The sequence below is a fragment of the Phaethon aethereus genome (genome assembly GCF_964289735.1).
Source record: "Phaethon aethereus genome assembly, chromosome: Z".
In the NCBI taxonomy this organism is placed as follows: Eukaryota; Metazoa; Chordata; class Aves; order Phaethontiformes; family Phaethontidae; genus Phaethon; species Phaethon aethereus.
In genome coordinates this window covers 27738805-27810893 of record NC_138577.1, presented here as the reverse complement: position 1 = coordinate 27810893, position 72089 = coordinate 27738805, and the positions used below count along the sequence as shown (strand labels likewise).

The following is a 72089-nucleotide window of genomic DNA, read 5'->3' as shown; positions in this document are numbered from 1 at the left end:
TGTTCTCAATAGTGAACTTCAGTGCTGATCAGCTGGAGAGGAGGAATGGGCTATGACTCTGTGTACCTATGTTCTGTGTAGTTCTGATAGTGTTATGTGGGGGTGTTGTTAAAGGCAGTGTCCTGCCTGTGGCAGCATGTGTAGCTGGCCATCCTAGTGTCCTTGGTGTGTGTTGGGGGGTGTTTATTTCTGTGCATCCCTAGGATATGCACTCAGCTTGCTACTAGCTGAACCTGGAAACAGGAGAGCAATAGCTATCTCCATCAGCCTGTCATGAAGAGCCTTCAGAGGGTCTCAGGGTGTGCTGAACTGGGCTTCAGAAATTGGAAAGGAGGTGTCCCCACGTCTCAGCTTCTGCTGGAAGTGGTAGGCTTTGTAACATCCCTTAACAGCTTCTGTCCCCCAGTCCTTCTTGACTTTCCAGGATTCCAGGATGCACAGCCCCTGCTACAAATACCTGGTGTAGTCTCATTTCTTCCAGGGAGCACAGGCTTTTCCCTAGGCACTGGGTCTTTTACACAATTGTCATTATGTGCACAGTAGACAGCAAGTCTAACACCATATAGATGGTGAGCTAGCATGTAGTGGAACCTAAACAACGTAGAAATCTGAATCAGAAGAACCTTGTAAATAATTAGTACCTTATATTAATGGTATGCTGTTGGCTAACATCTTAATTATGTAGCTCTAGTGAGCTTTCTGGTTGGTTCCTTTATTCATAAGCATGTATGCATGTTCCAGCCATTAGCAGCACTGCAGGCTGTTTGGACAAAGCAACTTTCAAGGATAAATATTTTAAATTCATTGTTAAAATATTTTCTAGTCTGACAATCCACTTTTTACACTATTACAGGTAATATTACTGTTACTATTACTCTTTACAGTATTATGGGCAGGCTACTGGAGACCTTGCTGGAGATTGTGAACAGTCTTGCTCATTAGTCTAGGAACCAGCTCCTTATCAGTTATGCTTTCAAAGCTGTTGTTACTTTAGCCACACAGCTACAATAATGAGACTTTTTTTGCTTTTGTAGCATTGCTCTGGCCTATAATGCATAATGCATAAGAGTTTTTGTTCAGTAGCATTTCATTACTCTGGTACAAGTTTTGTATCTTATGTTTGAAGCAGAAGATCACAAGACTCTTGATGGTTGTCTAGTTTTTGTAGGAGCTCATATAGGCATTTTTTCCTTATTACAGAACACTTCAGCATAAGGAATAGCAGTATTAACCATCTTTAACTAGCTTCGCAGAATCACAGAATCACATATATTGGAAAAGATCTTTAAGATCATCGAGTCCAACTGTTTACCTAACATTGCCCAATCCACCACTAAACCATGTCTCTAAGCACCACATCTACACCATGGTGATGGGATGGTGACTCAACTGCTTCCCTGGGCAGCTTATTCCAATGCTTTATAACCCTTGCAGTGAAGAAATTTTTCCTACTGTCCAATCTAAACCCCTTCTGGCACAACTTGAGGTCATTTCCTCTTGTCCTATGGCTTGTTGCCTGGGAGAAGAGGCCGACACCCACCTCACCACAACCCCCTTTCAGGTAGTTGTAGAGTGCGATGAGGTCTCCCCTCAGCCTCCTCCAGACTAAATAACCCCAGTTCCCTCAGCCGCTCCTCATAAGACTTGTGCTCCAGACCCCTCACCACATTCGTTGCCCTTCTCTGGACACGCTCCAGCAACTCCATGCCCTTTTTGCAGTGAGGGGCCCAAAACTGAACACAGGATTCGAGGTGCGGCCTCAGCAGCGCCGAGTACAGGGGCACGATCACTTCCCTACTCCTGCTGGCCACACTATTTCTGATACAGGCCAGGATGCTGTTGGCCTTCTTGGCCACCTCGGCACACTGCTGGCTCATGTTCAGCTGGCTGTCAATGAACACCCCCAGGTCCTTTTCCACCGGGCCGCTCTCCAGCCACTCTTCCCCAAGCCTGTAGCACTACATGGGGTTGTTGCAACTGAAGTGCAGGACCTGTCACTTGGCCTTCATTTGTCTTCATGCTACAGCACTGAGTAATCTTTCTGGGGATGAAAAGCTTAAATCACCAAGCATTTCTGAGAAATGAGACCTTTCTGATATCTCAGTATTCTTTTAGGAGCTGATGTATAAGATGGAAAAATAATCTTGAAATGCCAGAATCAGCTGATGATGCTGAGATATATTGCAATATCACACACAGAGGTGGAGTTTACTCAGGCAGGTTTTCTCCTCAGTGTATTGCGTTTGTGTATTTCAAAAGATGGTTAGAAAAGATGCAGATAATCTGGACCAAATCGTAATTTGCCAAATTAGTGTTATTTAGTTGATTGCTGCTTTGTTTTAAGGTGCTTTTGTATTGAAAACACCACACTTCTCACGTATTTTTGTTCTTGATGTCAGTCTTACTAGGAACAAGTGGTTCTCTGTCTTACAAGAACAGGGAAGTCTTTCATGTTGCAGGCTCTACATAAAGAAAGAATTGTAGTTTCACCCAAAGCAAATTTAGTAACAACAGCATAGTAGTGCTACACTGATCTGCTTTGGCAAAGTTCAGTTAACTTCTATCTAGGCAGTAGTTTTTTCTTGGTTTGATAACTATTTGTTAACATTGTGTATGATAGATGTGGAGAAAGTTAGAGAAGATGAGAAATGGGAATAAGGAGGAGAGGATTTAAAAAAAAATAAAGAAAAAAGAAAAAACTGAGCTACTAAAAGCTACTTGTAAGCTTTATTCTTATAGGTAGTGACCAAGTGAATGAATTGCCAGTTGTACTTGAAACTAGATACTACGTTGCATACTGGTGGAATAGTTAAGCAATAGATTATGGGTCTTGAGTTGGAAAATTGAATATGGTGCATTGCTTCTCTAGTTAGCCAGGTGATATAAGCCTTTATTAAGTACAAAGCTCTGGAAGACATTACTAATAAATGGCATCATGTTTCAGAATATGAATAGGTCACTGTTACATCCTGGAGTTCTCTTTAAACAGTAGCTGTCCTTATTCATATTCATGTCTGAACAAAATAAAAATTCTGTTTATTTTCTACTGATCCCTAACATTCCATGTGTGTTTATGGTAAATAGTGCAGTGTAAAACCAAATAATCAGGACAATGCACCGCAGAATATAGTTAACTTCTTTTTCTAAAGGTTATAAATATTGCAGGCAGCATATCAGATTTTCAGTTTATCAGTAACACTTTCTTGAAAACAACCAGATTGGTTCTTACAGAGTTAAAGAAAAGATGTTTATTAGAATAGGAAACTATTTCCCTATAATTGTCTCTTGTTTTCTTAGCCTCCTCCAGGAAATGTGAAAATGCCTAATGTACCCAGTACCCAACCAGCAATAATGAAACCAACAGAAGAACCACCTGCTTACACACAAATTGCAAAGGTTTGTCTATAACTTTCAGGCACTAGGTTCCTTTTAATTATAATTGATTAAATACACTTCTGGCATAATGTCTTTTATAAATAAGCATTGCTTTCCTAATGATTTATGAAAATTAACACTGCATTGGTTAATGCATGAATTCATGCAATTTTAGGTCAGTCTTCATCCATAACTGCAGATGCTTAATTATAGAAAACAGACTTGGAATATTTATTTTGTGTTCATATTTTTCACCAATATCTAACGATGCTTATTTTGTTCAGGAGCATGCCTTGGCCCAGGCAGAACTGCTAAAGCGTCAAGAAGAACTGGAAAGAAAAGCAGCTGAACTAGATCGCAGAGAAAGGGAAATGCAGAGTCTCAATCAGCAGGGGGGTATGCATGAAAAAAATACTTATTTAAATTGCAGAAATTTAACTTCTTTTTTAGAAACTTCTAGTTTTACAGTGACATTGTGAGACAGATCAAGGAGGGTGTTTTATAATCTCTTCAGGAAAAGATGGTTTATCTCCCTTGAGACAATGTGTAAAGGGAATAAAAACTGGTCTGACCTATGCAGATTTTCAGTGTAAATATTTTAAATGTGGCCTCTGTTACGTGTTACTGTCTGCTGTCAGCTATTTTTATTCTAGGTTAATATCTAAATAATACTGTTGAGTAGAAATTGAGGATATTGAGAAGTAGTAAAAGTAATTTCATAAGTGACATCTCTTTGATACTACTTCTGTCAATATTTATAGCTGTAGGAGAACTTTCCTGTTTTGAAACACTGTCTTACCTTTAGTATGTTACACACATAATGTTTTATGCAAATAGCAGAAAGATCTATTCTATTATTAATCTTTTATTAATTTTTCGTATGACACTTTGGAACCCACAGTCAAGATCGGTATCTCATTTTGCCACAAACTCTAAGTGTGCTGTGCAAAACCTTTAGTTTTTGTACAGCCATTTCACAAATGACAGGATTTACATCCTCTTAACTGAAGATACTTTGCTAGAAATAGATCTATGGGAATATTCCTCTTCAAAAGGAAGAACTTCAGACTGAAGTTAGGAAAAACGCCAAAACAAAACACAAAACACTGTGTGCAAAGTTAACTTTGTGGAGTCTTTTAACTTCGATCCAGAATTCTGACTGTTTTATTTCCACATGTGCTGTTTTGTTTTTTTTTTAATAGGCAGTGGTACAATTCTAGATTGCATAATTGCTTAATAATTTAAATTCTCAGGGAATTTAATAGAATAGAATAGAAATATTTTTGGTTGGAAGGGAGCCACAACGATGATCTAGTCCAACTGCCTGGCCACTTCAGGGCTGATCAAACGTTAAAGCATGTTTTTAAGGGCATTGTCCATGTGCCCCGTAAACACTGACAGGCTCCAGGCATTGACCACCTCTTTGCGAAGGGAGAGGTGGTCAAACACTGAACAGTGTTTTGAACAGAACAGTGTTTGAACAGAACACCCTCTTGGTAAAGAAATGTTTCCTCATGTCCAGTCTGAACCTCCCCAGGCACAGCTCTGAACCATTCCCATGTGTCTTATCACTGGATACCCAGGAGAAGAGACTAGCATCTCCCTTTCCACTTCCCCTCCTTACGAAGCTGTAGAGAGCAGTCATATGCCAGTCATTTGGTAGGATCTGGTAATGGGGAATTGCTATTCTTCTTGTAAGGAAAAGAATCATGGTGATACTGTCCCTTCATTAAACCATTTTTATCAATCTCTCTATTAAATCTCTGTACCTCTTCTCCTAGGTAATGACTTTTTTAGTTGTTTTTTTCATTTCCTTCTCTATGTATTGCCCTTCATCTAATTTCACGAATTTATATTGATGGTCTGAATTGATTACTTTTCCCTTCCAGGGTTTAGGGACAGTTTTGTTCATCTATATCATAGGGAACACAACTCCCATACCCCATGCATGTTTCAGCATATTTCTAAAATAAGTATTTGTTATTAGGTTGCAATGGTTCACATCAAAGTGATTGAAGAATCCATGAAGAAGCTAAAGGATTCTTTAGGAAGGCTGAACAGAGAGGAGAGAGAGATCTTAAAGCTTTGAAGAAGATACTAGGTTTTACCAAATGACTGTAAAAGATGCTGCAAATCAGGAACTGCATATTGTGACTGAGGAGATTAATAGTCTTTTCCTTTTGATTTTTTTTTTTGCACACTCATTTGAACTCCTTTGGAAACATTGTAGAGTTGTCTTGATTGGAGGACAGGGTCTTTTGCAATACTCCAGCTATTTGCATTCAATTTAAGATGCTGGCTGCACATCTAGGACACTGTCCTCATATGCCATTGATTATAGTGCAAAGATCTTCAATCTGGTAGGTCAGCTCAGCTTGATGCCTTTGGTCTTCTCTGCTCAGGTCCTGTGCAGCATTGCATTTGAGCTAATTAAAGTGTGCTGCGTCCTATTTCAGCTAGTTCATTTGGGCATGCCTGAAAATCCCTTTCTGTGCTTTCATGAAGATAGTTTGGAGGTGTCTGCATTCACAGTGTAGACGTGCCATTGAATTTATGTTAATAAGCCTTGTGGTGGTTAACTTGTGTTGAATGAAATAACTCTGAGCTAGCTCGTTGCTTATCAAGATACAGTCTTGGACTATGAGTATCCAAAGCGTGTTTAGAAAAAGACTGCTTGGGTTTTCATCTCAAACCGTCTCACCAAGCTGGCTTTCAGTCTTAATTGAAAATTTTGAAACCTGTACCACAGCAGCAGGAAAGCACATGAAATACAATTCTTAAATAATAACGTGATTTATTATGAGATAGCTGAATTTTTCCATCTCTCTCTTGAAACCATCAGTCCTGAGAGAAATAACCATATACTGTAGAATGAAGGTCTGAAATATTATCAGATATTTTTCACATAAGAAATCCCAAAGTAGTTTTTAATATGGATGGCGATATTACTTGATTACCTTCTGTATGATACCTTTGCCAGTCCCCTGTTCTGAAAGGCTTGGTAACAATTTCAGTAGAAGAGGAGAAAACTTAACAGATTCTCAGTGCTTTGGACCTGTTTGGGCAGAACTGACAGCTTTATCTTGTCTGAGTGTGGAAACAAATACAAAATAATGCAAGTATTTGTATTATTTATAAATATATAAATACATAAACTACATAATAGGTTACATAGTTATTAAAATATATAATTATATAAATATAAACTTACAAATATATAAAATGTAAACTTATTTTGCAAGTTTTCTATTCTTATTAGATGAACTGCTAGTAAAGATATGGTTGAGATTAGAAATTGCAAGCAAAACTTTGTCAGAATTTCAAAGAACAGTGCCTTTAGGTTAGTCTGTAGTTCAGCTACACTTTTGGAACATGGTGATTAATGTATCTCTTGCATCCAAAATTTGAAATGCTATGGTTGCAGTTACTATCTCAGTTGAATCTCTGAGTCTGTGGTTGGTATGACTTGTGTTTGGCAGAATGTGTAGTCTAGCTTGGGAGCAGATCAGCATACAGGAAGTCCAGGTGTCTGATACTGTGTCCCTTGTGGTGTCCTCACTCTGTCACACAACCATATCAAAACACAGTGAAGCTGTAGGCATATTATTGCAACAAAAAAGTAGTTTAGACCATTTCAAGAGCTTCCTTTCCTGAGGCTTATCGGCTTTTAGGTAGTGCTTTGACTGTAAACTGTATTAGGAGCTAGTTCAAAGTGTTAGAGATAGCCTGGTGTTAAAAATACCAGGATTCTGAAAATGAAGAATGCTTTTCAGTCCCCGGTCTTTGTGTTCAACAAAGTATGTGAATATGGCGGGACTTTAGGGAAATGTTAATTTAAAAGAAATTTGTCAAGAATTTGCCTTTGTCAAGAATTCTCTTTTCTCATTACTTTATAGCAACTGTCAGATGCCTGCTTAGTCATTTACATAGATAAAATATTCTACTTTCCGTGATCTGTCTGCATTTTATTGTATTTTATTTCTGAAACTTATTTTCGGTATTGTGCAAGCATTGCAGATAAAACTCCTGGGTTTTAGTAGCCCAAGTTATCCAAATGCTTGTGAAACTTGTGCATAAAAAAATTTGCAAAGTCAAATGAATATGTCTTTCTAGTATGCAGAGATTAGAACCTTATTATAAAGCTCTTTTTTTTTCTGTTTGCAGGTAGAAAAAATAACTGGCCACCTCTTCCTGAGAATTTTCCAGTAGGTCCTTGTTTCTACCAGGACTTTTCTGTAGACATTCCTGTAGAATTCCAGAAGACAGTAAAGATAATGTACTATTTGTGGATGTGTAAGTATTTTTTGTAAAAGAAAAAAACCAAACTGCCTATTCAAACATACCTGCTACTTCAGCTTTTGCAACATATATAATAAGAAATTGTTTTAAATCTGGAAGTCAAATATTGAAGTGAAATCTTTTTGTTATCTTAAGTTTTAAAAATGTTGAAAATTTTCACAGAAACTTCCACAGAAAAAAAGGAGAAGGATTATCCTAAGGCAGTATCGTTCTAGTATATTGCAGTTTTCTGGTTTAAGTATATCTGTTGGTGTAAAATGAGCTTTAACCATTTATTAACTTAGAAATAACTTTACTGCTTTTAAAAGCAGCCTATATATTGAGAGAGATAATTCACAATCAATGTAATAGACTTGTGAGTTTAAGAGGTATAATACCCATTTGCTTTAATATATGTAGTTTTATATAGTTTAATGTAGTTTTTAGTCTATACTGGAGACTTAATATCATTTTGGTCTATTTAAAAAAAATAGTGTAAAGTAAATGAGCTGAAGAATCAGTCCATGTTAAAACTATGCTTTGTACACCAGGAGTGCTCCACACCATCTTTCTGGGGCTAATTCTGCCCTCTTTCAGGTACTGTGTTTTGACCAGAGGAATGCTGGATGAACCATATGTATAAATGCCATGACATTTGTTTCTTCTGCCTTGTCCAGAGCGATGAGAGCCTGACGATTACTCTGAGACTGAGGAAGTTCCAAAGATTTGATACCTTACCAATGGAATGTGAATTTCAAACCTTTTCTGTATTTATTTTCAGGGCTTCAGATTTAGTTAGCAAATATTCATAATTTTACCTGTTCATCTGCTAATCTTATTCACATAATTGAAACACATAAAATGAGCAGTCAGCATTGAATCAAATGAATTCCACTTCATCATTATCCACAGCTTTCTATATTCATTGCTGGGTCATTAATCTTCAAATAAGCAACTAAATCATCTGTCAAATGTGTGACTACTCACTCTCATAAATTGGCCAGACATTTAAGACTTACATGAAATTTAAGATCAAATAATCAAAAATTTAGGATAGTTACTACTTCTGGCCATTTTCAGGACTGAGTTCTGAAAGTGCCGTATGTTTCAAACACAAGGTGAAACTGCGCAGTGAGAATTGGAGTATTAATGCTATTTTTTCTTTTTCCTTCTTATGGCAATAAAGGAAGCAGCAATGTTACAGTATTTCAAAACAAAGAGGAGTTGTGCTTTTGTATTGATGACAGATTTTCTTGTAGGAAGAACGAGAATTTAACTAAGTCACAGAAACACACAGAATCACAGAATCATTAAGGTTGGAAAAGACCTTTAAGATCATCACATCCAACCGTCAACCCAACACCACCATGCCCACTAAACCATGTCCTGAAGAGCCGCGTCTACACATTTTTTGAACACTTCCAGTGATGGTGACTTCACTGCCTCCCTGGGTAGCCTGTTCCAATGCTTGACCACTGTCTCCATAAAGAAATTTTTCCTAATACCCAGTTTAAACCTCCCCTGGTGCAACTGAAAGCCATTTCCTCTCGTCCTATCACTAGTTACTTGGGAGTAGAGACCAACACCCACCTCACCACAACCCCCTTTCAGGTAGTTGTAGAGAACAATGAGGCTTCCCCTCAGCCTCCTCTTCTCCAGACTGAACAACCCCAGTTCCCTCAGCCGCTCCTCGTAAGACTTGTGCTCCAGGCCCCTCACCAGCTTTGTTGCCCTCCTCTGAACATGCTTGAGCATCTCAACGTCCTTCTTGTAGTGAGGGGCCCAAAACTGAACACAGGATTCAAGGTGCGGCGTCCTCTCGCTCTTTTCCTTCTTCAGCTCTTTGATTTAGCAATTACTCAGGAAGGGAGAAAAAGGACATAATAAAAGAAAAGAAAAACAAAATTATTTCGTTCTGGATAAAAAAAGATTGATTACAGAACTATGTGCCTTAGGACTGGCTGTTGAATCAATCCTTGTGACTCTTCTTTCCCAGGATCGTATGTTTTGTCTCATTTTTCATTAGAGTGACTGTGTTTCCTCAGTGGAGGCATTTTTTGCCATAGCAAACCAGCCTGCTGCTGCTTGCTGTTCTATCCTACATTTTATTTCCTCTTCCAGAACTTCCTAGGTCTTGTAAGGCCTAGCATTTCTGTGAACATAATCACATCCAGTACTACGTGCTCAGCACTTTTTAAAGTAGGTTAGTTTTCCTCTTCCTTTTTAGCAGACCCAAGAACAAACTTTTTCTGTTGCGCTTTTCTGTGTGTTCCATGGTTAGTAGCAATATTTATATCCTTATTCTTGGTTTTTATGTATCTGAGGAAACTTTTTACCTGTTTCAGATCTATATGCTCTTTATATCATGAGAAAACAAGTCTGTCTGTATCTCTGTTCCGTGAATTCATCCACTTTTTCTCTATTTCTATCAGAAGTCAGATAGAATCAGAAATAGTCAGTCTATTTCTATCAGAGTTTCTTGATTCCTTGATGTGGTTTTGTATTTGCACATACTTTTTTGGCTTCTTCCTGGGGTGAAACTTTTACTTTTTTCCCTTTTTTTACTGACTGAGTACTCCCATGTTTTTGTGAACTACAGCAATAATGAGCAATGGCTTCTGTCAGCTGCCAGTGGACTTTTGTATTCTATCTTGGTTTTGTGACCATTGCTGGTTTAGTGGCTTGCAGATAGAATGACAGTTTTCCTTGCTCTTTAGCACTGAGCGCTACTTTTTAAATCTTTCTATGCTGTTGCTAGTGAAATGTCCCATATCTCTTGACCTGTATCTAACACCAAAATATTTTTGGCTCAAAAGCTTGTGTTTTCCAGCTAAATTCTCCACAGGCTGATAGCATGTATGACATGAGCAGTATTGATTTTTCAGAGAATATTTCTTAAAGTTACAAACCAAAGAGCTGCTTAATCTCAGGCATTTGGGTTTGTTACTTTATATAGGTTGTGAATGTTTCCATTTTCTATGAACAAGACTTCTAAAGGTTTTCAAAGACCAGTGACTTAAACTGTAGATTCTGGTAGAGAAATAATACCCTAAAGTGCCAAGTTTTATGGTATTTTTTCTGTTTAGGAGAGTTTCATCTCATCCGTCCTTCTGTCTGAGGTTACAATCAATAGTGCGTATATCAGCCTGTGTTTGTTCTGCCTGTTACTGAGAACCTCCATGGATAAACAGCTGATAAACTCCCTCCAAGCCTGTTCTAATGTGTTGCTCTCTTTTATAATTAGAAGATGTTTCCAAGTGTATAATTTAACTCTCCCTTCCTGTGTTTGTTCTTTCACTGTTGTTAAGGAGAATGCATTTATTCCCATTAGTCATCTCCCTTTGGCTAAATTAGCATAGTTTACTCAGCCTTTCTTTGTAGATTATGTTTTCTAGAGGTCTGATTGTTTGGTTGCTGTCTTACAGATTCGCTGCTTCATCCACTCACTATTATTATGGTTTTTTTAGTGTAAAGCATCAAGAATTTTACAACGTGGACTATGTTCAGTATTTTAGCTGAAGTCCTGATGTAGTGTGTACACCTTCACATTTTTGATAGTGTGTGCTTATGTTATGTGCTGATATAAACCTGGTTTAGAATATATTTTTTCCTATGGAAAATATTTCTGTTTTGTACGGTATGTTTGCACATCTTACCCACCCCCTCTCCAAAAAGAGCAGAACAGACAAGGAACAAAAGCCTAAACTGTATTTGAAGCCACTCTGTGCTTCAAGGTTGTGTGTCATCAGACTTCATCAGCTTTGTCCTGACTTGTCAGTTGCCTTATGGCTTCAAAACCCTCCATTTTTTAGGCAACTGTTTTTCAGGCATCCTATTCCCCTTGAGGTAGTCCATCACAGGGTGACAGTCCAGCTGGTTGCTGGGAGGAAGCACATTCTTTTGTCATGTGTCCTAGTGAGTATTTGAGAATACCATCCATAAAACATTACTGAAATTAAAATTATTACAGAAATCTGTTTTCATACAGTCCCAAATGGGACTGCAAAATAATAGTCTCAATAATGTCGATGCCAAATAGCATTGGTGCAACTTGTAGTCTTTATCTACAATTCACTTTCAAACATTAATGGATGATGAAGTGTTGTTAATTAAGACAGGGAATATATACCTAAGTAGGATTCTTCTGTTACAAGAAAGTTTACTATAATAAAAATGAAGTTGAGTCTGATTATTTATTAAACTAATGTAGTTCCCCATTGTTCACTCTCGTTCTGGCATGAATTCCTTTTTTTATTTTTTTACCCTTAACTGCTTCCAGAGATAAACTAGGAGACTTTCTTAGATTACTTCACTCTGAGTACTGTATTGGTATAGCTGTGAAGTTACTGTCATATAGACATTGCATGTTGCAGACTTCTGGCAAAGCCTTAGGTCATTTCAGTCCCCAGGTGGTCATTACCTTCTAATAACTTGTATCATGGTTTAATTTGAAGAGGCAAGTGTGTGCTTATATAGGTCACTCAGTGAAGGTGTTAGCTCAAAGAACCAATGACTTCCTGTAGCTTGCAGCAGGCAGAGAGAAAGACGAATGGAGCAAAGGGAGAATTTTCAGTGAAGTCCCATGTCTTCATATATAGCTTGCTAATACTTGCTTTTTACAGCTGCAGTTCTCTGTGACAGTAGTGAAGTAGACCCTTGTGTTGCTGGTTTTATTGTGCTAATATGTATCAGTAGTCATTGTGATGTTTCAACCCTTTTTTGCACTGATGGTGTTCTTTTACAACTTGTCCTGTTACTTTAATTGCAATTACAAAAAAAGTAGTAATTTTGGAAAGTTCAAACTCCACCAGAATGTGGATGTTTCTAGTAATCTAGGGGGTCTCCCTGTTTTCCAGTATTGACTAGAAAAAGAAATAATATCCCTTAGTATACTTTCTCATATTTATCAAAGGCAGGCAGGAATTTGGATTTGTATCCTTTGTTGTGCTTTATGGGGCATATGCAAACAAATTCTGAAATGAGTTGCTTTGCTGAACTCTTGGAACAGTGCTAAGATATGTAAACGTATTAAATGCTTTTTATTTAAAAGTACAAAGTTTTCTGTTTCTGGTGACTCTTAGAGGAAAATATGATTTGTCTAAGAGAAATGTTTTGAGTTTCATTGGGCTTTTATGCAATGATGTGGGCATTTTGCTTTAATATTTTTTTCTCACTATGTTGATTGAGGGCTTATTTAGGTACTGGTCAAGAGGGCAGCAAAGAGCTGGAGGAGTCTTCTTTTTTTTTTCAGAATCTTTATTATCTTGCCAGTTCTTCTGTTAACCTTACCTTCCAGTAGAATGACTAAAATGTTTCTCTGAACTTATATAAAAAATCATTGCTGCAAGGAGCAGCTTTTGCATGCTCAGTTATAAATACTCTGCTTTATCCAGGTCCACAAGGATAGAAACTGTCCTCTGAGATAGCAAAATCACTCCTGAATCACTAGTTATTGCTGAACAAAGACAGAAATTCATGTTCATCTTGTAAGTTTGGCAGAACTAACTTCTGTGCCAGACAGCATGAAGGTAGTAGTTGTAATGTTTCTTAATACTGCTCTATATTTTTCTGTTCTAAGAATTAAATATATTTGAAATAAACTGTGAAGTCATAATGCATTTTCTTTAGTAGAAATTCAATAGTTAACCTGTAACAAGGTCTGCCAATGAGAAAATGATAGTATTGAGCTATCCTATCTCCTATTGAGGAGAACCAAAAAAGGCAGATGTTTAAGACCAATGTTATAAGAAATATTTGAATATGCAATACATTTTAAAGCAGCTAGGAAAGTGTCTTGCAGATCTTCTTCCGGTGAGAAACATTTCTGCTTGGTAGGTTTGTTTTTTTTCATTACATGGAAGATGAACTTTTTATTGAAAGATTTTTTTGGAAATTTTTATTTTCAAATTAGAATATGTACAGTGCTGAATTTATGATGCATTTGATATAATTTATAAGCTTTCTCTCCAAACATATTCAGTAGTCTGTTAAATATCTCTATCCAGTTATTACTGTAGAAAAGTACCAATTATTACAGCTGTGGAAACCTCTTTTTTAATAACTTTAAGTTTGGAAATGTTTTATTTTTGACAGGATTTTTTCCTTCACCATGCATCTCATAATATTTGAATTTTCATGTTCAGTACTTTCACCTGTGAATACAGGGTTTACCTGAAAGTTAGAAAACTCTATAAAACTCAGCTTATTGATGAGGGTATTGCTTTATTGTCAGCATGCTGGTGTTTTGTTTCAGAATGCTCAGTTTGGGTATTACTTTAACAGTTGTAATAATTTATTGCATAAACATATCCTAATTAAGACTATTTTGCTTTTGCTTCTACAGTTCATACAGTGACACTGTTTCTTAATATCTTTGGATGTTTGGCCTGGTTTTACGTTGATGCTACGCGAGGGGTTGATTTTGGATTGAGTATTCTCTGGTTCTTGCTTTTTACCCCTTGTTCTTTTGTCTGCTGGTACAGACCACTTTATGGAGCTTTCAGGTAACAACTTCAACTTGACTTAGAATATTTTAAAACTTGTTGAAATGCATTAACATTCCTGAATATTCTTGATTATCATGATGATAATCCTTTAATATGCTTTCATTAGCCAAAAGTAGTATGTCTGCCATTAATTCAGTTGTATTTGAAACATAGATGGCAACAGTTAGGAATATCATGGAATACTTTAAAGTATTTATAGCTTCTACCATTGACAAAATATTTGTAGAGAATATTTAACTTTGTATTGGGCTCATTTCTCATTAAATCTCTAACCCTTCACGCCAAGAATTTGAGTAGATTAATAAAGAGTGTCTTAAATTTTTGGCTTCCTGAATGAACTTCATAAAACTACACTTAAACTTACATTGTTAAGTGACCTACAGTGTCTGTAATTGAAGTACAGTGAGATTCTTACGAATGAGTAGAGCAGATATATAGTAATCAAACTCTAGTATTTTTCCTAGCCTTTAGCAATCTTTGCAGACTTCACAAGTGTGAGATGTGGTAGCTTTGTGTTTAAGAATAGCATGGTTGGCTTGCATGCAAAATCAAACTTTTTTTGGGTGAAAATCAGATGTAGAGATTCTAAATCCTGTACTCTTATAGTATTTCTTGGGATTTTTTTTTTTTTTTTTTTTTTTTACATTGAAGTGATTCAGGATATTGTCACTTAAAATGCACTAATTCTTGTAGAGAAAGATTGATGTCCAGAAATTGCAGTTAAGTGTAACCTTTTGAATAAATGAGATGTTTCTTTTTGCTAATGGAGGTACTGCTGTACACACACATCTTTGAGGAATCATACAGTTTAACTTGCATTTTCTATCTAGTAAATCCATAGCTTTTATTAGTGAATATTGATTGTTTATATATTGAGAAGGAAAACTATTACTTGTTTACTTGACATTTGTTCTGTTGCTCTGCTGAAAATAAAATAGTTACTGAACTCAACTGGTTGAATAAGTGGAAATTAGCAAACTCTTTTCTGCAGGAAGAGCTATTAATAGCAAAATCTGGTTCTGTGACCTAACAAATTGATTTCTACTTTCTGTAAAACTCTGGTAGCAAGCATATCATATGATCATTAGTTTTGATAGTAATAAGTTGAGGTCTTTGTTGAGATTTTGCCTGTACATTCATATTTGTGTGGATTTTTTTACTTTCAGTCTTTGTCAGGCTGGTATTTTAGTAATTTAAACAGCAAACCTACTTTGTATATTTTGCTTTTAAGCAGCAGCTGCTTCAGTACTATTATCTGCACTGTTTCAGTAATTCCATGTTAGATTTTATTTCCTTTTATAAGTAAAATATTTTCTTCCCATCCTGCCAGCAGTGTGAGCTTCAATCTGAAAGTGGAGCAGAATTCTGTTCTTCATGCATTGTAGCAAAACTTCTGTGTTTAGTCTTAGAGGCCCTGCTGTGTGCTGAACAGAACACTAAGGATGAGTACCTTGCTGCTATTCTCACCTCTGCTACAGGTGCAGATGTTAAAAATACTGTATTAAAGAAGAAGCAGCTTTTTTAAATAAACTCTACAAAACTACAGAATTACTGATACTTCAAGTCACTATCAATAAATGAAAGCACTTTTCCTCAAGTTAATGCAGAAGAAACTTTTAGACTGATACTACAGTATTTGCAAAAAGTCATTAATTTCCTGGCTGCTTTAATCTTTTTTCCCCCCTCTTTCAGGAGTGACAGTTCATTCAGGTTCTTTGTGTTCTTCTTTGTATATATCTGTCAGTTTGCTGTACATGTACTTCAAGCTGCAGGATTTCAAAGATGGGGAAACTGGTGAGTATTCTGTTTGCTGTAGCGTTGTGCTGTCTGTAAGACAAACACTCATATTTGATAATAGCAACTGCAATGTAGTCTGTGTTTTTAAACAAAAAAAAATCTTGTGTTCACTGGAATTGTTACATTGAGCACTCAGAAAAAGCGTTTTTGGAGTGAACTAGGAAAAGTTGGCGAAACATATCCCAAGAGTGTGAGGTACTTCTGTTATTAGGCTGGTCAAAATTTTATCCTTTGATGTAAACCACTTTGAACTATTCTTTTATACATTACCTCCTCTATTTTGGAAGAGACATTATTTGCTCTATATTTAAGATAGACATAAGCAAAACTTAGAGAAAATTAAAATAATTTAGACTTAATACTATACTGTTTGCATGTTATTTTGTATCATTAGCTATGTCTAATTCTATTAATTTAGCTACTACTTACTAAGAAAAATTATGGCTAAAATTTGAAGAATGAGTCAATGTGTTCAGGTGAATATAGTGGTATATCTTTGACATTCTCTGAAAAGCTCAAGTAATAAACTCAAATAAAAAGCTCAAATAATATAACTTGGACAAAGGTTTGTCCAAGTCAGCTCCTTATTCTGTAGTAGTTGATGTTTCTTTTTGATGCTTGTAAGTATATAAGCTTTTTACATGAAGCTTTTATGTATATCACCCTTTATTTGAGTCTTCAAGGTCTAATATTTAGATTTTACATGGAAAAGCTATTGGGAATCAGTCACTGTCGTTGGGAAAAAAATCAAGAAACTTGAATTAACTGAAAGCGTGGTTGTAGTAGCCAGCTGATAGCATGGAGGGCTGTGACTGGCAGTACTGTAGCTAGGTGGTGACCCTTCTCTGTATCAGTGCTTTTTGCTGCTAACCTCCAAACATACGTAAGGCAGACAAAACAGCATTGATTTAGAACTGTAGTACAAGGAAGGATCCTCTTTTATTATTTTTGCTCTTGAATCCGCTATTTTGCTTTTTCATAGGTATATGGATTGACAGTAATAAAATAAAAAAATGTTGTAAGGGGCCAACTCTCCCAAGTATGTGGAGTGTGATTTTTAAGGATAGCTGGGGAAGGGGTATGAAAAGTAGCCAGATAATCAGCAAATGCTAATTACAGTTTGGACTTTGGAGTTTTATGGTAGAGTCCAGCTGGACATAGGGGATATCAAAGCAATTTGAAACAGGTAAAGGAAAGTTTGAGATTGTTTGGCTTTACAGAAATTTTTGGGGTTTTTTCTATGGAAGGATCTTTTCCAACTTAATGTTTTATTTTTCTTAAGGGAACCTGCTGTTTGTGGTTTCAAGTTTGATACTGTATTTTCCTGTTGGTGTTTCAATTTTGAAGAATGGGGAAATGTTTGAAGTAGATACTGATATAGCAATCTTTCCTATTAGTTAATCTGATGCTATCTACTTCAAAAAATTATCATATTAACCTCAACTGAGAAAGCATCACTATGTGGATACAATTAAATAAGTCATAGAAGCTGCATGTGTGGTATACTTTTGTTTTATATGTAAAGAAGTTAAAAGCTATCTTTTTAGGGACATTTTGTCTTCCACAAAATCATGTAGTCTGAAATCAGTCGAAAATGACAGTATGACAAAAGAAAACCAAGAAGTTGATGAGCATCTCTCTAATTCCTTTACAATTCTGCTCGAGGATAACCATATTTACTACAGTTTTTTGTATAGTTTCACTGCATGCATTGGGGAAAATGGAAACTAAGCTCTAAAAGCTTATTATAGAACCAAAACACACTTATGTAAAATTTCCATTACTTCAGAAATATTCAAAGCTGATCAGAACCAGGAGTTTATAAAGCTTCCCTCAATGTGGATACCTGTGGTTGAATGGTTCATGTGCTGCACTAGTAAAAGTTTATCCTTTCTTTTTCCTTCAGTGGGTGGATTTCATCTCTTACTGGTCTTAATAAAAGTATCCCTGTTGGCATTATGATGATAATCATAGCTGCACTTTTTACAGCATCTGCTGTTATCTCATTAGTTATGTTTAAAAAGGTGAGTTACATATTATTCCCCTCTTCTGTTTCCTATGTTGGATCTGGATTTTGCTTTTCTGCTTGAGAGGTGCTGTCTGACAAAGTAATGGGGATTAAATTACATTCTTGGGGGTGTGCCTTACCTATTAACAACTGTACTTTTTTGCTTATACCCTTGTGGAACTACGAAATGCTTTCTACAGTGCACTTATTTTCTGCAAACTAAAATGGGGAAGGATAACTCTGAGTAAGAAAAATTGGGAGGTAAGCCCACAATGAAAGGGTAGGTGAATGGACACTCTGATTGTAATTTTCAAATCTGTGGTAATTCATCAGGCTGAGTGAAGTGTGATTCAAATGATTACCAAGTTTCAACTCTTACCAAAATCGTTCCCAGTAAAATCAATAGAAAAGGGAGATGCCTGGCATCTCAAAAAAGGATTTTTATTTTTCTGATTCTGTTATTTTAATATTTTGTTGTCACTTAATGATTGCATAGCATGAAAGCTCAAAGATAGATGCTTTTTTCCCTTGGTTCCATTTCATGAATTTCCATCCAGAAGACCTAAGTTTAGATCCTAATGTGATAGTAAGTTTTTGATGATGTTTAGATAAAAATGTAACTGAGAATTATGATGATGATATGCTGCAATTCTAATAATTCAGCCTCAGTTACAGTTATGCTTAAAACTTTTCACATACCCAAACTTTTCTAGCCCATTTACAGTAAGCTAGAAAATTTAATCATTGCCTGGAGATGTCCCTCCTCCTCATATGTTTTCTGCATAAATACTCAGGTACAGGAGAAAGAAACAAGCAAGAAAAATGCATGGTGGTGCATTTTTTTTGCACTCTTCCTACTGCATGCATCTGGATTCATTTTAAAAACCTGCATACTCAAATGTGACCTGGTGTATCTTTATGGATAAGAAGTAGTCACATTTATAAGAAAGAAAAAAAAAGTCGCAACATTGATTTTCATGCTACATTTGAATGAAAATGTCTTTGCAGTATCATTTGACAACTTTATTGTGACTTGACAATATGAGTCAGAAATAGAATATTAATTTCAATACTCAGGCAATTGGAAGTTACTCAGGATTTAGTTGTTTGTTGTACTAGAGATTGTACACCATATTGTTTAGAGTGTTTCTAAGTCATACTGTTTAATACCCCTGCTTATTATGCAGAGCTGTTGGTCATGACGCTAGTTTAGCAGATACATATCTGCATTCTTAGGATATTTTGTACTTTTTAATATTCAGTCATAGCTTAGCTTGCTCTTGTAACTGTATCAATCAGAGCAATTAAAATGTTTCTAAAAATTGGTGTAGAAAAAAGTTCACCAAAATGTTATTGATACAGTGGGTTCAAAACTACTTTTTGGGGTTTGTTTCCTGCTTTTTTTTTAACATGCACGCTTACTAACTCTTTCAGTGAGTATGACAAGTCGTATACAAATTGAGACAGAAGACACTTTTGCAAGCTATGCTATGTGTATTTAAATACGTTACTTTAGACAGTAGATACCACACACATTTTAGTAAAGACTTAGGAGGCCCCTCTGAACTTGCAAAAAAATTACAGGTATTCGTGCAGTCAAACTGCATGCAGCAGGGCAATCAAAAGTTGTAGGATTTGTGGAAGAAAGTCCCTTTACTCATTTCTGGATCCTCCCAAACACATGAGCAAACTAGATTTCCCCACCACACAGCTCTGCTTTGTTTTTGAGACTTTGCTATTAGTCTACCAAGAAATGGAAGGCTCAGCACTGTTTTTTCACTGTTTTTCCACCTCCCTAGGTGCATGGTCTCTACCGCACAACTGGTGCTAGTTTTGAGAAGGCACAGCAGGAGTTTGCAACAGGAGTGATGTCCAACAAAACGGTACAAACTGCAGCAGCCAACGCCGCATCGACAGCAGCAACCAGTGCAGCTCAAAACGCATTCAAGGGTAACCGAATGTAGGGAAACATAAAAAGTCATTGTGGTTCTCTTCGACTGTACTTTATTTTCCAGTCACTTCTTATATTCCCTAAAAGCCTAGATCAAAATTCACACAGCATGTTTGTCTCTTCTGCAGCTGTGCATGGGTAAAATGGGAAATGTTGGGTTTACTTTATTATAAATTTATTTATTTTAAAAAAGATAACCATTGTTTGCCCTTCTTTAAGATGTTGTATCCTAGAATATAAAGCTTTCCATATTTTACGGAGGGCAAATAATTTTGACAATTGGCCTGAGAATGAATTGTGGTATATGATCAAATAAATACATTGAAAATTTGGAAGGCTTTTTAGTGGTTCGCTCTGGTATTTTTTTTTTAACTTCTGGAAAGCACTTTCAATCAGTTATTTTTCTTCATAAGAACTGTTTTCCCTATTTCTACTATAAGAAGTGGGATAGACAGAGAGATGTAGAAAGTTAGGTTTGGCTACTGCTTTTGCAATTTCAGCAGCTGCTGGAGGACAAATACAAGTAAGGTGGATATTATAAATTCTTTTCTTGAGTTTTTTTTTAGGATAAGTCTTTTGATATAAACCTGTAAGTTTGCATGAATACTGTCATCTGATCTTGTTTAAATCATGTTTTGGTCCAGAATTTACCTGTGCCACTTTATAACTATAGCGTGCGTTTGTATCTATTTTCATGGAGCATTCTCTACCTGTGAGAAATGACCATGGTGTATAAACATTCTCTAAAATAGAATGTTTAATGCAGTGTACAGTTTAAGGAGTTAACTGATGGTTTCAATCACAGACCTAAATGATTCTATATTTGCTATTTTTAATTTCAGTATTCATGTCTTGGGGTGATAATTTTGCTGGAAAAGAAATTTTTGATTGACTTTTAGAACACTAGTTTCTTGCCCCCCTTCCCTCTTCTACGTGCAGTGGTATTTTTCTTGTATTTGGGATTTTTGGGTGGGGTTTTTTTTTCTTTTTTTTTGCATAGATTTGTGTTTAGCATTGGTACTAAATTTCTAGCCTCATCAGTCACTCTGTTTACTGCTTGTCCAAAAACCTAAATATACAGTATTTAATTTTCTATCAGCAATATTGTCTGAAACCAAGCTTTTTAAACAATGGCATTTAACAGATACTTGAATTCATTTTAATGTTAACTCAGCCATCTCTGTGATGTGATTTAAGCTGGGGGAAAATACGCTTTTAAACTATTTTGAGTTGGGAAAGTGAGAAATCTTCATCTTTAACAAAGTTAAATTTTCAGTCTCTGAACTGGAGGCCTAAGAGGTTAAACTGGTGCTGTGGAACTGAACAATCCATGGTGGTACCTACCATCATAATATTCTAGAGGATAATCAGGTCTTAGTATAACGTCACGTTTCTCTCCTTTGAAGTCTATTTATGTTCTTGGATTGCCTCATGAGTCTTATGCACAATCTTGGGCTGTTTTTTCAAACTAGAAAATGAAAACAGGAAGGAGCATATCCCACAACCTGTGTAAGTAGACACTCTAACTGAAATGACTGCAGCTCTCAAGGTGAATCACCTTTAGTAAGAGAACATAAAATTCTGAGGCCCCTCCATGTTCCTCTGAATGTGGACTGACTTCCACAGATTCTTCTTCACGACACTGTATTCATAACGGAAGAGCATTACAAAAAAATAAAACCCCTAGTTGATCCCGGGATCTGTATTGTACTGTTGACATGAAGTCCCTATTAGTCTCCTTTCTTTCGATAATTTCCTTAAATCCAACTTGAATTTGGGTACGTGTCATAGTTTCACCTATGCTGAAGTTCGTATTAATGAATATACTTGCTTCTAAATGTTCTCTGCATCATGAAATTGAAAGCAATTTAAATGTGCTGTAATAGAGGCCCTAAAACTAGGGGACATGCTAGCATTGAACTTAAATTTGTGTGGAATGTTATTAAAAGCTTTCCAGAAAAAAGCCATCATTTTCTGTTGAGATCAGGCATCATCCTTCTAGCAGCTGCATATCAAGATTTTTCTTTTCATAATCTTTTAAATTTAACTTGAGGGTTGTATCTAGGAACTCTACTATGGATTACTTTTAAATCTGAATTTAAGCAATTCTCTTGTATAGGAGTCCCAGGGACATCATCCTTACAATTTAACTTAAGTTGAAGATTGCATAAAAACATACATTATTAGAATATATTATGGAAAAAACATTAGAAACAAAACCTGAACTTGGCAGGTAGATTTTCTTTTCCCCCAAAAGGTTTAAAGGTTCTTTGAGAAAACATATTTAATGGTCTATGTATGGGGAGCATTGATTTTTAATGTCATGGGTTGAAGGTACAGATTCCTACAAAACCTCCTAAGTGAAATTCAAGATTCAGTTACATGTGAATTGTTTAAACCAGGAATCTCTGACACTTTGCAGCCCAAAAGGGAGGGAGAAGTTTGAGTTTAGCTTTGACAAAAGAAGGATGATATTTGTGAAAATATTTTGTACCTAATGAAAACTAGATTTTACAGTCTTTTATTAATTAATCAGAGTATGGCACCCACTTAAGTTGTTATTTTGTAGTATTGTGGCAAATTGAGTATAAAGTATGAAGTTTAAGCACTGGAACATCAGTAGTCATTGATCTGTAATTTAGGAGTTGGTTTTATTTATCTGAGGGATGTTTGTATATTTTGTAAATTACTAACAATGCTCTGCCATCCTGGTGAATGTCATGGTTCTGTACAAATGCACTTCTTCTGTCCCTCTGTTGCATGTCTGAAGTAGTTCAGAAGTTTTGTATATTTATTGTATTAACACAGTGTCATAGAATAAAAAAAGACCTTTTTCCTGGCTGTTTGCGCTGTATAGTTTTGACCCATATAGGGTTCATTCTTCTAATGGTCAGGATAACATGCAGGGCGGATGATCTGTGTAAAAGTCTCACTTGGTTTTTATAATTCTGTATATAAATGCTGTAATTCTGCTGAAATGAGGAAACAAAATGTCCACTATCAAAACAACACATTAGGGTATTGAGAATTAGTCTACTCAACTTTTACGAAGAAAATCCTTAAACACTTGCAGCCTACTTTCTTGTGCTGTAAACTCTGAGGGTTAAAATTGAGACATGTTCTGTCATTACTGAACGAAATTCTACAGGTATTAAGTGAATCGTAAACCACTGTTGAAAGTAAAATGAAGTTGCTGAAAACAGCATTGCTTTGGTGGTGTTTATTTTCCGACTCTCTGCCTATGAATTGACATTTTTGCATCACTGCTCTGTTTTTTTTTAGCCACTATCACAGTCTTTTTTTTTTTTTTTAATATAGTATCACCTTGAACACCTGCTGTCTAGTACTGAATTTGTTAACTGGGTTTTCTTTGGGCAAAATGACTTCATCTAGACCACTGTGACATAGTTATGTTTGCAAATGCACGATGCACAGAACAGTGCTCTGTTCCTGTACAGCCAGGATTATTTTGGGAGATTGCAGACATGAGTTTTTGAAGACAAGTGTGCATGCATGCATCATTTAGTAGCGAATTTCTCTGTCAACGTAATCTGTTTCTCTGTAATTTACAGGTCTAGGATGGCAGTGGCAGCAGACTAAAGGAACAGTTTTTGTACCTTTTTGTAAATGATAAGCACAGTTGTGCAGCATGATCCGGTCATTAATTTTGTGGTTAGAACTATTACACAATTTAAGTGCTGTTGTGGGGAGGTAATTCGTCTGGTTTGCTGGGGCTAGTTTTCCTCAAGAAGTTGTAAGCAGGAAGTTGGGAAGGCGTGCACACACACAGAAAACAGCACAGGGAAGAGAACTGTGATTAAAAGTACTCGGTGATACTTCCGGAAAGATATTTCTGTAAAGGAAAAGGCATGCACCAAGAGCATTCTCATCATGAGATCATCTCATCACAGTGGATCAGCTAATTAAAACAAACGTGTGTTAGATTTCACTCAGTTACATTAAAACATGTAAGGATTACTTTGTACTTTTTTCTTCCCTACAAAAAAACCCTTTTATGTCTGCAAGTAGCTTTTATTCTCATCAGTAGAAAAATCAGGAAGACTGAAGACTGACAGAAGTGGTGCAGATTTCTTCCCTCAACAGCAGATTACTAGTTTAACTTTCTGCTAGGATTAAACTAGATAGATACCATGTCACGCACTACAGAGTGGGGAAAAAAAGTGTTGATGGGAGCACACAAGTGGCCGTGTGCTTGGAACGGGGCTACTGCAGGCGAGGAAATTGCAGCCTGGTTTAGAGTCCAGTTAGTTACTTGTGACCAGTTTACTCAACTCTTCTTCTCTGCACATGTCTGTGACTAGAGCTGGGCAGAATATACTGGCTGGAGCCCAGGCTGTTTTAAAAAACAGCTGCCTGTGAGCACTGATGCCTCTGCGGCATCAGCTGCTCTGCTGCTCTTTCAGCTGACAATGCTGCAAGTAGATTTTACAATGTTTATAGCCTGATTAAACAACCATCCATCGTCTGAGCTGTAGTCATTGCACGCATGCCAAAGCATGTGTTGCTGTTTTGCAGGGCTGTTGTCTCTGCAATGCATGTATTTCTGATGTTTTAGAGAAAAAAACCTGGACAGGGTGGATTAGGCAGTGGAGTGATACTTTGTGTCCAAGGTAAGAGAGCGGTTAGAAGTGGTCAGAATAACGTGATTAAATGTGGAATTATTTTTTCTTTTACCTTTCTCAGCTAGACCAAATTACTAACCCATCTGAATAATACCTAAAGCTGGTTAGAGATACTGACTCCTACGCTCTCAGAATTTCCCTTATATGAAGATACCACAAATTGAATAAAAGCCATCTATTTGAAAACAAGGTTTCAGTGAATCACAGGAGCCAGACATCATCTTTATCTTCCTGTCCCTCTGATATTAATAATATACATTCACTTTCTCATCACATCACCATTCTAAATGTAGCTGGATCTTGAGGAGGAAGTTACTAGAACACAGAAATCTGCAATAATTCACACAACTATGAGAATTGAACTCTGCCTTCCCTATTGCCGACTCCATTAACCTTTTTGAAAAAGGAAGGTAATACTTGCAGCTATACAAATCAGTACTTTGTAATTTCTTTTGGCAATGTTTTGTATCTGTTGAGTAACTGCTGTATCCCTGCTTTGAAATACATAAAGATGGCTAATGTGGTGATGCATTGAGTGGCACCTATTCCCTAACTTCTTCTGGACTGTAGATTTCTAAATGTGCCAAGTTTTAACCAAAAGCTACTGCTTGGAAGTTTAGAAACTATTAGAAGTGTAATTAAACTAAATGCCATTAATTATATGTAAATTAAATAGAAATGGACCACAGCAACTATGAGACAAAAGTGACATCCTGACTTTAAACTACTAAAAGCCTTACTCCTAGTTCTGCCATAAACGTGCTTAGAAAACAATATGTAACCTCTCTCAAGTGCTTGTCAAGTCACAGGTGAAAGGTAATACACAGTGTGGCAAACACCATTTAAAAACTCTGTGTGATTAAGCAATATTTGTTTTATAACCTTTGCTACCCCTTTTTGTGAAAAAGGAACTACAGTGCTTTAGTTGCAAAATGAAAAACATTTGTCAGACATATATTCAGTTAGAAAGTCTCTTTAATGCAACAGTACTGTATAACGCACAGCTACAATTTCAGATCACATATTTTTTGATCAGTAAGTGGTAATAATTGTTGCAGTCAGGTGGAAATCTGAAACACTAACATCAGTGGGCTGGCATCTTAAATACTATCAAAGCTACAACTAAAGCTACCTTGCTGTGGCTCAACTTATCCAGTATGTTTGAATTAAGGTAGTCAGACTCCTCTTAAAAGTTTGAAAACTCACATTTTAATTGAAATTTAGATAAAAAATAACACATTAGGTACATCGTTCATGCTAACAAATGTACATAGTGGTGACTCAAGAACAGAAAAACAGTACCACAAATAAACCATGGCTCAAAGTCTACTCTAGCTGGATTGCCACAGCCGCTCTTCCTATACAAAGCGGCTGTGGTGTGTATGTTGCTGCCATGCTCTGCTTTTGTCGGGCTGTGTCCTTTCCTTGAAGTAGGCACCAGTGCCCGCCACTTTCAAGGAAGGAGTGAGCTCCTCTCTGTTTACCACTAGGATGTGAGATACTCTGATGTGGGATGACAATGCAAAATGGAAATGATGTGGCAGAAAAAAACCCTCAGAATCCAGGGAACTTTATTTAAAATGGATACGACAGTGATACAGACAACCCAGAAATAGCTCAGTAGCAATGTTTTTTGCAGTGCCACGTTATAAATAAAGCACATTAAGAAACCTTGCTGAGGCTTTTCAGCTTTTAGATTATATATTGACAGAGATACAGATTGCCAGGACACAGCTTCACATCTGAATCATCTGTATTGTATAGATCTGAGTATTTAAAATCAATCTAGAAGAGATTTTTGTTAAATCTTTAAGCTGCTGTTACTACTGTTGTATTCGTCTTCAAAATCAGTGATTCTAATGGATTACTCTATGCATTAGTTTGTCCACACCACCAAAACTCCAGCCACTTCTTCCCTGGGAAGTCCCTTTTCAAATGTCGTCTTTAAAAGCAAAAACTAAGGGGGGAAAAAAACCCCAACACAACAAAACCCATTCCTGGTATTGCACATCTCACACAAGTTTGTGTATATATATATATATATATATTCTTAAATATGCTACAATTTAAAAAAAAAAAGTCTATGGCACTTTACAGAATATAAGTTTACGAAGTTGATCAAACCACAGATGTTTGAAGAATTCTTCAATACCACAAAAACAAAGTTAAACTGAACTAATTGGCACACAGGTTTTAAAGAATCCACAGCAAATTTTTCTAGATGCTATGCAGTGCAAGTACATTAAGAAGCAGTTACACTCTGCAGTCCCCTCATGAAATTAATTAAATTAGCTTTAGGCTGATTTTTTCTTTTTTCTTTTTTTTTTTTCCCCCGAATATCTTTGAAAGCTACAGCTCAGGTGAACTGCAGGAACAACTTTTAAAACAGCTATCAAATTTCATGAGTGCACACTACACCTGAAAACCTCATCCAGAAAAGAAATCTGCAATATATACCATCTCATCACTTGCTAGAAAAACAGAACCCTGAGGAATGAAATTCTGGTAGGTTTTTTTCTGTATTTCTTCCCAGCCTGTCTTCTAGCTGTACTATGTGATGAACATGGATATTCTTGCAAGTTTAGTTGATCATGTTCTTGCAGAGCAAGTTGATAGTAGACCAGCAACAAGCAGAAAAGCTGGTTCTTCTTGGTTACAAATGCAAACAAAAGCAAAACATGCCATTGAAAATAGCTCCTTTGTACTTAAAAACCACACTATTAACATTTTTTAAGCGCTCTGTAGATCACAGCAGAGGTCAGCTAGTAATGTAAATGAAGGTTGGTCACTGTTTAGTGCTAAGCCATAGTATATCCCCTCTGTACCTTTTGGAGGTACATACCTTATTCTGACTCATCAAGTGCTCAAGCCAAAGCAGCATTTGTCACCTAATATAGTGTCAAGATCTGTTGGCAGTGATGACATAGACATTGGATTGCTACCCACCTAATAAAAGCTAAAACCTATAAATCTATTTCGTAAGTAAGTTTTTGCTGATTTCTTTGCTACTCTCATTCTTCCTAGCTCCGCTTTTCCACTTGCAGAGCCCTCGAGCAGAGCTGAGCTGGTGCCCCAGCCTCTGTGGCACAGACTCCAGCAGGGGGCTCAGGAGGAACATCAGAAGAATGGGGACAGGTTGAGTTTTTTTAAATTAAATATTTAAAAGCAAAGTGAATTACCCGTTTTAAACTATAATACAGTTGATATGGATTGCAGGAGCAGGTGAATGCAAGAAGAGGGTAGATTTAAAAACCCTTTTTACATATTGGCAGAAGCTGACCTTGTTTTTTACACAGTGGCTTGGAGATCACCTCCCTATGCATCTGGCATGTGGCTTGAAGGTGTACTGGGCACGGACACATGCAGGCTGGGAGCTGGGCCTGGTTTGCTCCGTAGATGGGCTGTGCCGAGATGGTGTCCACGCTGCACAGAAAGCACCGGAGGGGTGCTCCAGCACTGGGACTGCTAGTGTTCACCCATGCTCGAGGCTGGCCCTGGGCTTAGGGTTGTGACTGCTGAACAGCTCTTGTATTGTGTATGACTTGAGCAGTGCATTGAAATTAGCTATCTACCTGTACAGTAATAATGATTTTTTAATACCTATAAATAACTAACGGCACACTTCAATGGACTGATCAGGCATAAACAAGACTCTCTGCTCCATATTACACAGTGAAGTGATGGAGAGCAACTGTCATTGGATGATGTTAAATGACCAAGAAGTAAGAAGAGGAATCTAAAATTCACTTACTATTTCCTTAGAATAATCATCAGATTAATTCTCCCCAATGCTCCTTTGGCACAGTTGCATCATTCCTTTGTTTTTTACAATACCTTTGAAATTTGTTTTCAGAAGTAGTTCTAGTAAGTGATGCAACACCACAGTAATACAACCAAATGCCTTTGAGAAAAGAATGTCATTTGTGGCAAGGTCTGTTTTATTTCTGCTGATGTAGTTGGAAAAGTGTCCATACTACATGCGGTTTAAAAAAAAAGGGGGGGGAAAGATCTTCCCAGCCATGTAGAATTTGGCAAGACTTCCTGAAAAATGTAAATTTCTTAAGGGCTCATGTGGCTCTGGGTCACGACTGATCTGTAGAGTAGGAATGAGGTTTCACTGGCAAGAGAAAGAATAACACTGTTGAAGTCCAACACGCAGTCTGCATTTGTAGGAGAGGCTACAGCCCAGGCCATGCTGTTGGCATTCACAAGATAATGCCCAGCTGTGCTGTGGGGAGTTGTCATACAGGAGTTTTAATAAGGCTGTAGAGATATTTCTAATGCTGGTTATTTCAAACAATTTTATCAGAATCGGGTGAAAGCCAGTGTAATAACAGCTTCTCCGTCCAGTCAATGGAAAGAAGATCATTTACCTACTAAGTAACAAGTTGCACATACCTTGCACTGTAAGTTTCAAGACAAAGAAACCTGGCAGGGACTCAACTTTTTAAATGCTTAAAGACTGATGTAAACTGCGTCATGTCAACTTTGCTCTCACCAACATACACGTACTATCTGAGAAGGCACTGTACTTTAAGGAAGTTCAGTATCAAAAAGCACCTCAATGAAAAGTATGGTACCAAACCAGGTGGTGGTGAAATATTCACAGGTGAGGGGAGCCCTTGGAAACAAAGCCTAATCAACATAGGCTTCTCTTCTGCATAAGAAAAAAAATAACACGTGCTGGCTTTTATTATTTTAAATTCAAATTCTTCAAAGTGACCAAGGTGGGTAAGGCAGTCTGATCAACCAGAATTTGTCAGTTAGTTACAACAACAACATTATATACACGATTCCTCACCTCCCCAGTCAGATTAACAATGTGTCCTGATCACAGAATGAAACTTAAAAAAAAAAAATCCCCAAGTATTTTACATTCTGTTTTTTTTGGGATCCTTTATCTGATCCTTATTGCCCAGCAAGGAAGAAAGACCATTTCAGTAGTTCGGGGCTGGAATGCATGGGGCTCAATCACACAAATTGTACAAACAGGTAAGCGGATCTGCTTGTCCAGTCAATGGAAAGCAGATTAAGATCCAGGCGTTGGTATTTTTCCCCACTGGAGTTAAAGGAGGCAGATAAGGTTTTTTCCTTCTTCTATTTCTTCTTGTACTTTGTCACTGGATGTGGCTATTTCAGCTTGTGCCGAGAAGACTGCACAGATGAACGTCAGAATAGTGCCACCAATAGCTGTGTAGAAAGCCCAGCCCAAGGAGCAGTCTCCTAGTTTGTAAGCAGAAGCATAATGTCCACAATAGCTTATTGCCTTCTGGCATCCCCAACCTGCAGGGTAAAGTATCAAGCCTAAGATAAGGAAGAGGCCTAGAAATAAAAACAGAAAGACAGAAGTTTAATAAACTACCAGTTTAACATCAAATGCAACACATGTAGTAACGGTTGTGGTGGTCACTACTCACTCCTAAGTACCAGGATGAGGAGAAGACTCTTCCTCATCCGTCCCTCTGTTGCTGATTGTTGCCTAGTATACACCATGCAGTATTTTACCTAAACTTGGAGCTATCCTGTGCTTTTTCTTGTGAAAGGCTTATTTCATACGATAATGGCCTAGTCCCTAATTTTAATCTCTGTATTCCTTCTACAGCCTGTGTTTCCACACACTATTGCTAGGTATGAGCTTGCAGAACATTTAAGCATCTCTACCTACTGTTTATACTTGCATTTCTCAAATACTTAGAAATGTTTGCGCCCACTTTCGAGTTTGTGTTCAGCTAGCCTGCATTCAGCTTTGTTTAGTCATTCATCATGAACATTTTTTCCTTTTTCCTCTAATTTTTCTTACATTGAGTTTCTTGCCTGGGGAAAAAAAAATCTCATACTGCATCTGCTTATTTGGCCACATTAGCACGTAGTAGAAAAATAATACAGCCAGTTCATTAAGGGATTCTGCAGTCAGCCCCAAATGGATCGAAGTATCCACAGCCACTGCACAGATAACACTGGGATCCTCTACATAGGTGATGGACTGCTGCAGAAGGAAAGCACATTTCTAGTGATGCAGGAGCAAGAGCCTCAACTCCCCATCTTGCTAAACTGCCCAAACACCCTGCTGTGCCTCAGGCTGGAAGTAATAAGCTCAGACTAGATGTTTTGCCCATCTGATTTTCTCTCATATTCGTAAGTTTTCTCTCCTGTGAGGACCAGTCTATCTAAGCGGTGAAGGGCTTCGTTAAGGAAATTGAAAGTCCTGTTAGAGCTCCTGCACAGATGATATGTCTTTGCACAAAGGTGAGAGATTTAATCAAAATGCCTGATTATGGTACTGACTACCATCCTCTCATACAGTCCCTGCTTAGAAAGTCACAGTGAGTTCAAAACAGATCTCCCTCCTACAAGGTATGTAGGAAGGAACTAAACATCAGGACAGCTCATAGGTATCAAAATTTGCTTTCTGTTTTCTTTAAGATTTTACTCAGAAGAACAGGAAGAATTATGAAAATCAGTTTTTGCTCAAACACAACCAGTTTATCCAGAAAATTAATATTCCAGATCCCATACATATTACTGATTTATTTGTCCTGCACTGTAAAGCCCTTTATTCAACCTGGCACCTTGACAAAAAGCTGGTAAAGGTGCTGTCACCATCCAGAAGGGGGCTGAAAGTTATGCTTTTTATGTATGGTGCTGGTTCATCCATTAGATTTCATCTAATCCCAAAATTTCTACCAAGTAATAAAATAGAAAACAGTCCTCTTTTCTTCCCTATACTAAGAGATTACCAAAGACAGCTGTAAAGACTTGTTTGCATCTTCTTCAATTGAGTTAGACTAGCCTATTCTGCAGTACATTAGGTTTCCTTAATTGTTTGTTTAAAGAAATTCAGTCAGATGCAAGAAAACCTCCTCACTGAGAAAGAAAAGCTGGGTCCTAGCTAGTAAGCAGTTAATATACACAAAATGCAAAAACCATCATCCAACTGTCTAAAATTAATGTCTACAAATGCCAGACATTTCACAAAAGAAAGTCCCTCCTCCAGCATTTTTCTAATGATGACACAACACCATGGGCATGAATGAACTAAATGTCATTATTCTTTGGAGCGGCAAAATCCGTTAGCGAGTGATACCCATTTTCTGTGAAGGGATTTCATCACTGCTTACATTTAAGAATCAATGACAAATTTTATGCAGCGTTTTCTGGCTGATTGGCCAAACTACATTAAGTATTAAGTATTGCTTTATCTTGGACAGACCTGGATAAGCTGTGCTTTTGTCCTGCTGAGCCCTGCAGCCATTTCAGACTAAACACCAGCAGTTCCTTCTCCTCTTATTCATCACTAGTTTCCTGTTCTGTGTAACCGGCATGACCACACTATTTTTCTGGCTGTACACTGGTATGGGCCAGTTGCCATTTTCTTGAATGATCACAAGGCATTTAATAGTTAAAAATCACTGTTGACGAATTAAGAAACTAGATCTGAAATGCCAATGTAGCTGCTGCCAACAAGGAAGTTTACCACTCAAACACTCACAAACGTAGAGAGCCTGTGTTTAACAGCAAGCCCAACTAATGGCTGAGTCACAAACAGGACTAAGAAGGTACATCCGTATCTTTTTACCAAAACTAGAGCACTGAACACCTCCTGAAAGCTTGTTCATGGTTCATGGCACCTACGACCCAAGCTGAAAAGCTGTTACCCAAAACTCAGCCCCACAAAAGGCTGCAGCACTGCTGTCAAGTGTAGTCATCAGAACTTGACTGAATTAAGGTGGTTTTTTTTGAGTACAGAAAATTCCTGGAGAAATATTGACTACAGCTCATAGTTTGATAAACTACAGCTGTTTTCTCACAGATGAAAACAAAATTTGGAGAAAAGTCTTAACTACAGACTTGAATATGGTCAGTCTCACCTGGCTGTTTCCTTCAGATGGCTAACTTTGTGAATCCTGTACTGGCCTAGCATAATAAAAGGGAAAAAAAAGTAACGTTTTCATTACTGAACCTACCTTCTACTACTCCATTTGAGCGCTGACACAAAGCTTCTCAGGACACATCTCTTCTCACTATCACTAATATTTATCACCATTTCTCATTTCATTAATACCTCTCTCCTACTTGCTAGGAAAAGTGAATAAAGACGATTCAGTTAGCCAATTCAACATACCACAACAGAAATGGCACTCGTTGGAATTCATGCTGACTAACAGCCAGTGGAGAGGCACTGTATCATGTATTCAGATGAGAGCTCCAGTACCCACAGCAAGGGCTGAGCTGCGCAGGGTGCACAGATACCTTCCTGACTCTCCCAACCTGCCCGTAAAGGGGTGCTCGAGTAAAAAGATCATGAGGAACTTTCCCTCCTCCTTCCCTGCAACAACAAAAGAGATGGTCACAGGCTACAGAACCCATCTCAATGACTCCTGCAGCTTAAGCAAAATAGACAGAAGATGCTTTACCACCACCAACAGAGAAAACCACAGGCTAAAGCAGAAGCCAGCAATCCAAAGCACTTAATTGCCCAACTACCTGTAACCAGATCAGCAGCTTCCAGAGACCCCATAAGAAGAACCACCTCTCTGCTCCTGGGAACATGGATGCAGAAGGAAGGGAAGGAAAAATGCCTGGTTGGAAAGAACAAGGTAAGCTATAGCAGGGGTAGCAAGGGCAGGAGAAGTTGTGATGCTGCTTGGAAAGTCATGATCTGCTTTTAAATAGGTGAAATGGTTAAATGCAATACGAATACCTCGGCAGTCTCTGTGCTCTTCCACCTTTGACCTAAGGAGCACTGCACAACCGTTTTATGCAATACGAAAAAGCCAGAGGGCTGTTTCTACAGCTAACAGCATAGCCTTGATCTACATCTAACACATGTGCAAGCAGCTGCAGTTGAGCAAAAACCACTTTACAGGCCGGTCTGTGGCCAGACAATCCACAGGGGGAAAAAAGCGTGGTAAATTCTCAGCACTGATTTCTCATACCAGTGTCCACAGGGCCCTTGCATCTCTCTGCTCCTTTGATAGAAGTTTATGCCTAACTGCCTATATGTAGCCCCAGTCCCTGGGGCTCGCCTGCCTGCAGCTCTCTCCTTTTGGTTATTTATTTGCATTACCACACAGCCTGGCAGCTCTGCTCACAGTTTCTGCCTCCAATAGCTGACAATCAGCTTTTCAGAGAGGATGCACAGAGATGGAGGGCAAGACGCCAGTGAGAGAACCCCAAACGGCACACCGGCAATAGCTGCATCAAATCCATAGCCTGCTGGTTACCAAGTTTTTCTTTTACAGCTGCTGCAACAAGATGGTCTTAAGAAAAATGTGAAAGGAAGGAAACTGGGCTTTCAGTCACTTGTGGAGAGCACAAAACAGCATGCGAGCGTGTGGTTTTGTTTTCTGAAGAGTCCCCATGGGGAAGGCGGAGGAGGGCGCTGGATGGGCTGCACGGAGCCAGCAGCGACGTATCTCGCCAGTGAACGAAACGCGGCCTTGGAGCTTGCAAGGGGCCGGAGCGGGGAGCCAAGCACCCTATCCCAGGCACTCACACTCAAAACACAGGAACACAAGACCAGCTCCTAGTATAGTCTATAGATTTGTGTATAAAAGTTGCTCTCTGGATTGATTAACTATTATAATTCTCAGGTTTCTTGAATTTGATTCAGTTAGTCTTACACTTGACTCATTCAAATATTACTTCTGTGTTTAATCTGTGTTGTGCGGCTTTCTCAGCCATTTAATGCTGTAAATTAAGATTAAAGCACTTAAGTTTTTCTTAGCCAAAGAAGTACAAAGCTCAGTTTTGTGTTTTATAATTTCTTGTCAGCATAATCTGATAAAGCAACAATTATCTCCTGTTGACAGTTTGCCTTGAGATGTATCTGGCAGGAGGACAATAAATATTAATGACAGAGATTTCTTTTTCTTAATAAATCAGGTTTTGCTCTTGTCCCAGTGTCTTTGAAGAGAAGCCAATCTTCAAGAGAAAGAACAGAGAACGAAAATCGAGTGCTCTGTCTGAAGAAAAGATTTTTGCAATGAACCCTTTCAGTTCTTCATGCTGACATACAGTAAATTAGAGTTTTAATTCACAGGCAATCTACCTGTGGAATTACTGCTGTTTGTTCCCCCTGCTGGGAGGAACAAATTCATTTTGAAAACATTATAGGCTGTTTCCCACTGTGCCTCTCTACAGGCTCACAGAGATCAGGCTTGCTCTGTTCTAGATTTAACCCCTGCTCTGAGCACAGCTGTACTGCTGGAAGTGCAGCTTCTGCTGTACGTATATTCTTGTTCCTATTTCTCAGTTAGCCCTATCCTGCTTCTTTAAATCAGTATGACAATTTTTCATAATTACATTTTCCTTTTTGTTGCCAGCTCTGTTACCTTTTCTCTTAGGATTCCTTAAAGCAGAGGTCTGAAAAAATGCTACACAATGCTGCCAGATGCCTAGGAATGACAACAGAAAACTATTTAAATTACTTTTTTATCCAGAGACCTAATCTAAAACTCTTTGGTATAAGTCTGTCAGCAAAGAACATTTTCCCAGTTTTCACTGAAGGCAGTTTGCCCACATAACATTTTATTATCAAACCCCAATTACCTGCTTTCAAAAAGAAGCCTTAAGAAATACAGAACGTAGGTCAGATTTAGATTTTATTTGGATTATTAGACTAAAATATATTTCCTGATGACAACACAGACAACTTATTAAACACCAGCCCTTCTATATTCAAATGATTTATAAGCAACTTCTTTTTCCTAAAACACCAAAGCAAAGCATCATGTGAAACATCAGTATAAATACAGCAGACTGCACTGCTTTGCAACAATGCTTCTAAAAACAGTTCAGGAATGCTTTTTCTATAGGAGAATCCTTTTTGTATCTGCGCACCAGGAACTTTTCCCCTTTTAAGGGCCTGGAACTGCAGCCAGGAATTGCTCCTCCTGGTTTTTATACATGGCAGTAGTGCTGCCAGGTGAACATCGTGGAAAATCAACAGACCTGTCTATCGATGAGCATTTGCACGTCACATTATGCGCTGGGGTCAGAGCTGAGTAAAAGCTTTTTCATTCCATCCTTGGAAGCAACCCTCGAGACAGGGCTTAGGCAGATGCTTGTTTAGCTAAGTGAAGGCATGCTATTTAGTTTTGACAGTCTCCTGTGCAGCTGCTGTTGTGCCATATTAAACAACAGCATATACTAACAAAGCCAATTTCCATTGCAAAGCCTGAAACTATCTTCTCATTTCCTAGCAAAATAGCAAAAAAGCTTTTAAATGCTGCTGAAGAAACAGGAAATTAAGCAGCTGTGATCAATGAGGTGGCACTGCAACAGGGTCCCAGGGAGCAGCACAACCGAGCAACAGCATTTTAAGAGAGGAAGAGAAGAAGGGTAAAGGTGTGGAGGGATTAGCCTTGCACGACACCACGTAGGTAGCGCGGGTGGGTCGCTTCCTCAGTGGCAGTGATCCTGATCACCCGCATCCTCTGCGCAACCACAGGAGAGGAACGCTCAGCCTCAGGGCATTGCACCAGCCAGGCAAAACAACCCTGCCTTTATTCCTTGTATTTCCAAATGTGTCAATATGCCACCTGAATACCTGAACAATTTCAGGTGTTAAATATTTGTACAAATGTACTACGCTAGCTCTAAACCAAGGAGGCTTCCACATACGCAAACATTCCCTGACAAACCCCGGCCCAGCAGGAACACTACCAGGCCGCCATTGCATGCTTTCCACTGCTTCATCCAGCGACAGGACAACCGAAGTGACGGCCTCCTTCCTGCTCGGCAGCTGTGTAAGAGACACCTTCAGCCCTGCAAAATGATTCAGTAATGCCATTTTAACCAGATGAAAGCTAACAAGGTGGGCTCAGGCCATCTAACGTGGTGGTCTCGGCACTCCACCCTGGCTAAGGAGGAGGGTAGTGCCAAGCACTGGCTACAGTAGCCACAGTCACCGCAGAGGACTGCAGCCCTACGCAGGTTTCAGTGTACATGCGGTACCCGAAGCTGAGGCAGGAGAATGAATTGTTTAAAACCAGGTGATGGCTCAAAACCTGCAGAGATTTTTTTTTTTTTCACCCCTTTCAATTTGTCTCAAGGTCATACAAGGGTAAGCAATTACCTAACCAGTGTCTTCCCCAAGCCAAGGAAGAGGGTAAGACCCCTAATCTTTTCAACAGTAAATTAACTATACCATTTACTCACGCATCTTTTCCCATTTATTAAGCAAATCAAAGATGCTCATTCATAACTAAACATATGTGCAAACATATGTAAACTTCGGATGACATTACTGATGTTGAGGTGCGGAAACAGGGACAGGAATGCAGGAATACTACTGGGAGACTCAACTATTAAGTATATTTTGCTACCCACGGAAAAAGCGAAAAATAAGTCAGTTTATCAGCTTGACATGGGTTGCTTTGGCAGAATGACATCGTATAGGGGATTCGGGGTTTGGTTTTTTTTTATATAGCCATGCTCTAACTGCTTGGACATCTCTGTAACAAGGTGTGAGCCTTCAGACTCCTGTTTTTACGAGAGGAGAGGGCAAATTCCCCATTAGCTTTTAATAATTTTTATATATGTGGTGAGAGTCCCCATCAGCTGGGAGGGAAGGGAATGCGGAGATTTAAATTAAGATCGGTCCCAAGCCCTGAAATGACACCACTGACTCTTTGCTGGCCGTCAGCCATGTGGAGTTATGTCACCACACTATGGGGGCTCCCGTGTGCCAGACGCTAACCCTGAAATTAAGTCAAGATAAAGCACCTTGTAGGGGAAAAGCCAAATGTTTACAAGTTTTCAGCAATGCAGAGGTGACCAAAGACGTCTCCACTCATAGGGCCACTGCACAGACTCAGCCGCGAAGGCTGGTCACCTCTCGCATTTTAGCTTAAAAGCCAATGAAGCATTTAGTGTTTTTAATCTAGGACAGCCTAGTAAAAGGCTTGAAGCTGCTGAATGAGAAACTCAGTTGTGGATGGTAAATTCAGGAAGTTCCTGAGTCAGGGAAGGAAATACCAGGCCATGTCAATTTTTCCACCCATGAAAGAAGCAGGGGAGAAGACCCAGTACATTTCACACCACTCACCATAACCTTTTCCACTGCCGTCCGACCAGTGAGCACCATGCCCTCCAAACCATCCATTGCTTGTGCTGCATCAGCAGAAAGGGAATGAAAACCACCACCTCCTGACCACAGCTCTGTAAGGGAGCCCGAAGCAACAACCTGCCTCGGCTTAAGCAAGGAAGTAAAAGAGCGTTTCCTCAATACTGATCCCCCAGTACAAACAAGACCTCAGGGGTGTGGAGCGGGGAGGAGGTGCAGAGGAACTAAGGCTCAGCAAGAAGGAAAAGGTAAAGGGGGATGCAGGAAGGGGAGAACTTCAGGTGGCTTCATGGGTTGTACAGCAGCAGAGTGCAGGTCATCTGGGTTGGGGAAAGAAGCAGAACTCAAAACCACTGATTTCCTCCACCACCACTCCAGGCACCCTGAAGACAAGAGCCAAGCATAAGCTAGCCCCCCATCTTGAAAGAGACACTTTCATTTTTTTCTTGCGTTTGAGTGAAAACACACAATTTGTTGAGTTTAAATATTCTCCTAGCATTGGTATCCTATGCACAAACAAGCAGCATCAGTCTTGCTTCTGAGGCCTGGAAGCAAAAATCTGATGGAAAGGGAGCCCTGCTACGCTCATGCTATCCCCCTGGCCTCCCAGGAGTCAGCCAGAGCTCTCTTACCCCATATCACCAGGGCAGGGCTGTAAAGAAGTTCCTGATGTCTCACCTATGCCAGTTGAGGCAAGGGACCTCGGCATGCACATGTGCCACAGTAAAACATTTCTCAGTGGGTAGCATGAGAGTCTCACACTGAGCACTGTTTGATGGAAGAGGTTTATGCTTGCTGAGAAAATCAGCTGCCAAACTTGATCACTGAAAACCTGAATTTTTTGTTTATTTTCCTCTTCTATTTATGCTGGGTGTCTACTGGTTCCCACATGCCCACCTTGGTAGTGCAGGAAATGAGCCGACCACCAAATCTAACAAAACACTGAAATCTTCACTGTATTTCTTTGAAGTTACTAATACTGTCCCTCAGGCTCAATAGCAATTTAGCACTTGAATTCAATTTTCCTTCCCTGGCATATTCCAACACAGCAGCCCCCTCCGCCTGAACTTTCAGCGGCCAAGTGTGTATTAGATGCTGTGCTGGCATTTGGCCATATAGGTTACAGGAAGCAGACAGCAAAAGCAGTTCAGACCATCAGGATTTCCATTAGAAATCCACCCCCCTTGTCTTTTTTTCTTTCTTCCCACCCCAAGAATTCAGAATTCTGGCATCAGAAAAGAAAAACTCTGAGCTGAATCCAAGAGGAAATATGCTCTTTTAAAAATGCATGCTCTGCATTTTAGAAAGACAAACAAGAAGCTTCCTTGCCTTCAAGGGCAAAAGCACTCTCAGCCTGCTCTCCTACTACATGGGCTTCCCGGCTGAGCAACAGCTTCCACTGCCCACAGGCAGCAACCTGAGCTCACAAGGTGCTTTCTTCCTTGCTCGCCAGCTTAGCCTTTTCTCAGACAAAATAATTTTTTTTTACAGCATGCTGCTGCCTACAACCAAATATCCTAAACTACTCTGCAACTATCATAACCTTTGGCATCATGCTCTGAGCATCAAAGAGCTCTAGCAGCCTCATGTTTCCCCCACAGCCGTTTGCTGCTCCTTCTGTGTTTTCTCCCCTCTCTAAGTCCTGGCTGCCCTCTTGCTTCCTCCTCAGCTTCCTCCTCTGCAACTCCCAGTGGCCTCCATACCTTCCAGCAGCAAGGAGTGTGCAGCCACACAGCCCCACACATCACAAGCCCACCCTGCATAGCCAGATCCTACTTCAACACACCCACAAGTAGCTCCAGATCCTCTTCCCCTTCAGGTGGTTCCCATCACATTCTGCCCAGGCCATCTTCCTACTCAGCCAGCCTCCCAAATGGAAATGACGACCAGTTAAGTACACCATGCTGAACTACTTCTTACTGCAAGAGATGTGAAACAAACTCTTCCAGCAGCAAAGATACAGGCTTCAAACTGAGTTTCACCTCTTCATTTTGGAAAATTGTGAAGCAGTTCCTTGCATTTGAGGGTAAAGCTGCACTCCTGGAACTGGACCATTGCCCAGGTACTGCAGCAGTTTCCGATGAACCCCCTCAAGATACCACAGCAGGAAATAGGAGAAGTCATGAACAATAATAAAAGGGAAAAAATAAGAAATCATGGGAAGGACAGAATAATGAACACAGGAGACCTTCTGAGATACCTGAAAAGAGAAAGCACTGTGGAAGAGACTTCACTGCTTGGGGCTGAGCAGGACAAGGATCAGGGGAAAAAACCAGCCTCCCAGAACAAAGCAGGGGTACAAGTGGAAATGCTGGGCAGGAATGGAGTAGGGTGAAATGTTAAGAAAACCTCAGCACTGGGTGATGAGAGGAAAATACTGAAGTAAAACCCTGGAAAGGAAGATGGTGAGTAATCCCTCAGCAATGCTGGAGGAGAAGCTGCTGGGGTGAGGGAGGCCCAAACCTACAGCATCTGGGCCCAAGCAGACAGATTCTGACAAAGTGGCTGGGGGAACCTAATGGTCCCAGTGTTTGAAGACACAAACCTCGGCTTTTTCTGACCGGACTTGTATCTGTTAAAGGCGTAACTGCCAGCGGCCCAGCCTGCTAAGCCACACAACAGCAAAATGCAGCCATGCACTCACTTGAGCAATCCAGAGACACCCCTTGGTATGTGGCTGGGACGCAGCTGGTCTCCTGGCTGAGGCAACCAGACAGACCCTTCTCTTAGGGCAGTCTGCTGCCTCCCTGGGGCCCGGGTTAAGGACATCACTAGGAACCTCCCTAGCCTGGTGTGGCCCTTGGACTGTTACCCACTACTGCTTTTCGATGTCGGTGGTGATGAAGCTGCAACTCATAGTCTAAGTGCAATCAAAAGAGACTTCAGGGTGTTGCAACGGCTGGTTAAGGGAACCTGGAGCACAGGTTATTTTTTTCCTCCCTCCTTCCAGTTGCAGGCAGCAACATAAGGATGAACAGATGGGCACAGTCTGTTAATACTTGGCTCCGTGACTGGTGTCACAACCACAATTCCGTTTTTTTCCAATAACGGGATGGCCTACATGGCACCTGGCTTGCTGATATGAGATGGGATTCACCTTTCTCATCAGGGGAAGAGGTTCTTTGATCACAAGCTCATGGGGCTTATTGACAGGGCTTTAAACTAAATTTGAAGTGGGAGAGGGATAATATAAGGCTTACCCACGAGAAGCTGTGGGTTGACATGCCAAGGTTAGAGGGATGAAGTTCTAGCGAGGCCCCCCAGCCTGCTGCACCAGAGAAAGACCTCAAAGGAATGAAGGGCTGTTCCTTTAAGAGGGTAACATGGCCGATAGCCCAGCTGAAGTGCCTCTACACCAATGCACGCAGCATGGGCAACAAACAGCAACTGTGCTGCTAGAAAGCTATGACCTGGTTGCCATTACCGAAACTCGGTGGCACAAGTCTCATGACTGGAGTGTGGCGATCGATGGCTACAGGCTGTTCAGAAGGGACAGGCAAGGAATGAAAGGCAGAAGCCTACATCCACATCAAGAAATGGATAGAGTGTGAAGAGCTGTCTCTGAAGAATAGCCACAAGCATGGCTGAGTGGAGACCAGGCTGGGTGAACTAAAGGGCAAGAAGGAAATGCACAGGCAGTGGAAGCAGGGACAGGCATCCTGGGAAGAGTACAGGGACACTGCCCAGTTGTGTAGGGCTGGGGTCAGGAAGGCCAAGGCACAGCTGGAGCTGAACTTGCAAGAGATGCAAAGGTCTTCTACAGGTATGTCAGCCAGAAAAGGAAGATCAAAGAAAGCATAACCACCCTGATGAGCAGGACTGGCAGACTGGTAACAAGGGATGAGGAGAAGGCTGAGGTACTCAGTGACTTCTTTGCCTCAGTTTTCACTGGCAGTCTCTCTTCCCACACCCCTCAAGGGGATGGACTGCAAGATGGGAACTGGGGAACAAAGTCCCTCCCACTATAAGAGAAGATCAGGTTCAAGACCACCTGAGGAACCTGAACATACCTAAGTCCATAGGACCTGACGAGATGCATCCCAGAGTCCTGAGGGAGTTGGCAGATATAGTTCCAAGCCACCCTCCCTGATACTTGAAAAGTCCTGGCGGTCAGGTGAAGTCCCTGCAGGCTGGGAAAAAGGAAACATTGCAGCCTTTTTTAAAAAGGGTTGAAAGGAAGACGTGGGTGCCTGGGAAGACAATTGAACAGATCCTCCTAGAAGCTATGCTAAGGCACATGGAGGACAGGGAGGTGATTCCAGACAGTTAGCACAGCTTCACCAAGGGCAAGTCCTGCCTGACCAACCTAGTGGCCTTCTACAATGGTGTGACCACATCAATGGACAAGGAAAGAGCTATGCATGTCATTTATCTGGACTTTGGTAAGGCCTTTGACATGGTTCCCAACAACATCCTTCTCTCTAAATTGGAGAGAGACGGATTTGATGGGTGGACTGTTGGGTGGATGAAGAATTGGTTGGATGGTCACATCCAGAGGGGAGTGGTCAATGACTCAAGGTCCAGATGGAGATCATGATGAGCCGTGTCCCTCAGGGTTCCATAAAGGGACCAGTACTGTTTAATATCTTCATCAATGACATTGACAGTGGGATCGAGTGCACTCTCAGGAATTTTGCAGGTGACACCAAGCTGAGTGGTGTGGTTGACACACCTGAGGGACAGGATGCCATCCAGAAGGACCTGGACAAACTCAAGAAGTGGGCCTGTGTGAACCTCATGAGGTTCAACAAGGCCAAGTGCAGGGTCCTGCATCTGTTTTGGGACAACCTCTGGTATCAGTACAGGCTGGGGGATGAAATGATTGAGAGCAGCCCTGCCCAGAAGGGTTTGGGGGTATTGGTGGATGAAGAGCTGGACATGAGCCAGCAATGGGCACTCACAAACCAGGAGGCCAACTGTACTCTAGGCTGCACCAAAAGAAAAGTGCCCAGCAGGTCGAGGAAAGGGATTCTGCCCCTCTATTCCACTCTTGTGAGACCTCACCTGGAGTCCTGCATCCAGCTCTGGAGCCCTCAGCACAGGAAAGACATGGACCTGTTGGAGTGGGTCCAGAGGAGGCCCACCAAAATGATCAGAGGGGTGGAACATCTCTCCTATGAAGAAAGGCTGAGAATGTTTGGGTTGTGCAGCCTGGAGAAGAGGAGGCTCCGGGGATACCTTACTGCAGCCTTTCACTATTTAAAGGGGTCTTCTAAGAAAGCTGGGGAGAGACTTTTTAGCAGGGCCTGTTGCGGTAGGACAAAGGGTAATGGTTTTAAACCAGAAGAGGGTATATTTTGACTATATAAAGGAAGACTTTTTTGACATTCAGGGTGGTGAAACAGTGTGCCAGGTTGCCCAGAGAGGTAATAGATGCCCCATACCGCCAGGTCAGGTTGGACGGGGCTCTGAGCAATCTGATCTAGTTGAAGATGTCCCTTCTCATTGCAGGGGGGTTGACTAGATGACATTAAAAGGTCCCTTTCAACCCAAAGATTCTATGAGCCCAATTTTACATGTTTTTTTTTTCCCATGCTTCTGTCCGAAGCCTGTTTAGTCTCCTAGCCCTATTTGAGCTAGGAGACAGTGGACCGTGAATACAGAAGTGGTGAGAAGGGGTTGACCCACACGAGGCCTTCCAGATGAAGCCATCAGCACTCTGGGAAGACTTTAGAGAAGAGGAGCTGTTTTATCTCCTTTCAGTAAAGCTGCCTGGTAATGCAGCCCTGCTCCAGCATAGCAAAGCAGGAGTAACAAAAACTGAACTCCCAAACCCAGACACTTTCCTGACATGCCAGCAGCCTTTCCCCTCTGCTCTCCCCAAACCTTCCCAGGCACATGATGGTGTAGCTCCCCACAAAGAACCACAAAGGCCTGCTCAAGTTTCATGGTTGAGATAATGTATGTGCTGCTAATTAAGCTTCCACCTCCTGGCATGCAGTCAGGATGTTGCTGGTGAGTTGTGGCTCACCTGCTTGTTAGGCAGCCTTCAGCTGTGGGGAAGGAGCTGTGTCTACCCAGCCATGATGCCAGAGGCCAGATCTGCCCAGCTGTGCACTTAGAGGTTAAAAAGAAAAAAGCCAAGAAAAGTTGTTGATGACAAACTTCACAAAGGAAACTGTGTCACAGACGAAAGTTGGACCTGTTCTAGACTCTGTCATAAGCTTCCCCCTACCCTCATTTAAGGATAGGTTATACTTAGATTACTTAGCACCAAAGTGAAGTACCCAAGCCCAAATAACGCTTGTAAGCACATATATGCAACTATGCATACCAAGATATGTCAGTAGGGATACCAATTATTTACTTCCTATAATGAGATGCTTACTGTGAAAATTTACTTTGAATTGGTTCTTATCAGCTACTGTATAATAGCATTCTGCCTCTTTTAGCCTTTGTATTTCAAGTGATTCACAGATTGTAAAAATAGAATACTTTCCCCAAAAAGACATTCAAATGAAAGTCTGCCTGGCCTTCTTGCTGCTGGGTAGTAATTATCTATTTAATTACATGGCTCCATTCTTTGTACTCTCTATTGCAGAGAAAAGATGCTTTTCCAGATGAAACGATCCTCAAACAACTCTAAAACCAGGGCCACTGACTACTGTTTCTACAGCTCCAGAATCAAAGGCACTGCAGTCTGAAAATAAGTGGTATAAGGTCTTGCTCTGTAACAAAGGAATTACAGGAGCCCTACTGTCTTCCTTTATAGCTTTGTATTTCTAACTTTCTGACACTCCCCCACCCCCGCCACTATGGACCAGATATTTGTATGGCTTCTTCTCGTTGACTTAAATGAGAGTTGGCACATTTGTCCATGGGCCATAAGAGATGCGGCTTTGTGTTCTGTAATTTCACCATAGGCATCATCCAGGTCACAACCACTGTTGCTAGACTGAAAAGATGTATCCGGTGTCTGATGTAATTTTTTCATGATGAATTCCAGGAATAAATTAACTTGCTGTATGTTTTTAATTATACTAAATCTCCACTACAAAGATACAGTGATTTTAAATGAGATTAAGTCTGTGAGATCCTGAGTTCCTCTAGATTACTGTACTGTGGGTGCACCCCATCTTTGAAAATGAGATGTTTGACGTACTTGCAAATATTGGACTGATATAGGCTGATAAACAAAATAATTTTGTGAATTCTTCTCCTACAATTATTATAAAACATAATTGTTCACATTTGAAAGAATGACCTTACACTTAAGATGATTAAGGCAGGGTTGTATCTTGTTCTCTGGTCAGAGCATTAGTCTAGCTATCATAAGCCCTGAATGGATTAACCATGCTGACAACTGTCCCTCTTGCAAAACTCAGGAACTGAGAAAGTTGAAATTAACAGCTGTTACAAGTAAGAAAAAACAGAACGAAATAAAAGTTCCTTTCTAAAATGTCTAAGGAAAATAATTTCAGTAAGTAAGCAGATGCTGTAATGCTACTGGCATAAAAGCAGCAGTGGACCCAATAAAATTAATCTTGAGAAAACGAGTTGCTAGCCACAAGATGCCTGGCTGCAAATACTGGCAGGCATACTTCTCATAGCAACGGTTTCAGTAACGTGACCTTTCTATTACTTGGTTTCATGCTGTGTCACTTACATGAATTATAAGAAGGTAAGTGCTTCTCTCCTCAGTACAGTTCCAAAAAAGGACTGATGTATCCCCTAACACATAAGAAATGCTTTGTCTGCTGCACTGTTCAGTTCTTGAGGCCACAAATCCCTTTAGAGGTACAGCTGGTTTGATAATAAAACATAAAACTGTCTTTACACATGTTTTCTCACAAATACATGGTCTCCAGAACAGTATTCTAAGATACAAGAACCTAGTTCCTGATAATCTTGATGTTAGACTAGATATTCTGAGATGGTATCAGAGCTGTAAGTAAAGTTATCTTTTCAATAGACCCAAGTCTTGTGCTGCTAACCAATCTATCCCATACAAATAGCCCTCCAAGAGAAAAAGAGTAATGTCATCTCTTGAAAAAGAGGTTTCATAAATTATTTCTGAAGTACAGTTAAGAAAGCAAGGAGCTAAAACCTTCTCCCAGCTTAATCTGCACTGGAGAGCTGCTTCCTTGTCGCAATGGTTCTGGCAAATTCTGTGACTACAGCAAAACCCATAATTTTTATCTAAAGGACATTCATCTGCTAATTGTATGCCATGATCTGAACAGAAGCATCTTGAGCCAACTTCGAGATCTAATTCTACCCCAGAAACACAAACCTTACATTGTGGGTGATGTGAAATAAGCAGTATGCTTTTATACCAAAGTTGCATGGAGGATGGTGACAGCCACCACGCTAGTGCTTCCCAAGCCAGGCATACCTCTGGCTCTGGAGGGCTGCAGCAGGCACCAAATTTAGACTAAGATTAATTTAGGCCAAGATTAATTTAGGCCTCAACTAAGTACATGAAACTAAACAACTTCATAAAAGTTTGAAGACCTACTGTTTACCTCCTGTCTAGGTACAACTGCTGCAGCTGTGTTTGGCCACCTCAGTGGAGCTGAAGGGGAGAAGCTGGATTCACATTTCGAACAAACAAGTTAAGCCTCCTAATTTTTGTTGTAACAAAACCATTGTATGAATTGAAAACATCTGCTTAAGATCACCACCAAGAGGGACAGAGGAGGTGGCTCCACTCACTTCCTCCCTCCTAACAGGTCTCTGAGTGCTGCCAGAGGTAGGGCAGAAGATCACTCTCCTCCTCCAGACGACCACACGCATATAGCAAAAAAGACAAAATCCTGCATAAGGGAGAGGTTCTCCTCACAGCTCGCTGGTGAGTACAGAAAGCCAAATACTTCTCTAACTAGGGCTGCCCAGTGTTGGTTTACAAACAGTATGTAACAGTTTTACTCTGTGAAATCCATGGGTTTAAGCAGAAATACCAAATCTCTATAACTAATTAATCTTTTGAGACAAACCACAGATGATACTTTAGACAGCGAAAAGATAAGCTCACTGGGCTAAACGATGGGTTTTATCATAAGGTACCTCTTGTCAAGCTCACAGCCTTGAAGGAGGCTGCTTATCATGAAACCCTGGAGAACCAGGTGTGTGACTGCAGGCTGTTCTTATCCCTGGAGTGGTACTTGCTCTCACTACAGTCATTAAGTCTCAGAGACACTGACAGAACTGCCTTTGGTCCATGAAAACATTACTAAATCAGCAAGAGGGAGAGAGACTGCCTTAACACGAGTATTAACTTGGCTCTCTGCTGGTAACAAAAGAGAGAAGTTTTTGTTACTGAAAGAAATTCAAACAGAGGGAAAAAACAGAACAGCAAACAAAAGCAACACTGGTCAGTTCATTTTGGCACACACCAGGCTGCAATCCCGCTGCCAATGTCAATGTATTACATGCTGTGTAACTGTAAATTTCAGTTGTGTTTCAATAAACAGCAGCATATAGAACCACTTCGGGTCTGCCTAAGGCAGTCTGTTTGTAGACAGGACAGAACTGCTATGTTTCTTCAGCTGAATGGCCCCAAAATTAAAATCTTTAGTTGCTCTCAAAGTACACGTACCTGCAATCCCTTGTAGCAGCCCACAGACATTAAAAATGCTTTTCTTCATAATACTCTGCACACACATAGTAAAGACAGACACAAATGCCACGGCACAGAGAATCATGATTCCCATGGCTAGAAAAATAGCGGTTGCCTGCCAGAACCCACTGGCAATCTCACTGAAGTTTTCGGCGTAAGGACCACAAAGCGTGTCTCGTCTAGAAAGCTGCATATGGGAGATTCTGGTGCAGCGCCCATAGATGCCCAGCGTCGGATGGTAAGGCTCCTGCGACCCCCCTGTTCTGTTGTCCACATCCTCAGCACTTGAAGGCTTCGCTTTGCCAATCAGCCAGTCTGCACTCATGAAAGCAATGAGCTCTGCAAAAGCCACCACAATACTCAGGAGAGTCCATAGCATCGACCGACATGTTACAATGACATGACACATATTGATGTCCAGTGCTTGTGATCAGTGCAGCTGACAGTCTTAAAATCCAGGCAGGAGGGTAAAAAAAATTAAATTATGAAAGCAAAAAAGGCCCCTAAGAAAATCACTGTGGCTGCTCTGCCTGTTCTTTCAGCTCTCTCACAATGGCCAAGGCAAAATTTTTCAGGAGAAAAACAGCCCCAAGTTTTACAAGCAGTGCAGTCATTTGTTCTCTCCGTTCAGTTCCTCCTTTCTCTTTCTGGGATGCTGAGCTCTGAAGTACGCTTCTCCTTCTTAATATTCATACTGGCACATGACGCTGCAGGCTGGTGGGGGAGGCCGCAAGGACTGCCCACTGTTTGACATCACACACCTACCAGAAAAAAGAGACAACACATCAGCAGCGAGAAAAAAGTCTTACTTTCCACCCCCGCAACGAGCAAAGATCTCATGCAGATCCACATCAACACGGAAAAGCTCTAAGAAGGGCCTGTCAAACAGACCCTTCTGGAAACCTCCCTGGTTCGTCCCAGGGGAGTGATTCACCTCCTGCTGCCCAGCTGTACTTATGGTAGCTGCCCTGCCCCATCCCATGGCGAGCGCTTGTCAAGCGCTTTGCAAGCAAAGGTCTCAGTAACAACCAGCAGTACCACCCACAGCTACCATCACGCCCCGGTCATCCTCCGCCGGTCGAAATTACTATGGTTGCTGGCAGTTACCCAGCAAAACGTTAGTACACGTTTAAGCAGTTTTACAGACGTGTGGCTCCTGCCTTCAGTTTGGGGAGGCAGCAGCATGCTTTCAGGAAGGAAGCTTGGCACAGCTCCGCCTGCCATGGGCAGCTGGGTGCAAGGAGCAATGAGAGAACCTCCTTCCAACCTTCTGTGCTCCTCCTGACTGCAGCTGACCCAATGCTGGCCTCAAGAGAAGGTGAACAGGATTGCAGCTGGGGACAGCCTGCCCCATGATGCGGTGACACTAGCCCATCCCTTTGAAGCCTGAGTTTGCAGAAGCAGTGCTTCCCTGGGTTCTGCATCTGGCTTTACACCAGTGTTTCAGAAAAGCGATGTGCCTGCACACACCTCATCTTGAACTAATGCTGACACTGGCAGCCTCTGGGTCACTTATACCACTGCAAATAGAAATCTGTGGAAAAACGTCCCAGCTGCTGCCAAGTGGCCAAGGGACCTAGTGAGAGGGGTCGCCAGTCAGCCTTGAGCTTCCCAAAGTCCTCTCAATCCCTCCCCTTCCACAGGCCTTCTCCATGCTTGGACCGCAGCAAAATGTTCCCCAGGGCTTTCCCCGAGCATTTATGCTGCCTTTCAACAGTAGCCGATGATATTCCCAGAGTTACACTTATCTTAGTACAAAAGGCAATTGGAGATCGCTATACTTCCAAACCGTATCCAAATGACTGGCCTTAACATAACAAACAGGTCATCACACACGCCTCTGCACTTGAACTGAAACCATGTCGCTTGAAAGCAAAGAGGGGAGCAGGAAATGCCCTCACGTTACCCACTCCCTGATGAGAACGCAGCTCTTCCAAATTTTCCTCACAAAAAACAAAATACCGACACTTGACTAGAGGCAAAAGAATCAAGAACCAGATCTGGACCTCACCGCTGCCAAACACGAAGAGGTCAGCAAATGCCAGAAGAACAGACATCACCATTGGTGTCTCAATTTTTTAAAGCTTTGTCAAAGAGTCATAGGGTTGGTATTTAACTTCTTAGGAGTTTCAAGCCCAGTGGTCGCATTCTAGTCCGACTCAATGCAAAATGAAACATACACCCATGACTTTAACACATTCAGAATTTCATCCAGCAATTTCTGCTCCCTTCTTACTAGTCATAGTTAATCATCCCCAAGATTTTATCCACATTACTCTTCTTCTTCATCTAGATCTACAGAATCCTCTGGCACCAGCAGACACAGACTTAAGTTGCTGTGCCAACAACTGAATTTTGTCTCCCCTAGTTCAATGTGACAGCATTGCCTTAAAAAAAGGCAAAACATATTTTGTTGTGCTTTGAGCCACACTGAGATAACAGTTCAGTTCATTTTCCATTTTTGGGGGTAAAGCATGAAGTTTTCAAGTAACCTGACATACTGATGACTCGAATACACCCTTTTTAATAACAGAGACATGAAGTGTCAGCCTGCCAAAAAAAAGTTAATTCTCTCAGTATTTCCACTTCAAATAATAACTGGAATGTAGGAAAAGTCCACTACAAGCCTACATTCTTCTGATGTCATCGGCATGATTAAAGAGAATTTAATGGAAAATGTCGTTATTTTTTAAGAGAAGTTCCAAAAAGCTCTAAAATCTGTATTTCTGTGCAAGCACTGAACCCATGTGAACTTGTCTTTGTAATTCCCGGATTTTAATTGAGGTGCAAAGGACATAGGGGTTGAATACCCATCATAGCTGTACCTGCTTACTCTGTACCTGCTGAACATAATAAAATACTGTTTATTGAACACAGATGAGAACAAAGTTCATATTTACTTAAGAAAGTGGAAATTCCACATGAACCCTGGCAGCCATAAAACATGGCACTGATAACAAACACGGGATGCCCTATTAGAATGAGAAGGAAAAGACAAAACCATGGAGTTCTTTTCAATTTGAAATGTAAGTGCAAGAATAAATTGCAGTAATATTTTGAAACACCCTATCTCCAGAAAAGTCACCACATAAGCAAAACAGCCTGGTCTAAAGATGATGTGGAGGTCGTGTCACATGGGATGTATACTTCCTGTTTTGCAATGCAGCGAAACTTCACAGCACCTAAAAGTTGATAAATGTCACCGTAACTACAGTTCAACAGAACATGCTCTGCTTTCCAAAGAAACCTGCACAATGCAGCTTTTCCCAGGTAATGAGTATTTTATTCTGATACAGAATGTATCTCCAGAGCAACATAACATTATTCATGGGAGAGCTTCTGCATAAACTTATTCTAGCACTAGTGGTGTCCTTGAATGGGAACACCATTCACCGACAGCACCTCTTCGTGAGCAGATAGACAGAAACATATAAAGTAGGACCACACATAGACCAGAGGAGCGGCAGGGGCATTTCTTCTTCGCGAGACTTAGCAGAGAGAGATTGCAGATGAAGCACTGGCCATTAGCTACAGTTCAGTCACACTTGTGTGGTTAAACTCTTCCTTCCAACACATGCCACCTTGAATTTCCAAATGAACATTAACTAATTCTCATGCAGGTCCAACAGCACGTTTCTGCCATACATCGAAACCTTTCCAGCTACAGACTGTGCTAAATAACTGCACTTCATGAAGCTTCCCTCCAGCACTCTGTTCACCACTTTTCTTCCATTTTTGCTTGACAGAAACTCAAGCTAGGCCCTTGTGAGGCTGAAAACTGGCTGTTTATCCACCCTCTCAGTTTCCCACCCCTTGACAAGTTTTTTTCCATGACAGAACTGTGTGTGCTTCACAGCATGCCACTCAATATCCACTTCTGTCAAAATATTTGCTTTGACAGCCAAAATTCAAAATATACAATGGTTCTTTAACCCCCTTGGTTTTAACTCATTCAAAGTAATTCTCATTGAGGAAGCAGACTGCCTTTTTTTTTTTAGGTTCATCTGTTAGTCATTTGGGCCTCCTCCTATTTTTACTATTGCATTTAATTGTACAGGCAAGGAAGGCAGCTGTCTGCGCTGGGCAGGCAGGTGCCCCAGGAGGAAAACAGTCCCACCCAGCAAGCACCCGCATCAGCTGCACACCACGGCAGCTCCCCAGCACAAGGGTCTCAGTAGCGCCATCCCACCCCATCACACAGCCCACCATTCCTCGGCTGGACAGCACAGCTCTTAGACGGGTCAAAAGTACACCTTCAGCATCATTTACTCTGCTCCCTGAACCATGCTGATGGTTAGGCTCTGCATTAAGTGAAGTCTAACACAGGGAAAAGATGTCAGTGAGAGCGTCAGTGCCTCACAGTATCCACAGAAGATAAAACTGAGTTCTTGAATGCAAAATCTTTTGGTTCTTTTAATCTAAGAAAACAAACCATCTTAAAATATCACAAAAACTTTCTTCCTCTTTAGACACAATTTTGACAGCCAGATACTCTGCCTCAAGTTATACTTTCACATCTCTAGCTAAGAATATTCAGCTGTTGCCTTTTACTACATAACATTGCTATATGCTAAGTAAATAAATAACATCTATTTTTCTGGACTAGAAAAAAAAAACACACTTGCCTCCATTTTCCTTACATTGCCAAAACCAGAAAGCCAGAAGCTGATCCAAATTGTAATATTGAATTAAGGTTTTAATTTTAGAGATGTTGAGCTGCGGGGTTTTGCTTTGGCATAGCAGGCAGATAGGAAGGAGCAGCTGCAAAGTTCAAATCTGAGTCAATCACATACCACAGCTGCTTATTCTAAAAAGGTGTCCTACAAGCCACATACAAGAGACCCACAAGTACCTTCCAGGACAATGTTACAGCCAGTCTTTAATGCTGCCCTTATGGTTTTGACCAAAGGTGGGGGCTTAGACTAAACCCTACAATTCAGCTTTTGCCCTTCCCAGCCTGGTTCTGTCAGCTCAAGAGTGAGAATAAATCATCTTTAGATAAGTGGCTTTTGGCTTGGCTTAAACAAACAGCTGAATGGAAGGCCACACAGACTGCTGAAACGGTCCCAATTTATAAAGCAAATCCAGGCACAATTAGACATTTTCTTCTAACAGTTGCTACAATCCAAAGCACAAGCACACGGAGAAGTTTCTAAACCTTGTTTACAATACACAAGCTTGAGCATCTCATAACCCAAAACATGCAAATCTTGGACGTCTGAGTTCTGCTTTCTCTGAAACATTGTTCATTAGCAGTTATAAACACTGTGAAAATGGTTTGAAATATGAGAGTGGAAGTGATGCCTATTTACGTTGATGTTTGCAGACTCACTATTAAAAACAAACAGAAGGAGGCTTACACACTAAGACTCAAAATTACCTCAAGCTGACCCCCCACCCAGGTTGACATGAGCTCCCACTTTATGCAACTTCCATCATTAGGTGTTGCTGGACAAGCAAGCTAGTCACCTGGCAAAGTGGGGCAGCCACCAAACCATGGAGCAGGAGGGACAACACTTAAACAATGTGGGTACAGCATTAGAGATTATTCATTTTCTGGGTGAGTGATAAATAAACTTCTCCCACTTGGTCCCCTCACAGGAGGTGCATTCTTCCAGGAGCTGCTGCGCAGGAAGAGAGGGCAGGCTCCTGCCCACTTCCACTTAGTGTTCAAAGTAGTGGACCAGACACCAAGCAGCATTTCTCAGGACATACCACCATGAACACCAACCCACATTGCTAAAAGTGCACCTCTGCATTTCTACCCCCACACTCTTCTTACATTTGCAAGTCACCTATAAAAGGTATGTTCATGACATTCCCCTGTCACAAGAGAACAGGGACAAAGATTAGTACTTAAGGGAGGACAAGTTGTCCCAAAAGATTTGGAGTACGCTTTCTCTGCAGACCGCAAGGAGCTCTGCTAGCACTGGTTTCTCATAAGCAGTGCATACTCACCACGGGAAGCACCTGGTCCAAGAAGAAGGAAGGACACCTGGATACTTCAGTGTGTCTTTGTTTTGTTTTTTAAATGCAACACATTGCAAAGTTATAAAAAATCTTCAGGATCAGATAACAAAAGAGGAGAAGGTGCTTTAAAGCTGAAGTGGTTGCACAGCTTCAGACGAACATCAGAGTATAAGCAAAGGATTCCCTCCCCCTTCATCCACCTTCATATTTTCATCAAATTATTGCCTTCTAGAACAACATTCCAGAGCAGAGCTTTTTACTCGAAGAACAGAAAGCAAAGCTTTGATTAGTCATCACTTGTGAATTAAAGGAGAGCAACATTTGCATATCTCATAAATATTTAACTGTTATAAACCTGCACAGGCGTATTAACGAGTGCATTATTGTGACAGGCTGTTGAAAACATGCCATACTCTGTTCATAGATGGATGCATTTCACTGGTAATAGAAGCAATGTAGACTTAAAATGCACCATGTCTTTGTCCTGTTGGCACAATGTAAGATGTGAAATATGACTTAAATGCTTTGCAAAATAGTTAAAACTCATTGAAGTATCCTAATCAAATCCCTATTTCCCGTCCTTTCATTTGAATTATGCCCTGTTTACTTCAGCCTTTTCCTACCAAAGGCAGAGCTTGTAGATGTAAAAGAACTATCCCTCATGTGCCCAAATGCCCAAATTCTTTTGGGCATTACACCAACAGGTAAAAAATAAATAAATAAACAACCAAAAAAATGCGGACAGTAACTGTTGTTCTCTTGAGGCTGCATGACATGGTTATTCCATCCCATCTTCCAAGTAGGCTTCTTCCTATTGTGCTATGGAAAATGCCATCTAATTAAAGGTGGATTCATTTCTAGAATACATCACTGTAAAAGAAACTAATATAAAACTTATTTCCAACTTTAAAAAAAAAGCAGTTGAAAAGTACTGTTCTCCTTCTGACCTCATTAAAAGCTGTGGCAAAACTCCCACTGACTTTAATGGGGCCAATACATCACTGAAAAATCACTAGAAGAACAAGAGTTTCCAAACTTTCAGACCAACTGCAGGGGAGGTTTAAACACAGGATTCATTTCCCTCTTCCCTCATCCAGACAAAACTTTGCTTATTGCCCCCTCCACCAAGAGGAGATCAAGCTAACTTGGATTTCCAGCATCTCCTCTGAACCGCAAATTCTCAAGCAGGAGATTTGTTCCATTGCTCTGTATTTATTGACTTACAAAATTCCTTAAACCTACAGCTATTACGTTGTGTTTTGAAAACTTACTCAAGATCTTTTGCAATTCCGAAATTTATTAAAGCCTACAAGGCTAAGAAAAGCTAAAGCGTAGTGTTTCTATTGTTGCTATCTCAAGAGAAAATTACACATCACATCAAAAATCATCACTAAGGAAGCAATCTTGGCTCAATTAGTGACAGCCTAACTGCTTAGGAATTTACCAACTGGGAGCGGAATCGTGAGTTTCCTTTCCTACTTTGATTTTTCACTAGCTCACTAAAGTCTCAATCTTCAAGAATCTCATCTGAAGCCCCCTTTCTTGGTTACCTACAATATCACATCTGTCAAGCAGACTCAAATATTCATTATGTTGCAATTACTTCTCGCAACAACTCTTAACTACAGCTTCTGAAAGACTTTGGCAGGGGAGAAAGCATGATTAGAAGGAAAATGGGAAGTCGGAAGGAAAGCACTACTAATATTTGGTAGCAAACAAATCCTTGCTATTTTTATACCAAGGATTTTTACCTTAAAAGGAAGCTAGGCTTTGGCTGTTTAAATAGTTAATACTGTGTGCATGAGCTAGAGCATCAGCCCAAAAAAACTTGGAAACTGTGCTTGTTGTAAAAAGCAGTTCAATCCCATGAGTTCATCGTGACAGATTTGGAACTGCTCTTAATAATTTATGTATATTGTATTAAGATATTTATTATACTAATATATTGGTTATTGTTTAATACGAGGCTGGTGAGAAAAACAGTCAGGAAAGGAAAGAATGACTCAGTTATGCCACTTCTCAGCAAACTCTGGAGAATTGCTTACTAAAAAGACAATACTAAGACAGGAAAAGCCTGTCAGACACAGCAGATCAAAGATGTGAGGACTGTTTAGGAAAGAACAGTCTCTGAAACTGAAAGGAAGAGAAGCTGTCCTGGACAAACAAGCTTAAGAAAAAGGCACTTATTGGAGGTGCCTGTTGAAACGAGGCCAACAAAGGGACACTATATTGGGGCCCTCATTTGCCTTTAAGGCAAATCAGACCCTGCAAGCAGCCTTGGCTCCTTGTAAGAAGGAAACACTGCTTCAGTTAATTCTCAAAAGGAAACCGTTGCCCTATCTCCTTTCACAGTTGCAGCTGTGTTAGCAGAGCAACCACAAAGATTATAGATCTCCAGCCTGCCTGAACAGCCCAGGGTGGGTCATTCTTCTGATGAGACAAGACCTAAGGCTGTAGACCTGAGGGCTGCCCTTTGCAAGCAGGAAGGACACAGAGGTGTTTATGCTGTTGCATACGCCTGTCAACAATCTCTTACGTCAGTCCCTCCAGAAAGCCACCAGTTAGCAAATCATCTCACAGGTATCGACTGTTCCCCAGCTTCATGAGGCATAACGATCCCACAGTGCAGAAAGGACACACTTTCGGCAGAACTGGATGCACTTTGGATCCAGGCCATACAGCTCAAGCAAACTACCCCACTATAATACCAGTGACAGATGAGATGGAGAACTTAACATGTTTCAAAATGTAGGTATTCGTTTATGTTCCTCTTAATACAAACTGAAAGTGAAACATCCTTCAAAAAGAATCACTGCAGATGAGCAGTTCAGCACAGTAACGCATACAAACTTGGGTACATGACAGGAACACCTTTATTGAGCAAACACTGACTTCATTGTACTGGAGCTGAGGAGAACCAGTAGTGACTCAAGGTAACTGAAAAGGGTCGTGATGGATCACAGCTGCGATGTTTCCACACTGGAAAGCCATGTAGACATCCGAAATATCTGGGCACCACAGATATTACAATAGTAAACTTGAAAAAAGTGCATGAAAATTCTCTTATCTAGTCTGGAAAGAGGCAATGAGAAACACAGACAGACATACGATATTTCTGCAAACATCTACTGAATGTGAGCTATAACTGTTGTTAATGGCTAACCATTTAACCAAGAGAGAAGAACTGAAGTGAGATGTTTCTGATACTGCATATTTCATTAACTAATAATTATAGGAATGCTATGTTCAGTTGGTATCTCAACTTTAAAATGGAAGTTCACTGCAAAGGGCTCAGAAAAATCTGGACTAATAATTCAAATTCTGGAAACCCCATTTTAAGCAAGAAATAAGCAGAAAAAGATATTTATTTTAGCAACTGGATTCAATTCTAAAGCTAAAACTGGACATACTTCTACAAGCTCAGCCATGCACAAAATTCTGGTTTGTTTTATGCATTTTGACTTGCTAAACTAGGCATTGATAACAGTCCTTTTCTGTCCTTAAAATATATATGACTGTGAAAATGAATAACTAATAAAAATTTTTAAAAGCTGAAAAGGGCTAGAAGGAAAAACCATCTGCACCTTTCTCTGAAAATGCTGTTACCTCTCTGCCACTGACATCCTGCAGTTTGTATCACAGCAACACTTAATGGAGCAAACTAAAGATGGACCTGTGTGGGGATATGCATATAGGTAAGGTACTGCTACACCTTCCTGCCATCTAGATATATAGGAAAAATGAAAAAAGGAAGGCATTATTAACCATTCCAGTTTTCCAGATAAGATGTTCCTCAGTCATCTAACAAAGTCTGTAGCAACACTGGGAACCGAGCCTGAATGCTGCCATTACAAACCCAAAAACTCTGTGGGGTTGACATACTCCTCAGTGATGCATTGTGCCAAGCACTTTTCTTGTCATCCTTCAAACACAAACCTCAGCTGCTTTGAATCTCCAGCCCTGACATGCTGCCTGCAAAGGTACTCCTCCTTATCAACAAAGTGTGACCACAGACAAATGATACCAAATGAAATGATCATCTCCAACAGAAACTTTGATTTTTGTGGTCACTAAGAAACAGTTTTGTTACTAAACTGTACTTTTTTCCTACAGTATTCCGTGTTGAAATAGATCATTTCCACAGCAACATGCCACAACAGCTTGTCCACTGTATCAGGAAATATAAATTCACCTGCAAAGAAACAAACTTACCTCTACGACTAGCCTTCTCTACTTGCACTTCAGAGAAGAACATAACGTCAGTCATAACACCTATGGGGGATGATTCTGCCCACATCCATACCTTATTGAAGAGACCAAAGCTATAGGACAATAGCAGATATTCAACAGCTCCCATAAGGTTATAGCAGGTGGACTTACTTCAGGATGGACAGCCTTTTAGCTGTTGGGTTGGTAAGTTTTCTTTTTAAGGTTCACTGACATTCACCCTTTGAAAGCAAGTGCAGTCCACAAACTTGTGTAAACATAGCATCTGATTGTACCGTTGCTAAAAGATGGAAAGTTCTTGATTATGTCTTTGCCCAGAAAACTCAAATAAATCAAAATCAAACCTGCGTATCTGAAGATCTCCCAATGCTTAGATAGACATCTAAGAAACACCCCCTGCATACTACCAGCTTTAAGAAAGTCTGTCTGCTCTGTAAGTTTCAAGCATTTAATTGGATTCTGAAAATGATCTTTAAATATAAGATTACCTGTTAGATCCCCTTGTTGCATTTCAAGCTCTATATAGATATAGAAGTTCATAAAAGTACAGTGTACATACACAGTTCAAGAAACAGTTTTGTTTACTGTCCATCTTGCAACTCGCCGTTTCAAAATTATTCTAGACAGCGCACTGCATGTTGTAAATTGATAATGGCAATTATTAGCATTAATTGGTTCTTTAAAACACATGGTTGCAAATTATAAATTTTATCTTCCGTTTCCTAATAAATGCTCTCCTAGAAAATTAACTCATTTCATCAGGGACAAAATTAAGCAGATCTGAATAAATCTTTAACAGCAATTATAAAACGGAAAGAAAATATAGTCATGCAGACCAGATATTTATTTAAACATCAGAATTTTACTCAGAATCTTATCTCAGGAATCATAGAATCTTTGGGTTGGAAGGGACCTTTATAGGTCATCTAGCCCAAGCCCCCTGCAATAAGCAAGGACACCTTCAAGTAGATCAGGTTGCTCAGAGCCCCGTCCAACCTGACCTTGAAAGTTTCGAGGGATGGGACATCTACCACCTCTCTGGGCAACCTAAGCCAACGTTTCACCACCTTCAATGTCAAAAATTTCTTCCTTATATCTAGTAAAAAATCTACCCTCTTACAGTTTAAAACTATTACCCCTCATCCTATTGCTAGAGGCCCTGCTAAAAAGTCTGTCCCCATCTTTCTTAGAAGCCCCCTTTACGGGCTGGAAGGCTGCAATAAGGTGTCCCTGGAGCCTTCTCTTCTCCAGGCTGAACAACCCCAACTCTCTCAGCCTGTCCTCACAGGAGAGGTGTTCCATCCCTCTGATCGTTTTTGTCACCCTCCTCTGGACCCGCTCCAACAGGTCCGTGTCTTTCCTGTGCTGAGGGCTCCAGAGTTGGACACAATACTCCAGGTGGTGTCTCACCAGAGGGGAGTAGAGGGGCAGAATCCCCTTCCTCGACCTGCTGGCCACGCTGCTTTGGATGCAGCCCAGGATAAGATGGCCTTCTCGGCTGCGAGCGCACATTGCAGGCTCATGTCCAGCTTTTCATCTACCAGGACCCCTAAGTCCTTCTCAGCAGGGCTGCTCTCAATCCCGTCATCCCCCAGCCTCTGTTGATACCAAGAGTTGCCCTGACCCAGGTCCAGAACCCTGCACTTGGCCTTGTGGAACCTCATGAGGTTCACACGGGCCCACTTCTTGAGCTTGTCCAGGTCGCTCTGAATGGCAGCCTGCCCCTTGGGTATGTCTACCACACCACTCATCTTGGTGTCATCTGCAAACTTGCTGAGGGTGCACTTGATCCCACTGTCAATGTCATTGATGAAGATATTAAAGAGTACTGGTCCCTACACGGACCCCTGAGGGACACCGCTCGTAACCAGTCTCCACCTTGACATTGAAACACTGACCACTCCCCTCTGGATGTGACCATCCAACCAATTCCTCATCCACCCAACAGTCACCCATCAAATCCATCTCTCTCCAATTTAAAGAGAAGGATATTGTGGGGGACTGTGTCAAAGGCCTGACACAAGTCCAGACAGATGACATGCATAGCTCTTCCTTTGTCCACTGATGTGGTCAATCCATCACAATCTCAACGGGATCTAATAGGTAATCTTTAAATATAAGATCATTTTCAAAATCCACAAACGTCTTTCAGTATCACAGCTCAAGCTGTGCACAGTGCCAGCACTTGCATATATGCCTTTTCACAGTATTTTACTCAATGCATATCTCAGTTATGTTCTGGAACAAACTTCCTAGTTCATGTAGCTGCGCATTTACCTCTGTCTCAGGTAGGCAAAACATGGTCTTCTACCAGTCTTCGTCTATTTCATTACGTTAAGACCATAGAATTAATAGTTCAGATAAAGAAATCAAATAGTCAAAACCATTTGAGCCTAAAATGGAATATACTAAGCAAACCAGGATTTTCTCTGGGTTTTTTTTTTTCCCCTTTTTCAAGATGCTTAGCCCCATGTTCTCTAACTGTTGAGTAATAAAGTTATGAGATTGGTCCAAAGCATCAAAGGAGAGAAAAGAAAGAAAAAACCCAGAATAGATTACCTAAATGTGGAGAGGACAAAAACATGCAGATAGAGACCAAAAGACCAATGCTATAATCTCCGCATCTAGTTTTATTTGCCAACAAGTTTTGTTTTGTTTTTAATTAAGTATTGTTTAATGTACTGAAATGCTTTCCAATGACTGCTAGCCATTACTAAGCTCCAGATCTCTGGTAATACATAAAATCTTGCTATTTGACATAGTTAAAGTTTTATCTTGTAAAAATACATTAGAAAAATCTTGGAAACGTTCTCTCCTTACAAAATTACTTCCCATTCTTTTTGCATAGAAGTTGAATCAGGAGATTTATCTAATTTTTCATTATAGCAGAGAGAAGATTAGGGGACAGCAGAGTTCTTATTTTATTTAGCATTAACCAGTAAAAATACCTATATAAAAAGTTGAATTTCAAAAATTATCATCTCAAAGAATAAAGAAAAAAATGTTACAAATTCAACAATCCACTGAATAAATCAAAATGGATGCAAAGCAGCTTGCATGTACATCCACTACCCTGCCAGTGTCCAAGCACTGTCGGATGAGTTGTGGCTGCAACACATGCAGGAGACAATCAATTTGGCACCTATTGTGCCAAAATGGCACAGCAGGCTCCCCTTTCTTATCTATTTAACAGGGAATACAATTCTACATGAAATTGGACATAAAATTAATTAATCTGTGTTCAGTAAATGCCATCTTTAGAAAAGTAAGGGTTTATTTCTTTTGGGGTATTGTTTTTCTTTTAAACTTTAATTTGTTGTTTACAATAGGAGTTGACAGATCAGTTTGGTGTTTTGTATAGGATAAGTTCCAAAATTACACTGGGTGGTGTACACTACACTTTCTGCACTAGGGTAAAAGAGAGCTTTCCAAGTTAAAAACAAAACACAAACAGGTTTACCTGTTTTACCTGACCACTTGAGTCCTTGCTCCTGGAATCACTTTTGTCTGTGCATTCTCTGAGCTGTCCAGATGGCACAGGAGTAAGAGAGTAGAAGCTCTCAAAGCTTTTTCATGGAGCCTGGTCCATTTACAGCACAGCCAGAACATGCCAAAAGATTTAACTGGACTGATTCATCATTTGGATAATGACCTCATCTGAATTGAAGCTGTGAAAATACCAAGAGACTTGAGATGATATAATTGCTGTTGTAAGATCTAGATTCTTCCGTAGCTCTAGAAAGAGGGCTTTGTTGGAAGACAGAGATGAAAGTCTCTTAAAGCAGATGTTCCTGGGCACATACCAGCCAGCCTCTGGGCGTATGTGCGCAGCTAGATCAGAGCTGTTGGCAGTGCTGTGGCAGCCCTTCAGCAGCAGGCTGTACTCTCCCAGCTACAGTTCACGCCCTGTGCCCTTACTGGTTCTGCCCTTGTAGGGCAGAGATCCACCTTGATCGCTCACCTTCGTATTTGGAAAAACTTACCATGTACCAGGCTCTGCTGGTGGAGCTGTCACCACTGGTTTCATTGATGGTGGCATCTGCACTGCTGGTGATGCCTGCTTTGGTATTGAGTCTTTCTGCAGCAGTATTTTCAGATGCTGCCTGAGCAGCTCTGGATAAAGCACTAGAAAGCACGGCTGATCCTTTACCAAAATTCACAGGCTTATCTCCTCTGGACTGGAAGAGACCTACACAGACTGCTGCAGGAGATGAACAGCAGTTGTGCTCAAGGTATGTGTCACTGACTACAAGAACACTCATGTTTTTTCACTGCCCATGTTCTTCCCAAGAAAGGAAAGAACCACTTTTGTTCCTTTTTCACTACAATCAAAATCTGCTATCCTATTCAGGGAAGGGAATATAAAAGGCAGAAGATATTACACGGACAAGTCATCCTTGTTTTTCTCACTATGGTTCTGCTAAACAGTTATTTTTGAATGGTTTCAAAACCAAGCTTAGGATAATTCCTGCCTTCTAAGCAATTTTCGTATTTGCTCATCATGACCATAAGGGCATGACTCTGCAGTGTGATTTAAGACTTCCATGAGTCCTAGCAGCTGTACTGAACTCTTGAATGCTTTTTCAAAATACATAGTTACAAAAGAAGAACATGAGTATTCACTTCAGGGGGGTTAGCATAAAATTATCAGAAAAACTCTAAAGTAGTTTGAAGAGTTTGAGAAGAGTCTGTTTACCTAGGACATACCCAATATCTTGTCTCCCAACAGCCGCATTTGAAATAAGAAATTGCAGGAACTGTGCAGCAACACAGCTGCACAGCAACATTGCACTCAGCTGCCATATGCTGGAGCCAGACACTGCTTGCAGCACGTGCGCAGCCCCGATTCTCTTTGTTATTCCACATGCTGTCTTGTACGCATGAGGGCTTAAAAGCAGTTGAAACTGCAATAAAATATCCTGCAAGAAGAAGATGAATGCATATAGCTCCTTTCCCCAAATGTGGAAAAACTTTTGATTTCTTTATGAGCTGTTATATAATAAGATTGTATAAAAAGGTACCTGGCAAGCTGGCTGGTTTGTAGAAAAAAACCCAAACAAACATGACAGGTTAAGGTTAGATTAGGCATGTGTGTCTGAAATGTAAAACTAACATGCTGGTCACAGTTATACCTAGTAAAACAATCCATTCCCTTGTCTTCAAACCCATATTTATGTTTAAGGACTTTTTTTACAGGAAGCTATAAAAAGAAACAATAAGAAGAAAGTACTTAAACCACAAGCAAATGCAAGGAAGAGATAAGGTGAAATACTAAAAATAAATCTGGAGCAGTTGCAAATTGGTGAGGAAGGAAAGTAGCAGTAAAACATTCATGTCTTTATGCAAATATGGTTAAAAAGAAAATTAAGAAATAGGAATCAACTGGTGAGAAGAAGAACGTGGTGGTGGAACTAAGCACACTATGGGAATGCAAACACAGGCTATTACAATAACCTGTGCAGGAAAGCTGCATGCATAAGAAAAGGTCAATGCACTACTACTATACTCAAAGGCAATGAGTGTGCTAAAATATGAGGAGGAACAATAGGAATGATGGGCATTCAGTTGCACCTATGTGGAGACTGATGCACTCGCTCATACTCCAAGAGCTTAGCCGCTTGAAGGCCAACTCAGAAAGCCTGTGCCATTCTCGAAGGAAACGCAGCAGGGCCACCCAGCAGCAGCACTGCTTCTTGACAACACTGGAGAAAAATAAGCTCTGCCTCACCTGGGGCAGGTCTGACACAAGGTGTCCTCACTCCAAGTGCCTCTGAGCTGCAGGTGCTTTATACAACTCACCAGCACAAAAAATGACATAACCAGAAGTCTTATAATAAAAGCATTAAATGATGACCTAGGAAAAGTGAGACTGAATTCTGTAAGAAGCCGCAGAAGAATGGCAGATAATTGACATGTGTGCAAAAGAATGGTCAGTGATGGCTTAACCTTCGGAGACTCTTGGGGAATTTGGAAAAAGGAGTTTAATACACGAGATTGGAATTTATCAAACATAGCAGTAACGTTTTGACATTGAAGAATGTAGTGCTGGAAGAAAAAGAGAATCAACCCAGCTTCAACTAAGACCAAGAAACAGGACACCAATGAACTCTTGTAAGCAATTCCCTTAAACCCACGAAGAACATGAGATTATGGAAATAAATCTAAGCTTACCACAGCATGTTCCTTTAGAATGACAGGTTAAACTCCAAAGCTTAAACTATTATTTCTTCGGGAGGAAAACATCAAGAAGGGTCTTGGGACAAGCAGGCAGTTATCCCTTCTTGCAAATTAAGGTATATTTTGTCTCCTGAAAATAATAGGAAGACATGCACAGAAGAACATTGCTGAAGACAACTTGAGTTAGGCTAAAACTGGATACATCCCTCTTTGTCAAACCCCAAACAACAGTTTCCTAAGGGTAGCCTACCACTGGAACTCTTAACTGAGGGAGCAAAGCATTCAAGAGTTCAATACAGCTGCTAGGATTCACAGAAGTTTTACATCACACTGCAGAGTCATGCCCTTATGATCATGATGAGCAAATATGAATATTGTTTAGAAGGCAGGAATTATCCTAAGCTTGGTTTTGAAACCATTCAAAAATAATTGTTTAGCAGAACCATACTGATAAAAACAAGGATGACTTGTCCATTTTCTCTTCTGCTTTCTGAGACAGCAGAGAAAAAAGCATTCATTTAAGTTTGTTGGTACTGTACTTATGTTGGAACAAGCAATGCCTTTGTGAGACAAATGAGGCATGGGAACAATTAACACAGAAAACCTCTATTTGCCTTTTTTCCCTCCCTGCCTTTGTAGACCTAAGTCGTATTTGCATCGATGGTAAAAAACAGTGGATATTGCAATACTTCCATTACTGCACCTTTCATAAAAGCACCTATGCTGATTTTTAAAATACACTATAAACTCAGCCGATTAAGTAAGGTAGCATATCAAGACCATATATTTTTAAAAACATTTATATTTAACTTGATAAAATTCAGCATTAGCATAGAGCATATTTTTAAGTCTAACAATACTACTACACATACATCTAAATTAATTCAAAGTCATGCTCCACCATAGTATCTCAGGGAGGTAAGTGTTACTCCAATACTGATTGCCATGCATGCTGTCAAACAGATGCACTGTAAAAACCAGACAGCGAGAAAATAGAGAACACACCCCACCCACTTTTTCTCCCCCAGCCATGAAAGCAAGAAACTCAAGCCCATTTGATTCCAACAAGAAAATCCAGCCAGAGCTTACTGGGGAGGGGTGATGGGGGTGTGTAGGTTTTTTTGTTTTATACTGAAAAGATTTGCTAGACATATTCTGCAGTAACTTGTCAGGCATAATATTATCTAGCTCCTAGTGAAAATAAAATTGTGGCTTAAAGCACAAAAGAAATAGACTATGACACTGATCTTTCAGCTGGTAAAATGCTTTTGTGTACCCACCAGAATATTAAGACACAAATTGCTCTGGTTAGTGACATTCTTGGAATTCGGTTCCCAGACGAAACTAATACACAACATCAAGGCTGTAGATACATCAGACTTCTCAACTACAGCAAAACTTTTAACATGGTAAATATGTTTGCATAGATCTCTTTTCCCTGAGTAGAAAGATTTCATAGAATATACTTAGTAATGCTCAGTATCATTTAAAAATTCCAACTTCATCGCCAACGGTTTATGAACTCACTGTTTCCATAAGGCTTGCCTTGCTATTTGATCACAGGAATACAAGCTTCTTTTGAGCATTAACACGCACCTACAATTGTAATCTTAGAAACAAAACAACAAACTGACTCAGTTACTATGTTTTCACTTAGATCGGCTGGTATTCAGGAAGTGAGAGACTGATTACTAATCATCTGAGAGAGCCCTTGAAATGATGAGTGACCTTTTAAAAGTTCAGAAGAATAAACATGTATCATGAAATCACTGGGAAACAGCTTCTTAAAGAAAACAGGCAATGGAGAAACTTAGTTGAGGGTGAATGCATCACTGTGTGTCTGTCACATCCTGACTTTAATGTTTTGAATACAAGGCGGAGCGCCAGCTCTCTCCAAAAAACAGGGATGCTTGTTTTTCCTCTTCACAACTAAAACCAATGCTTACATTATATTCACATTGCCTATATATGATGTAACACTAGAAGACCACCTATGTAAAAAAATTCTCGTGCTGTGTCACAATATTGTGAGCTGAGACAGTGGTTTACACTAAGCCCACCAAGCAGCTATCAGAAGGTACAATTAGAGGCTTTCCAAGACTGCGTTTCAAAGAAACAGACATATCTGAAAAGACAATAAAAAAAAATACAGTAAGGTAAAACTGTTTAAATCAAAGGTAACCCTTATGACGTCTCACTGTAAGGCAGACATGATCTTCAGTAGAGGAATTCAACAGGTATCTCATTGAAATAAAAGTCAGTAATTGGACTTGCCTATAGCAATTACATCATAAACACAATGAACTTGAAGCCTTGGTACATTATCAAGGACGATGAATTAACTGACACCAATGAGATTAAATGAGGAAAAGGAAAAGTACAATAATAGAATACTGATGCATTTTTTGAACAGCTTTGCTGCTTTCTCAGACAGAAATGGTATATGAGAAGGAGATAATCTTTTGCTGCATCTGAAGAATGTATGTATTTCCTCAGACGTCCAGAAAATTGCAGACAGACAGATCTGGAATGTTTCTGGTAAAGGAAAAAAAGAAGGGGTGGGGGGGAGGGCAGGGGAATAGGAGCGGGAAAGGAAGGGACCAGAATGAGCCCTACTTCAAAACTGTCCCATTCTCCCCTTCTCAGTCAGGAGGAGGTGACGAATGAAGTTTTGTTTTTATTTTTAAAAATAATTGAAGCATCCAGGAATCTGAACATAGCAGTAACACACAGTAATACAGAATGCTACTCAGTTATTTCTTGAAAGTACAACATAAACCAGCATGAAATCAAAAAAGACAACGTTCAATGAGGACAAGTAGCAAGAAAGAGAAATCAAGTGTATAAATACAGAGTGAAGAACAGCAGTACTACAGAAAACGATCCAACTGTAAAATGGGTTGCAACTGAGTAGGAGTCAAAAGCATGACAAGGTGACAAAAGCAAAACTAAAAACTTCTGACTCAAGGACGTGCTGGTAATCTTACCAGGACACAGAAGGAAATTATTGCATGCACTTTCAATGCATGCAGCTTTTTGCTTTACACTTCAGCAAAAGATACAGACAAGAGAGCCCAGAGGACAGCAACAAGAATAGCCAGAGATCTTAAAAATGTGACATATGAGGGAAGATGCAAGGAGCCTTAATTCACATGCAAGAGTAGATCTATAATATGGCATTAAATGAGGTAAGTAATACAACTAGGTTCCTAGAAACAGGGTTCACAAACAGTGCATATACCCTTAATAGATGGATGTTTTATCCAACAAACAATTTTATCCTTAAATATGAAACACAAGCTAATTAGGGTACTTGTAAAAACGACTGCACTGCTGAACAGAGCCTTAAGAAAACAGAATGAAACAAAAAAAAAATCCTGTGTGGGGTTAACTAAAAATCTGTATACAGACTTTCTCTACCTTTCTCCCAGTTTCAAATTTCAGCAAGAGCTACGAAAGCAGCTGTGGCTGGGGTAAGCTTGCATGACTGGAGAGGAGTACGGTAAGAATTTCAGGGTGATGTGAAAAGAGCTTTCTTTTATGGTGCAATCAGTCAAACTCAAGATTCATGCCCTTCATATGGCCAGTCTATAAACTACAGGACAATAAATCAACCAAATCAAAACAGGACGTGCAGGGCAGTTGCTGTGTTTCTAGAACACCTCCTCTGGGAAGCAGGCACAAAACACCCAAGGGGTTTTGCAGTAACTTCCAGCCCAGGTGATGCACACGCTTAAAACGGTCCAGAACTACTAATAAAACTGAAACCCGTAACACAATCTGCTGCTTGGCTTCTTGGTGGCATTAGCAGCATGCTGTGGGAATCCACAAGAAAAGCTCTGTATGCCATCACAACCCAAGGATATTCTTCCTGAGTTTTAGTTATGCTAGCAACAGAGCTTCTCCACATTTCATTTGGTAACAACTAAGGCTGCAGAAAGTAACTATGTAAGTGTTAGAAAAAAGTTCAACTGACACAGTTGTTTGTTGGAGAATTTCATGTTGGGTAAGGGCTTCCCCTTACAGGAAAGGGGAACCAAAGTTATTGCGGTTCAGCCTAGAACTCCAGCACAGGTTCCCTTTATCCACCAAAATCAAAGTTCTGCCTTACTGTAGAGATTGTTCAACACTTTCCACTCCTAAAACACATTTTCATTGCTTACCGCTTTGCCAAAACAGCAGTTTGGGCTGAAACGTTCCACACCAGATGCCTGCCTGAGGCTGAATTTTCTTGCACAACTTTCAGCCAAACGGTTCAGATGTTTTAGAAAATGAAGCTACATTTTTCAGCATTAAAAGCTTCTGGTGACCTTTTCTTCAAGAAGGAAAGACATTCCTGGCAGATTTCAAATGCCTGTTAGCTTGATAGAGAAGTAAGATTTGTAATAGGGGATAAATCTTCTATTCCGTCAGCTGGTATGTGACACTGAGTGGTGCACATCTATCCTGATTTGGTAGTTGCAAGCCTCTCCTAAGTTCTTCTAGCAGTTCAGACTCCACAGACTGTACCCTCATTTTGCATACCTTTCTCTCAAGCTGGAGTCCTGACCAGAACAGCAGAGCGGAGTCACCATCCCTGAGGGACAACATGTGATTTCAATCAGCTGTGCACCATGACAGACCAGAGCTGGAATCAGAGCTCAAGACAGGGCGTGCTTTTCTCTTTCCTGACAGTGACTGGGCTATGCAGAGGGCCAGGCTGGGGGGTTGCTTTAGAAGGAAACAGTGAAAGAGCTTTAAAAAAACCCCCAAAACAACCCACCAGACACACACAAACAATAACAACAACCACACCATGGCTGGAGACTGGGTGGGCTGAAAGAATGAAGTGAGCTGGAAGAAGATGGAGAGGCTGAATCAGGGAGACAGGACTCACTGACGAAGAAACAGATAGGGTCTGTCTAGGGGGCATCACGCTTACCCAAGAAGAGCAACTAGGTGTTAACAGTAAGAGGCAAAAAGCACCTAAAGTGTTCAGAATTTATTTTGCACAAGCAACCTCAAAAGCAGCATCTCCTTACCTTTTAAAACTCTGAATGACAGCATTCTTAAAGCTCCCTCATTCTGCAACTGCAATGCTACATCAAAATGTCCACATGCATCATCGTGAAGAATGAACGTAGATGCTATAGCTGAGCTAGATTACCAGGACCTCCTTGGAGAATAAACCTGACGTTTTTCTTCTCATTCCCAGTTACATTTTCCTTCCACTTCCCTCGACCATTCTGGTGGCTGCTGGATCCCTCCATGGGGTGACTGAATCCACCAGCCCAGCAAAAAGTTAACCCAGAAGAGAAGAGGAGGGAGGAAAACCCACGAAGCAACTGCACAGATATCTTCTCAGTGAGCAAATTGAACTGGCTCCTAGTGAAGATGAGAAGCACCCCAGCTGGCAGAAGGAAGGTGGCAGGACCACACAACAGGGAGTGCATGGGAAAGAGAGCTAGATCTCCCCCTTCTTTTCAGATAATGGCCTTCAGCATCAAAAGTTGAAGGATATTTATTACAAAAATTACAGCGTGACATATCAAAGCTTTAGAAACAAGAATGCTGTTGGCTTACCTAAAGCTAAGCCATTATCTCTGTATATAGACAAGCAATGTTTCACAATTGCTTAAACCTCCCCACCTATTAGGGCCCCACGAAACAGATGCTTCTTCCAGAAAACATGACAAAACTATTGATAATTCTTTGTTCACAGTCACAACTCCAGAGTCATGTTCTGAAATTATTTCACTTCAGCAATGTTTCAGTGACTCACAGGCTGGTGTGCAGTATATTGCCCACAAAGAACTCAGCTTTATTGTTTATCTCATATCCATGCTGTTTAAATACAATCTAGTTTTATTTAGTCTCTCTTATTTTTCTGTAGTTCAGTCACACCAGTCCAATTGTACCCAGTGGGGACCCCACCTACTTCAAGATTAGAAGTAGAAAAACAATCCTTCTGTTTTCATTAAGAAGTTCTTCCTTCTTCACCCATGTTATAACTGAACTCATATTCAAACACTACATTCCAGACAAAGTTTTGATGAGTTTTCTGTCTACCGATTTCTTCCTAAACAACAGCCTGCCAACCCCACCCCAACCTCAAACCCTGACAATTCTTGCAAAAATATACGCTTAAACTCATTTCAAAAAAGGGGTCAGTGATACAGCTCCCAGTGGTAATGCTTGTGTCTGAAAATCACAGCAGCGAGGTGGTCAGAGAAGCAGCGCCTCTGGCTCCAGACAAAACAGCCCACCTCCGACAATGAGCAGGGGGGCTGGCTGTGACCAGAGCCAGTGACCCTGGTGCTGGCACCTCAGAAGCCTCGTGGTCTCACCAGCCCCAAGACACCCAGAGAACTCTGGTGGCTGGGAAAGACCCCCAAAGTTTCACAGAGACCTTGTGGAGAGCACAATCCCCATTGCCCTGGGCTCAGTGCAAGGATGCTAATCGTAAACACGAAGCTACCAGCCATGCTGGAGTGTGCAGAACGACGTGCACAGCTTAGCTTCCCAAATCGTTCCCTGCAGTTTGGTCCTTATTTCACAGACATAACAGATCCGGCTGTGGCCTCTCCCCGCTCCCTGATCCTCCTGGACAGAGCTGGGTCTGCATCACATATCTGCAGCACGAAGCGTCCTGGAGCAGGGAATGGATTGCCACACTGCTCTCCAGCGACAGACTCACACCATTCATCACACCAGCTGACAGATTAGACTTGTGCGCTGGGGGTAAAAGGAAAAGCAACAAAAACCCCACCACACACTGAGCGGCCTGCAGCAAGAATAAAAGATTCTTGCATCACATTCTTCTTGCACTACATTCAGGGCCTTTTTGGCCCAAACCCTCTTCCTGACCTCATCTACCGTGACTATCCTCCAAGTCCCGTCTCAAAGCTCATTTCCTCAAGGGAGCTCAACAGTTAGAAATTGCAGCTACACGTGCACATTAAAAAAACCTAAGTATGCACAGACTGTCCAAGCAAGCTCTCAAAGAATGAGCTTCCAGTTGGTTTAGTCATCCAGTTCCAGCAGTCTACTTTGTTTCAGCCTGTTCTTATCTTCAAGACATCAATTTTATTGCAGCATGCTTTCCGGAGGCAGACCACTTTTGAAATCAGAACATCAGACACTGAAAACTGACATGGGATTAATGAGAGCAGGCCTCTGTTGGAGGCTTCTCTGGGCTCTTGGAAGGTAAAATATACTTGTTGAGAATCTCCATCTCTTTCTAGACTGTCAAGTGCCAAGTGTTTTTATTATTATATACATAACTGAAAATATCTTTTGTCTCAGTCATGTGAGTTGGGTATACTAATCCTAAGTGCAAAATGTGTCCTATCAGAGGACATTAAAGACTCATTAAAGAATCAATGTCAACACCTACATCTGAAAATTCCAACTGCAGTAAATATGCAATTAAAGAATTTAATAAATGTTGCAAGTGTATATCATACAGAAAAACAAAGTACATCTATAAATGTCTGTAAGTGCATACAGTAAAGAAAGCAACAAGACTCAGTTTCCAGGAAATAAAAGTAAGTTTTTATTTAAAAAAAATAAATCACCTTTTCCTTTTTCCCTTCAGGAAGAGCTAATACTAACTGAAGTAATTTGGTTTTCAGATAACAGACAGGAAAGAATTTCACTGAGAGAGATGAAAGGATTTAGGTAACACTGCATATACAATTAGAATTCCCAAATGTTTGCATCACTGGCAGTTCCTGTGGGTGCTGGGGGAAAGATTAAGCTTGATTAAATTGCAGGTTATGCAAGTTTATTTATGGACTCAGCTGTGAAATAGAGAATAAAAATCTATTTGAAACAAACCTATTACCCATTGATCTGTTGGTAAAATATCTGGAGTCAGTTTCCCAATTATTTTCAACATAAAAAACATTGTTTTAATGTGAGTTAAGAAATAAATGAAGTCTAGTCAAAGTGTTAGACATGGAAGTAAAGGGACAAGCAAAATTATTTCAGTCCAAGAGTCTAAAGTAGAGATTTCATTGCCTACCTGGTCAAAATACAGAGTTCAGATGTGTTTGTCACATGGTTCTAATTCATGTAATGACCTATTCGACTCAACTCTCATTTACTTGCAGCACTAATTACCCATTAGCACACGCATTTTGTCATGACAAGATTTTGCTGCCATGAAAATATTTCCTGGATAGTTTGGAAGGCCTACCATATTCTAAGCCAGACACCCAGAAGGTTGATTCAAATATTGAAATCCTAAGAAATTAACTCCCCAACAATGTATTTCAACAAACAAGTTGGAGGTCAGAGAGGGAAGGACATGGAAATTCAGCAGAACGTTCCATATAGTCCCTTTTTTCCCTGAGACCATCAGACAACCAGCTGTATTCCTATTCTTCATGAGGTACCTGAATGTATTTGTTACTGACAAAATATGTTTCAACCCTAATCTAACAATATTGAATGTAGACTTGAAAGATGTTTGTTAAGAGTTTATTCTCAATTCCAGCAGAGGCAGGATTTAACCTGTTCAGCCCACTTCCCAGAATACGTTATAGG

General features: G+C 40.2%; 2 protein-coding genes across 2 annotated transcripts in view; one reads left to right on the top strand and one right to left on the bottom strand.

The window, feature by feature from the left end:
* Window positions 1-19928, top strand: part of SCAMP1 (secretory carrier membrane protein 1) — a gene marked incomplete at both ends in the record, with an annotated part of 42787 nt that extends 22859 nt beyond the window's left edge. The window contains 7 exons of the mRNA XM_082013392.1: window positions 3298-3396; window positions 3660-3771; window positions 7540-7668; window positions 13997-14156; window positions 15852-15953; window positions 17863-17980; window positions 19764-19928. Of these exons, the coding sequence (XP_081869518.1) occupies window positions 3298-3396; window positions 3660-3771; window positions 7540-7668; window positions 13997-14156; window positions 15852-15953; window positions 17863-17980; window positions 19764-19928 (885 nt within the window). The remainder of the gene's footprint in view (window positions 1-3297; window positions 3397-3659; window positions 3772-7539; window positions 7669-13996; window positions 14157-15851; window positions 15954-17862; window positions 17981-19763) is intronic.
* A 9695-nt stretch (window positions 19929-29623) lies between these two features.
* Window positions 29624-47595, bottom strand: LHFPL2 (LHFPL tetraspan subfamily member 2; the record flags this gene model as incomplete). Its single annotated transcript, XM_082013207.1, has 2 exons — window positions 29624-29880; window positions 47166-47595. The coding sequence occupies 2 exons, from the start codon at window positions 47593-47595 to the stop codon at window positions 29624-29626; spliced, it is 687 nt and encodes a 228-aa protein (XP_081869333.1).
* Between the last annotated feature and the right edge of the window lie 24494 nt (window positions 47596-72089).